The following is a 55,773-nucleotide window of genomic DNA, read 5'->3' as shown; positions in this document are numbered from 1 at the left end:
CTTTTTCTTATTCTCCTTGGTTCCTCGAAACTCTACATGAAAGATAAAGATTAATCTGAAGTTTTAATAGCATAAATTCCGTAAAGAATCAAAATGTTTCGAAAAGTAGAAAAGAGTTGAGAAATGTAAAACCAATCACCAGATACATCTTTAAATATTATACAAATTTGTTCATGCAAATTAATACTACGAAGTTTAGTGAAGATTCATTTTTCACTCAGTTTAAAATTAATAATAGTACAAATTTATCAACATTATTACATTATATATAGCAAGTTTATTTTATTATTGTGTACAATGTGACTTTTCAAAGATCAGGATAATATGAAACTAGAAAACATGCAGTTACCAGAATATTGCAGTGACTGCATTTGTAGCAAATATACTATTCACACTGCAATAAACTGGTATACACTTCTGATAAACCAGCAATTTCGGAGAAGGAAAGAGGAAAGTCAAGAAGCAAAAATAATCAAAAGAACAAATACTTCAATAACATATGAAACACCGACAGGGATACAGTGAATAAATGTATGTATCTACGTAACATTTTCAATCAAACAGGTATAATTTAAGTTAAAAAGAAGGGATTAAAAATGTGCCAAAGATTTTGTAAACCATTACATGGGAAATATGAAAACCAAACTTGCTGAAAATAACTACAAATCTTCACTGTAAATCTCATACTAGAAATGTTGCTGTCAACGTATGTTCCTCCTTGAAATCACTTTCACCATTCAGAACTTCACACTGTTCTTTATGAACACTAAACTCGAACCCTGCACTCGCGAGAAATCCCTTCACCTGAAAGCACAAAACAACACTTGTTCACATGATCACACATTAGACATGCGCCACAAGAAATGTGCATGAATTACTTTCCATTATTATTCCAATAACTGTACAATGAAATTATAAATTCGAAAATGTACTGAAAATAAGAGCAAAAGTGGACAAGACGAAATTGTTGCCATGGGAAATTTCCAATCAAAAAGTCGTCGCACTTTCATGTCAACCATTCTACTGTTTGATCTACGTTTACAAGATCTCTTTTCGCATGGGAATCAAAAGAGTGGAACAGTGTGATAATGATGGGTGATACAAACACAAAGGAACTGGATAAACAATGTTAATAAAATGAACAGTGAGAGACTTCCAAAACGTCTCCTGCCTTACTATCAAAGAGGCAGACATACTGGTTTACCAGTAAAGAAATAGATCAAGATCATAACTAGGGCTGAAAAAAAGTATTGGTACTGCTTAGTACGTAGAGCTCTGTGTTTAAAAAATGCCTGTGTGCATGGACAACTAGTTACGATGGCAGCTCCTTGTACAGTCCACTCCGTATGAATGAACTCATAACAGAATTTACATTTACAGGATTACTTGTGTTTCAAATTAATTAACTCGAAACAAATATTAAATTTATAAAAAATATCATTATCAATTAAGTGTCGGCCTGGTTGCCGCAGTTGGTATAGTGCTGGCCTTCTATGCCCAAGGTTGCGGGTTCGATCCCGGGCCAAGTTGATGGCATTTAAGTGTGCTTAAATGCGACAGGTTCATGTCAGTAGATTTACTGGCATGTAAAAGAACTCCTGCACACTGACAACACTGATATAACCTCAGCAGTTACGTCGTTAAATAAAACATAACATTTTTTTTTTTTTTCAATTAAGTCAAATACAAATTCCCCATGTTCTGACTTCAGTTCACTGTTCTTTGTTGGATTTTTGTTTCAGCATTCTGATACAACCTCGCATCACTTGAGCAGGTCTACTATTGAGGAGAGTCGGATGTTCACTCTCTGTGCCCCTTACAGACAGTAGAGCTTCGAACATAAAATAGATAGAAGGGGGAAGGCTTGCTGGATAGTGGCACCAGAGTTCGATCAGCTGATCTAGGGCAGAAGCGATATGGGATATAGAAAGGCCAATGTATGTCTAGTGGAATATGTTTTGGATTGATTTTGGCACAAAAAAATTGGAAATAACGATAATATTTCGTAGGTGGTTACACTTGATGCATATTAATAACCTCACTGCAATGTATTAAAGCGCGATAACATTATTTAATGATGTTTATTTCGGAAAACTTCAATGTGTGTACGATTTCCTCACTGCCAGCAATTTATCTTAAAAAAGGAGCAGATTTGTGTGTGTTTATCGAATGCGTATCATTACACTTACGAATTCAAATACAGAAAAACAAATAGGCCTAGGCTTACTTCAAATTACCAAATTACCCTATTCGTTTCGTGTTCCTATTTCAGTTTTGCAACTGACTCTTCAATACGTCTCAGGTTATTTCAACAAAGTAACTACAGTGTCCTATTAAATTGTAGAAATGGTAATGGCATATAATTGCACCTGCTCGTCTCCCCCCCACCACCTTGGCTATACGTCTATGGATGAACTGAAAGTTATCTAGATGAAACTAGCGTTGAGGTAGTTCCCGTGATTTTGGAAGTGAAAATAGTTTCATTTAGAAGGAATTTTTTTTGTGGATATGCAGTTTATCGTATATGCAAGGAATAACAAACGCTTAAACTAACCAAACCTAACCTTTCTCAGATTCGAATATGCAAGGTGTATAAACTGAGTACAAAGGGAACTACCTCAGTGCTAGTTTAGCCGAAAATTGAATTACAGCACCACCAGTTTTCAAAACTATGTCAAGAAAATGGCATTGAAGTACTGCCCAATGATCTAGAAATTTCGGCGTTGGAGTTTTCTTTATTTCCTTGTCACACTGAGCTAGTTAAGAGGTGCATGAAGCTTGTGACTGAAGCTTCCACTTCCACTATGGGTAAAAAAACATAGATAATTTATAAGGACAAGAATTGATTCAAGAGCAGTTTTATCCAGGTTTGAAACAAAACCAGAATACAATGTTAGTCCTACACTGTTATTTAAATTGTTTTTATTCCAGTATAAATATCCAATTTATGTGACAAAACGTAGAAATATTATTTTCCTCTGGTTTTTATATAAATAATTATTGTCATGATTTAATTTGTAAGTTTTCATTTTAACACTACCTAGCCTATTATTATTATTATTATTATTATTATTATTATTATTTTATATTTAGTTATAAGGTCTATTGTGAGGATTTAATTATAATTTACAAGGCATCCAGTTTCATTGTTACCTACGTATAATTACCAAGGGAATTTTAAAACTCTGAAACATAATGGGTTAACATGTTTCGTTACATTTTTTCAAACATTCATTTTATGCTAAAGAGCAAAAAATCATGTTCTTTCCCATTACTCTTTGTATAAGTAGCTGCCAGTTTGTGACCTATTTCTTTTTATGGGATTACATAATTATATTTTTTTTATTAATCTGCGAATTAAAGTATTATATAAAGACACAGTAGGCCTATATTTCAGTTTTACTAGTAAATAAACTTGCCGAATTTACGAATAATAATAATCCGTGGCGCTACAGCCCGTGAGGGCCTAGACCGAACAGCCGGCTGCTGGCCTCACGCCCACATGTCGAAGCAGAGGTGGACGATCATCCAACCAGAAAGGAGGTATCGTGTGGTTAGCACGATGATCCCCCCCAGCCGTTATCGAATTTACGAATAATTTCTAGAATATAAGGCTCGGTAGAGCCGTCAAGATGTTAATCACAAAATCAAAGCTATTATATTTAATATTTCTGTAAGACACAACTTTCTCACACTATTACAGTTTTCAGATCAATAAAAGTTACATAACCTATGTTTTCACTCCCCCCCAAATGAAGGGTACTTGTCAGACTAAGAAATGCAAAGTACTGTTAAATGTTGTAAAGAAATTGCCATGATTAAAAATTTTTTTAAAACAATAGTGTCCTTTCCTTTGTCAACTCCTTCGTTTCAATCTTACTTAATACATTTTCAGTAACTTGTAACTTCAATTTCCTTACTAAAACATCGACAGTAAAAGTATCCTATATGTTCATAAGACATTTATAGCAGGCTTATCTTTAAGTTATTTCATGTTTTATTATAAAACAAGCCATTAAAACAAGACACTTGTTGAATTAGGATCTACTGAAACATTTTTTTATTTTAATACATTCTAGGATATGCTGTCATATCCACAACCATTGTAATAAACTGCATATACGTACAGCATACTGTAATGTTTTGCCCGAGATCAGCTGATCTGAGAGAACTGTTATTTTCGTGCCACGTTCATCCGGTAGAGTAGTATTGAACGCCCTCTCTATTTACTTTAATGCTCGAAGCAGTAGAGACACCTGGCAATGCGACACATTTTGTAAACAATGTATATAGAAATTATTTACTACCCTGATACCAATACTTTTCTTAGCCCTAATCATAACACAGGCAATAAGGCCTTAACACTCGTGACTCATCTTAATGATATCAACAAAAGTAGACAAGAAACGTGCAGAAGTGACTATGTTGCTATTCTTCCTTATATTGATACCTAAATTCAAGACATTAATGTAGGCCTACTAACTAATAATTTTGAAAGGTTTGCATGATGTATCAAGTCCAGTGAAGAACAGTGGCTTAACCTAAAAACGAAAACATGGTCAGAAATTTGTGTTGCCGTAACTGTATGGTATGTGAAAGTCATCATTGGAATTACATTTCTAACTGTAAGGAACTCTCTGCATCATAATCCACAGTTAATTCCCGATTTACTACGAAAATCGTCTGTAGCTGCATTCAGACTGGCAACAGGCCATGACTGTTTGGCCAAGCACCTGCATAGAATTGGAATATATCAGTCCCCTAACTGCCCATTGTGCAACTCAAACCAAGAAAGAGATTCGGAACACCTCAAAATCTGTGCTTCAGTGGCTGACCATGACAATATCTTTGAAAAATATTGGAGTGCAAGAGATCAAATGACTTTATTGTCAAACACCTGGCATTAGAAAACAACATTTCTAACTGTAAATGGAGATATGATCTGTGATACAATACTACTGACGGCCTATAATTTTGGAAATATAGATTACGCACACCAGTAAGAAGCATTATAAATTACTTAGTGCAGTACAGAGCTTCTATTATATGTACTGACTGCAGGCGCACTGATTTGCTTCTCAGCAGCTGGGCATGTCGCACTTGTACGTTACTTAAAATCGTACCTTAATATAGAAGATGCTGAAAATGTCCTCCTTCAGCTGAAAAGGCGTTGCCTCAGGAAAACACATTCTGATTGACACGATTGAGTTCAGCCACAGTAATGTTTCTGATTTCATTTGTTCTATTGGTATATATAATATTTAACAATAGACATGAAGTGTGTGGTTTTTTCATCAGTGACTGAAGATTTAATCGACCCACAGCTCATTTTCTTTTCAGACACGGAGTGGTTCCACTTGACTGTCGTGTAAACAATCAAAACACTTGCTACTGATGTTCTGAAAATCCACATCATGTACAAAAAAATCCCTCATGATAGGAAACTCCAATTTTGTGTGCTGTTATCACAAGACAAATAATCGGTCCGATTTTTTACGAGTAGAACACACTTTGTCTACTCTTCATTGTTCTTAAATTAAGCATTTTAATTATTCTGAGGATAAATATCATATAGAATATAACGGTATTACAAATGAAATCAGAAACATTACAGTGGCTGAACTCAATCGTGTCAATCAGAATGTGTTTTCCTGAGACAACGTGTTTTCCTGATACCTGTTTAGCCTAGGGAGGATGACATTTCCAGCATCTTCTATAAGGTACGATTTTATACAGGTTTTAAATTGCAGGGTTAATGTACGAGTGCAGCTGGCTGTGACATGCCCAACCACTGAGAAGCAAAATACAGTGCCAACAGTTAGTACATATAATAGAAGCCCTGTATATCAATGAACCTATTAAACATTTTCTGTTCAAAAAAAAATTCACTGTCTTTACTTAAATAATACTGAAGGCAATCAAATGATGTTATTGGACAGTGATATAAATTACATAGCATATTATGCTTATGTGAGTAATTAGTTAATGTGTGTCTAGTTCAATCCCACCATTCGAGTATTTCATGTTACTATTTTCATGGGAGCCTGAACTCATTGTGAAACAAATAAATTATGCTTATGCAAATTTAAATATGCTGAATTTTTCTTCCTTTTAACACAACTTAATAATTTTGTAATACATCTTTAAAATAAAACTGCATTCATTAATCATTACATGAAAGAACTGTGATTCACAAGATTCTGTATTTACAATTTTCTTTCATTTCCTTCACGAACAATGAGACTGGCGTAGCTCTGTCGGCTAAGGTGCTTGTCTACCGATCTGGAGTTGCGTTCGGGCGCGGGTTCGATTCCCGCTTGGGCTGATTACCTGGTTGGGTTTTTTCCGAGGTTTTCCCCAACCGTAAGGCAAATGTCAGGTAATCTATTGAGAATCCTCGGCCTCATCTCGCCAAATACCATCTCGCGATCACCAATCCCATCGAAGCTAAATAACCTCGTAGTTGATACAGCGTCGTTAAATAACCAAGTAAAAAAAATAAACAATGAGATTTTTTTCCAATTAATCTTAAACAAATTGTATTTCTTTAAAAATAATTCTTTAATTTCCTGTAATTCTACTGAACTAGGATCATCAATCACTGGCTCAATGGTAGGCTATCTTACAACATACTTTTCAGGCCCTCTCTCTCAGCTGCTGACCAAGCTAAAACCTGTGGCTTTAATCAACTGCTGGCAAACAGCATTCGGTAATAGCAAGAAATAAATCAAATCATGTATGACCTTACTGTCACAACCATATTACATTCTATGAGTAATTTCCATTAGTTTCATAGACAAGACTAATATATAACTTACTATTGCACAATATTACTAAACTTTGTGATAATACACCTCATATTATATGGAAGTACTGAATGCAAAGCAGCCAAATCAAAGATTTTCTAACCATTGCACACCAAATGTAAACACATTCTGAAAAACAGATATTGCATATTGGCGTACTGGTTCGTTTAAAAAACGAATAACAGGTGGTCAAGAGTAATGAATATAAGGTCAGTTAATTTAGAAGAACAGATCTTTATTATGACGAAGACAATGATGGTCACAACAGCCAGAGGATACAGAGGGCATGTCACATGAGACAGCTTGAAGTGTATTGCAGAATCAACAGCAGTATCCAAAAACATGTTCAGAATATGACTTCAGGTGACCTTCCTTCCCGGGAAGTTTTGTGCTTGTTTCCTATCTCTGAGCTGAAAAAATTTCCATGCATTATTAAATTAAGATGCAAGTAATTTATTAAAATATGGACAGGAATTGATAATATAACTCTGGCCTGTTGTTCCAATTAAAATGCTGATAAATCATAATGACATTTTTTAATATAAAAACTGAACAAGTTGCTGTGTGAAGCACTATTTGTTTTAATTTGCTGCTAGATGACAGATTTCGTTGGGCTTCTTTCTAATGATAATCCAGTGTCGTCAATTTCTCTTTAGTTACAAAAGCTCTTCCCCTTTTTGTTTCTTTGCCTAACACTGCTTGCTTGGAACATTTTCACCGGGAAGTTTCCTCACAATTGAAATCTACACTTGGTAAACTATTCAGTAACTACATGCAATGTTCCATACTGTACTTCATATTTTTAAGTCTATCTCGATCTCAGATGCAATAGATGGTGATATGAACAGCACTGCATATCATTAATAGACTTCCTCATACAGAGTGTCCAAGGGAATGAAAGCACTCGAGGTTGAAAGCCCTGTACAACCTACATTACAAAACCTAATGCACAAATGAGAGATGAACTTCTCAGATGAATGTCAAATAACAATGAAAGTAACTCACATATAAGCTCTGCTGCTACCTGAGGGTTTGCATCTTTCTTTGTTGCCAGGTTGCAAACTTGCGATATGCAGAGTTCAACATCTGGTTTAGATGACTAGTAAGGTGCTGACTCAATGGTGAAAACTCACGCAAAACACGATCCTGGTAACAAAATACAAATAAGTATTATTTAGTACTAAACAATAACATAACTTGTTCCTTTATATATAACAGATAGTTTGCATTAATAAACAATACTATTTGCTCATAAAGCCAATTAAATCATTTCTGTGGGATACAAGTTTTCCTTTCTTATTTCAGTCTAAATTCTATAAGACGATTCTTTGTATCCCTTTTATTAACTTCAGGAACATTAATAGATCTGATTAGGTAAGAAATTGAGATTTTAAAGTGAAAAATCACAAACCCAGTTCTCTATGAATAATTTGTAGAAACATTTTTATGCTTTGAAGTTAGAAATTAATCTCACATTAATAAAATTTAAAATGAATTAAATCATAACTTAATGACAAAATGAGTTCAATTATATTACACTGACATTCACTGCATCACAAAATCTCGCAGTAATAAATGTAACAAAACCATAATTCAATGGTAACTAGGTTTCCTCGAATTCTATTGAATTGATTTTATCATCAGAGATACCAAGCTCCCTCTTGCATTAGTGACTTGGATACAATGACATAATTTAATGATAGGAAAAATATATCCATAATGGAAGCATATTAATGGGATAATGTGATTACTAAGCCATAAAGTACTGCTTTCTTATGCTACATTTAAAGTTATTATAATTAAATAGTAATAATAATAATAATAATAATAATAATAATAATAATAATAATCTATACTAATAATAACTCTGTAGCCGAAATTTTTCTGGTAATTTTCGATTTTCCAAAAATAATTGGTCCTAACATATACAATTAACCGTCCTGAGACCGAAAAGCGCTTTTTTGAAATTTTTGTTTGTATGTCTGTCTGGATGTTTGTTACCTTTTGACGCGATAATGGCTGAACCGATTTATATGAAAAGTGGAATATAAATTAAGTTCGCTGTAACTTAGATTTTAGGCTGTATGACATTCAAAATAAGTTATTTAGAAGGGGGTGTTATAAGGGGGCCTGAATTAAATAAATCGAAATATCTCGCTTATTATTGATTTTTGTGAAATATGTTACATAACAAAAGTTTCTTTAAAAATGTTTTCTGATAAGTTCTATTCTTTGCAAAATTTTGATAGGACTGATATTTAATGAGATAAATGAGTTTTAAAATTAAAATACAATGCCATCTAAGGCGGTGTAATGAAATGAAAACAAATGACTATGTCTATAAGGGGCCTTGGACAACAAGAATCAAAAGCTATGAAACATAGCCTACAGAGAATGTTTCTGTGTTTGTCTGAAGTAATATCGAAAGCTATTTAACCAATTTGTATAATTAATTATTATTTCACCATTGGAAAGTGTAGTTTCTCTAGATGGACATAATGCTATAATGTTATGACAGTAACTTCTGAGTGCTCTCTGGACCAAAATGATCGCATTTTAATTATTTAAATACAATTTAAATTAAGTAACATATTAAACGATTTATCCTTCTATCAAACACGAATGTTCCCTGGATCAAACGTCCTATTTTAATTATGTAATTACTTTATATTTATTTTTAACAGGTGCAGCGGAGTGCACGGGTATGGCTAGTAATAGTAATAATAATAATAATAATAATAATAATAATAATAATAATAATAATAATAATAATAATAAAACGAAAATAATAATATTGGTTCCAGATTCAAACATAAAAGAAGACAAAGCTAATTTCATTATATTAAAGACTTTGGTTAACTACCGCTATACAGTTTTTGTTTATAACCTAAGTCACCATACTCCTAAACATTATACGATATAGTTATTAATAAAACATATAAATACTCTAATATCATCTGGTGATATTAACGTTTTACGACAAAAATAAGAACTTTTTATTCAGTTGTGTGAGATCTTGGACTAAAATGATCATAATTTGGCACATATGAGTAGCCCCTCCATTGAAGAGCACTTAGTTGCAGTGTTTGGATCAACAAAAGACTTCACACTGGATAATGTGACAAATTATGACACAGTTCCAACAGAGATTTCGGAAGGCACCTCCAAGAAATTGTGTATCAGTTGGGAGAAACGAGTGTTTGGTTCTGACAGCATCAAAGACATGTCTCGAAGTGGTCGACCAATCAAGACAGTCAATTCATGTGCTAGAAATGCTGAATCCACTGAACAGTTAGCTCGTAAAGTAACATGTAAGCAAGCATCAGAACTCAAGGATGTCCTGTTCAACAATGCATCCTCACATGAAGTACTTGCTGAAAAAACAATTTCAACATTTTTTCGTCAATGAACTTGGTGACACATATCAACAGACTTAGCAAAACATGCTTGATTACTTCAGTAGTTTCCTACAGCTTTATCTTGAAGAAATGTCCTCTTTACAGATGAGTGCGCTATTTCGCACAGCATGTACAAATACAATGTCATTTTCAGGTCAAAGGAAAATCCACACTTCACACTGATGTTGCAACACAATCCACCATGCTATGTTGTAGCCAGGTGTTGCTGCAAATTATGTAATTGAGCCTTATTTTTTGAAGTTCCCATTAATGAAACAACTTAACTGGAAATGTTTCAGATTTGGTTAATACCCCAAATTACAGAGTTAATTAATTAATGGAATTAATTGATTGGGTGTGGTTTCAGTACAACAGTGCATCAGCCCATATCCACTGTTCAGGACTTTTTAAATGACAATTTTCTAAGGGGAATTCACCATATCTCACCATTACCATTACAATGGTCTCCATAAAGTTCTGATCTGACCACAGCAGACAACAGCCTGTGGGCATATACATGTACAAGAGATCGTGGCTGCAAATCACTACAAATCTGAGCCACCCTTGCAACCATTAACACCAGCAATGTTATGCAAAATGTAGCAAAGGACCTGCATACATAACCTGACTCACACAGACCCATATAGGAGGAATAGGATAAAAAAAAAAAGCGCGCGCGCGCGCACACACACACACACACACGCACGCACGCACCTCCCCCCCCCCCGCGTGTAGTTTACTTAAGAAAGTTGAATTGTAAAGATTTCTGTAAGTGTAATAATCGCGGTAATGGAGCATGCGGAATGATTAAATAAAAAGAAAAACACACACACAAACTCTCTCTCTCATGCGCGCACTCTCTCCATTTCACTCTCACTTTCCCCCTCCCCCCCCCCCTCTCTCTCTCTCTCTCTCTCTAATATATTGGTACAGCTTATTTCTGTCAAAAAAAAAATGTGAAAATTAGTGTTCACTGAAGGGTTAAGAAAGAAGACACAAACTACATACTGTACTTTCTAGAATACCCTGCACCATCAAATAAGCCGTGACCCGACTTTTGAAAGGGGGAGGGAAGGGGAGAATGAAACTTTCAACAAGAAAACACAAATACAGTTCAGTTAACAATCAAGTTTAAATAATGAATTTTATCGTAGAACAGGACGCATTTTAAACTTCAAACCCATCCTATGCATATGCACTCCATGTAATGACTGTTATCTTGCTCTTACAAGATATCCTGCAATATTAATAGCATGCATCAGTAAATTAACTACAGGCCTCGCACAGGATTTTGAGGAATGACCTTGATCGTCATATCCGAAATTTCGATAATCCTAATTAGTTCAGACTAGCAGCGTTCTATATTAATGGTAAGAAAATTTTAAAAAGTGGACAAATACACATCTGAATACTAATATCGACGATCAGTCATAATAAATAAGAAGTCATATAGAAAACTGTACAGTAGTATATTATTATAACATGGATAAATTATTTAGAAGTCATGACTTTTATTTGGACATTAAAATAAATCTGTTACGCTGTTATATTTTCTCTGTACTTTTCTATGGAGTGGAAATATGAATGCTTACTGAAGCAACAGCCAAGAAACTAGAAGATTTCAAAATATGACGGTATACAAGGATACTGAGAGTTTCTTGGACTGAAAGAAAGTTCGACACTGAAATCCTTCTGAGAGTGAATAAAAAAAAATTCTTGATACAATTAAATGTGAGAAACTTCAGTATCTCGGCCATATTATGAGAAATGGAAAAAGATACCAGCTACTTCAAAATATGCTTCAGGGTAAAGTTGAAGGAAGAAGAGGCAATGACAGAAGACTAATAACATGGTTGAAAAATCTTACATCATGGTTCAAGAAATTCTCTACAGAACCCTTCAGAGAAATAGTTAATAAAATCATGATCGTCACAACAATCATCATCCGGAATGGATAAGCATCTCAAGAAGAAGAAGAAGATGAAGAAGAAGAAGAAGAAGAAGAAGAAGAAGAATCAGCAGGGTTCTACTGTAGTTTAATAACATTCGGTATGTCATGTCAGGAGAAAGAAAAGATTTTACAAGAGTTAATCTTAATTGAAAATTTAATTTTTAGTACACTTAATTTTCTTATGCAGTAGTACAAACATTAATACATGTTTATAGTTTCTGTTTTCGTATTATCTGTATCTTGTAAGTATCATATATTTATAATGTTCAAATGCTGTACTAACTTCAATCAAAAGGTTTACATATTATACATTTGTGAAATTTTAAATTTACATAGATGATATGAATTTGCTTAAACTTATCTTATAAATAAATATTATGGCTGTTTGTTATTTCGTTTTTAGTCAATCAAAAAAGGATTTTCTATTGAAACATACTTAGGTATGATGTACCAAAATAAGTTCTAAAGATCTACACTGAATGAACTTACCTTAGAAATTCAGAAGTCAGTCATTGTGAAACAGAAATACAGTTTCATAGTGAAATTTATGGAAATGAAATATGGTATGATCTCTGTAAAAATTTTCATACCATATGCTCATATGATTCATAAGGATACTTGAAATAAATAGTTTTTCTGTGACAAGTAGGCGAATGAATTCAGAAAACTGAAGACAAGGCCGTGACAAAAGATAAAAGATACTATATAAGGCTTAAATAGACTTAAAAATCAAAGGAGATTCATATTTCAGTTGTGTAGATACCTCAAAAATCTTTAGTCTCGCAGAGTGAAATCGATGAAGAGCTTCGTGCATGCGAACTGCTTTTGCTTCTAGAGCTGGTGATGTGGGAGGAAAGCTGGCCCAGAAGTGACGCAACAGCTCGCATAAAGACATGTACAAATTCTTCAACTCTTTTTCCAAATCTGCTGGAACCAATTCTGAAAGTGATCATTGTAAATAAGAAGACATATGCAATAATCAAGACAGCTGTCATGAAGCTAAAAGTGAAACAATACTTACGAGCTAAGGACTCCTCCTGGAAGCCCTTCATGAGGGCTCCTCCAGGGGTGAGCTCTCCAAGAGCACTTACAGCAGCAGCAGGATTGACGAGAGCTATTGATTGTTGACGGATATTCGAGCTCCAGCCCTCTGCCTCTCGTTGAAGTCGAGTTGTTATTGCGAATAAGTCCTCTTCACTAATTGCATCATCTATGATAAAAAATTAGTAAAGTATATGAGCTGCTCAAAATCATCTTATTATAAAATACAATAAATTCTGACAGATATTAAGAACACATCCTTCAGTCTTAGTGACAAGTATTTAATAAACTTAAAAAATGGCGATTTTCAACAATGTGCAATGCAGAATTTCTTTCTGAAATGATGAACTGCATTACACCATTTCTTCGTCTTCAACCACCAATGGTAATTGTCATTCCAATCACTCTGTCTGAGTCTCTATCTCCCATATCTAATGGTGGGTATTTACTTATACCATACACCCAAGCATCCCCATCTGTGGACAATGCAATAAAGCTGCAGTTCTTTTAGCTGCCATAGAAAGCAAGCTAGGTACATGGCACCATATGATGATTAATAGAATAATGGCGGAATGCCAGTATGGCAAACAGGAATACATGCTAAAACCTACCACCAAAAACTGTCTTTATCCACCATAAATTCCAGATGAACCTGCCGGGAATTGAACCTGGGTTACCAGCATAGAAAGTTGTCACTCTAGTCATTTGGCTAATAGTGCGCAACTTCCATTAAAAAAGTGGTCTTCTACAAATATTTGAAAGTTCCTTTATCATGCTTTCTTTTCATGTTTGAAACCAAAGTAATGGATGTTTAGGCCTCTATTTATATATTTTCGCTCATGCATTCTTATGGCTATACCATTCAAGGGTTCTATTCTCTAGTTTTTTAAAAACTTGGAACATTAACTCCACGTTCCCAAATCTTCCAGTTTCTAACTCATTACTGTCATTTACAAGCTCCTTCTCAGGTAATCAAGTTTCACCGTTTTTAGTTCGTAATTATTGCTCTGTCAGAGGTCATCATACAATAGAAGATTTTGTATAATGAGTTTAATATTTTTAAATGCAAATTTAGTTACATCTATTTTTTGACTCTCCAAAAAATTGTGTTTGAACAATTAAATATGTAAACAAAATAAAATAAGACTGAAATTTATATATGTATGAATGCAACCAAATTCAGATAGACTAGCACTGAGCAAGTCAGCCCTATCTATTTTACATCAAAAGGTACAACTTCGTTGAAAGCTCTGAAACCTAATCAGTAGCAGAAACGTACTTAAAATCAGTTTTGGCAACATGCTTCGCTCTAGATTTATAATGCGAAAATTTGACATATGAACTGGAATAATAATATTAAAAAAAAATTACACACCAAGCAGTGTCCTCTTCTAGTCAATAAAACCTACACTTGGAAGTTCCTATTCTATACAATGTTCTATTAGCAAGATTATTAAAATCCTCAAGTGGTTCTCTTTAGAATCAATATCTGCTTAGTGACATACGATGATTTCAATCACTGTTTTACAATGTAAAATGCAGATTATGAGAGCACAATTTTGTGGCAGGAAATTAAACTGACCTAAGGCTCCTGGTACAGGCCCATGAAGGTAACGCTCCACCCTCGACAAATTTAGTTGTGCTCCTGAATGTTGTATCTTGTCATCTGATTCCAAGTCATCATAAACAAGTTTCTCTTGAATACGGAGCTATGAACAAAACAATCAAAATAGTGAAAAGTAATACTTCGTTAAAATTCTAGGATTCTAAGTACAAACATCACTATTGCAGATAAAATGTTGTATACTAATTACCTTTTTGACGTTGGGCAAATGATTCCCTCCACCACTACTACTGCTTCCACCTGGACTGCTTCCATTTGATTGAGCAGGGCGTTTAGTAGATAGTTTCGAAGAGTCCAACTGGTCCAGGCCAGAATGGCATGCAGTGTTCTGTTGACATGCCTTCAAGACCATGATGGAATGCTGATTGAACCTAAATATAATGTAAAATAATAGGCTTAAGAATGAAAAAAAAAAATCATAGTCGTTCAAATTAGAGACCTTTACTATTACGACATTAATTTAATTAACACATGTGTATTAGAAATTTCGTTTAAAATAATATTTAGGTAAAGACATATTAAATAAAACAATTCTTCTCAGACTGCCACTATTTTATCATCCAGTTCTGGTGTAACAAATTGTCATTACAACAATGAATTTCATCATCACAATGACTTCATTAAGTTAATTATAACACTGTGTAAACACTTAGCATGAAAATGACTCAACTCAAAGTTCTCTCAATCTTGTTGCAGATGAAAATGCAACAGTGCAGTGCAGTAAATTAAAACTTCTTATGGTAATAATATTTGTATCAAATTATAGAGAAGTTGTTGAAGAAAGGACAGTTTGAGGAAGGATTATACTCAAATTGTGCAATAGAGAAGGTGAATGATTTGTGAGGTGATAATGTAGTATAAAGTGCAGAAAATTTTTAATTACATTTTTAAATTAATATAGATTGTTCAGAAAGACACTACACTTAATCATATGTTCCACGGACATACAAATAATAAAATAAACATCAATTACTTGTTCACTTCTATTTGGAAAATAGGAATAAAAGTTCTCAAGACAAGCTAATATACTTACAATATTATGTATCATTCTCTTAACACACAAAATAAACTTAGTTCAATAATGAACATGAGTAATGCCTTTGCATTTATGATGTATGTATGTTTCTTGGTAGTCAGAAATAATGTCCTGCTCATGAAGATGAATGTCAAGAGCGAAAAATTAAGACACGCTGTAAAACGATAATACATCTCGAAACAGACATCACTACTTCTACAATAAGATTTCATACAACTTGTTAAATAATGCTGGTTCAAAAGGAGGCATATGGGAGAATTTCAAGTAACAGAATTTTAACATAATACAAAAAAAAAATTAAGAAATTTATGTCTAGTGTAAGATTAAAAGTATATATAGTAAGTACCTTCAATGTACTGCCATCAGTGTTCTGTGTGATAGTATTATAAACAGAACATAACCTCCAAGGTATTGCCTAAAAACAAAAGTTGTAACATTAACTCTAGATGTGTAGGAAGACTGTACCTGACATTTCAATGAGGAGGTGCAATGGAATGAATTAGAAACAAGTGAGGAGGTGGAATGGAAGCAAAAAGAATTAGGAAAAAGTGAAGGGGTAGAGTCGAAAATAATCAAAATTAGAATCAAGTGAGGAATTGAATGCAATCTGAATTAGAAACAAGTGAAGAATCGAAGGTAATCTCCGTTAGAAACAAGTGAGAAGGTGAAACGTTAGGCAATCTGAATTGGAAACAAGTGGGGAGGCAGAATGGAAGGTAATCCAAATACGAAACAAGTAAGAAGGAGATGAAATGCAAGGCAATTTGAATTAGAAATAAGTGAGCAGGTAGAATGGAAGCAATCCGAATTAAAAACATGTGAGGAGATAGAATCAAAGGATCCAATTAGAAACAAGTGAGGAGATGGAATAGAAGGCAATCTCAATTAGAAACGGTAGAATAGAAGATAAGCCAAATAAGAAAGAAGTGAGAACGTGAAATGGAAGGCAATCTGAATTAGAAACAAGTGGTAAGGTAGAAAGGAAGGTAATCCAGACAAACAAATCAAATAAACAAATAAGTTGGAATGGAAGGTAACCTACGTTAAAAACAAATGATGTAGAATCAAAATGAATCCAATTGAGGAGGTAGAGTGGAAAGCAATCTGAGAAACAAGTGAGGAGGCAGAAACGAAGATAATGCAAATAAAAACCAATATTCAAGTGCCATGCACTTCATAACATAGCACCCGAGGTCACAAGAGTAGATCTGTCACAGTCTTTCTCCATATGAAGTACAGCTGTTCTGCTTACCGTTTTATCATGCTCTGATGTACTATGTTGCCACTCTGCGCACCAGTTGGTTTATCTGCACTTGTTCCATATCCCTCATCCAAAGTTGTATCTTCAAATGAGGATATATCGACCAAAGGATCCTCAATCCCAGCAGAGATGTCCTTTTTGAGTTCTGTAAACAAGATGGAATGAAATTTTAATTAAAGAATAAACAAATTTTAAAACATAATTTTAGTACTACAATAAATAACGTAAAAAAGGCACTTGCTTAAATTTACAGAACAGCTACATATGAAAAATTGCGCTTCCCATGAAAATAATCTGACTATAAAACCAATCAATCAATCAATCAATCAATCAATCAATCTTCTTAATGTATCCAGCTGTTTGCTGACAACATGAAGTCCACTATAGTCCACTGTAGTCTATTCAGTTTTTGTTTTTCATGAGAAATAAGGGGTATTTTGATCGGTGTTCATTATAGATGCCTGTAGTTAGTGGCCAGAATTGGAATGTTGACTATGAAATTAAGAAAGTTACACTATAGAAATGTTGGATGTCATAGTTCAACCAACTGGTTTATGAAAACTGTGTTATGTATGAGAGTTATTCAGAAATCAACATCCGATTGGCTAATAAGTAAGTCATATTGGCATAGAGATATGATGCATGCACAGTAAACATCAGCCCAGATCACATATAGATTGCTCATTCCTATGTTAAAATCGGTTTGCACTTTGAAGAGAACAACCGCCAGGATCGCCACCTGTCTGTCGTAAACGAACATGAGATGGCAGTACAGTCGCTAATGCAACTCAAATGGGAGTTATGACGTGACTCCTTATGTAACAAACAGATGGCAGCATAGTAAACCTGACAAAAGTTGTTACCGTCAAAACGTATAACGCAGAACAATCTGGGTTTATATGATCTAGGACATCAGTAACTATAGATCTACAACTTACAAAAAGAACAAGTCTCCTTATATAGGCAGTTTTACTCATGTAAGTGTAGAAAGAATGGAAGAAGGGGGAAATCTCAGCACAAGGCTGTGTTACACAAGGCTACGTCTAACATTCTAAATCTGAAGAACTGGTACTGCCACAACTATCACTTTCTTTAGAGTCATCTACTGGTGATATAATCATATTGTCTATTGTGTCTTCACCAAAGCATCAGACGTCCAGTACTTCTCTTCTTTCACAACACTTTTTCCATTTCTCTGCAGTATAGGTCTATTTCGTGAGAAGTCCTGCACATAAAACTTTCTTAGAATTTTGGCTAATGCTGAAAATCTTCTGCAGCTTCATCTTTCACGTCACACCACACCAGTTCAACAGGACTTAAATCCGCGTGGTACAGGGGGTCGCAATACATCACGGTTGTTTCTCTTTAGAAGTTCATAAGAAGAAGAAGAAGAAGAAGACGAATAACAATAATAATAATAATAATAATACGTGGCACTACAGCCCACGAAGGGCCAAGATCGACCAGCCAGCTGGTGGCCTCATGGCCATATGCCAAAGCAGAGGTGGACGATCATCCAACCAGAATGGAGGTATCGTGTGGTTAGCACGATGAGCCCCCCCAGCCGTTATAGCTGGTTTGCATAACAGGATTTCGCTACCTACTGTAGCTCCCCAAGGGCATCACGATGCTGGGTGGGCACCAGTCCCATACACTGACCGAAATTTCATGAGAAAATTTCTTCTCCCATGAGAACTCGAACCAGCGCACATTCCGTAATGCGAGTCCTAGACAGGATCCCTTAGACCACGATGCCACAGCGCGGGACCATCAGTGTTATAGCCTTTTTTTTTTTTTGGCACGGATTTCACTGAAGTTAAAAAGACCACTTTCAACATCACTGAAACCTACAATTGCCTTTGTTTTTTTTTTTTTTTTAATGTTACAGAAGTTAGTTTTTTGTAGGTAACTTACATCGTCCATCACAACAACAGAATTCTGCAGCAAATTAGTCACGAGTTGTTGTTCAATCTACTTTGTGAAGTTCTGTATGTTCATATCGTTGTGTGATCAGATCTATAAATCAGTACAGCATCTTTAACAAATCCTGTTTCACCCCCCCCCCCCTCCCCATATGGACAATAATTAGGGATCCTTGATTTTCGCGACATATTTTTTCACAATCTTTTAAACATGTAGGTGTTGAAGTTATAATACGAATGAATCAGAATAGACTTCCAAAAGCCATGCTTCAATACCACCTCCAAGGGAAGAAATCTTTAGACCATCCAGATGAATACTTTTTTATACAAGTGGACTACTTTGGCAGTAGCAAGTTTTCACGACTTTCTCATTTTTTTTATCTTTTTACGCGAATTCCGTGTTTTTCACGATTTTGCAGTAAAAAGGTTCAATTGTTGCGATATTTCACATGATTTTGCTTATTTAGTACTTTGAATTTAAAGCAGCATGCATTCTGTACCTCTGAATTCGAGATTGCTTCTTAAAAAACGAATTTTATTGAAAAAATTATGAATCTATTTTTAGTGGTCAATTATATCGATACACAATATGACAGTCGATGCTTTGACTCACTTAGGGGCACCAATAGTTCAATTCTTATATTGCTGTTCCGGAGGTGTTTTTAATATTCAACCCAATTTTGCAGTTGCGTCATTGTTCTTTGAGAAAAGCGATATAATGATTGGTAACTAAGTTCAAATCTCTTACTGTGATGCAATGTTTCTGTTCTGAATTCGAGTTTAGAGATGCTTATCATGGTGTGGCATGAGGAGGATTGGATACTCTGTTTACCTCTGTTCTTCCATTCATCGCTGAAAAAAATCATGCAGAAAATAACAACTGTTCAGTCTCGTGTAGATGAATTTAAAGAAGAAGGCCTATGTCTAGGTCTAGGCCTAAAAGAAAGTATTTCAACACTCGTAAACAACAACCACTCACAACTAACAATTGTACTCAACTGAAAGCATTTATGGTCATTGGCTTGATGCTAACATCTCGCACCTCCACTCCATTCACTTTCGTCAGCAGCTACTACTGTTTCTTGTACATTCGACCTTGAGTGAAAAGGTATTTTGTACTGCAGAGGCGGCACGTTATTTTTAAATAATTCTAGATCGTGATAAACGAAAATATCCATGCAATGATTATGCGGTGAAATTTTGAAGTCCTGATCAGTTTGTCTATAAATAAGGGTGCAACCATTATGCGAGACAATTACGCGATAAAATATGGTAACTTTAAACTTGTAGACAAAGTTCACTGTTGGTAAGAACACAGTAAAAATGAAAAAGTTTACTCATACCTTGATCATCAAGCTTGGCACATTCTGTGAAGAGGTCCTTGCTACCAGCATTAATACGATCACGGTGAAAATAATGAGACTGAAAAAACTTCGTCCAGAATTCGGACTCAGTCAGTTTATGAGGAACATATTCCAGATGTTTTTTGCGAACAGCTGGGTAAGTCTTGAAAATGCATTCAATAATATCTGCTGTAAGATTATATTTCAGTCCATTACAGCCATCTGTTTGTGGTTTGATGTCAGCCTATAATCATAAACATTTAAGCAGTCATCAGAAACAAAATTTTAATTATTTCATTATTCAAGATTTTTACTTTGGTAGTGGAATTACTAACACCAAATAATCTGTATATCATATGAAGAAAAGCTCGGATATTTTAATATAATCATTAGATCTTCTGTTGGCACTGATATTTTATAAAATTCCGTAGTTTTTAACAACACGATCTGTCATACTTAAATACCAAACTTCATCTACCAACTCATTAAAATGGCTGCATATCACATATTCCAGTATATTTGTATTAGTTTCCATGTAATGAAAAAAAATTTTTTTAACGTTTTAACTTAAACACTGTAAAGTTTTTCATAGTATATCAAACTTGGGTTTAATATGAATTTGTAAAAAGAAACATATCATGCAGACAGATGTACTATTAAAAACAGATGCTTCCAACTGTTGTAAACATCACGAACATAAAGTAAGAAGATAAATACTTTCAGGGTTTAATACATGTTGATGTAATAGAACTTTCTACTATTAAAAAGTTGAAAAGTACTGAGAAAACAAATTCTATTTCACATATTTAGATATTAACAGGAAATTCAGTAGTTTTGAACCTTCTCAATTGTAAAAAAATTAATATTCCTGAAATTTCTTGTGTCTCAAATGGTAAAGTTTATTAGAGCCCGGACGAGAAGTTATGGCACCAGTGCGAGAGACGCATTTTAGTTCGTTTGCTTGGACTCACCCTCACACTCAACAGAAGGGGTGTTGGGTTAGTTGGTTACTAGCATTCCGAGTGTTCATATCGTTTTGCTGCTACCGCTATTGCTAATACTGAAAACATTGTCCTTCTGAGCGCCCTCATTATGGCATTGTCTAAGGTGTGAAATCATAGAGTAGTTCATAGTCAAGGACATGAAATAGCATACAATGTATGGAAATTCATGTCAGAAGAGGCTGAAATGGAATACCAATTCCATTGAAAATCGTGTGTGAAAGAGTACTGGCTGCCACTGGTATTTCAAAGCGAAACTTGGCAAGAATCAGGAAAGAAGGCGAAAATATTGAGACAGGAACAGCAGATTCTTTCTCCAGTCCGGAAAAATCACAGCTGAAGAAGAAGATTGTTGCAGCTGTAGACAGTTTTGATGAGGAAGTCATAAGAAGAATCATCTATAATTTCTATCCTATGCATAAGCAGAAGCGACTCTGCAATCGCTTCTTCCAAGAATGGATATCAGTGTATGATTATGTGAAGAAAGTAGAGAACAATTACATTGAAAGTGAGCACGTGATGGACAGTATTTTGGAGAACATTTCCATAAACTTAGGGACATCTGATTCCAGCACAGATCAGTCGTCTGATTCGGACGGAGAATAAGAATATAAAGATGGAATAGCGGGTGTAATTCCATTAGGTACCTTCGGACTCTTGAGTAGGAAAGTGGTGATACTAAGGTAAGACGAATGTTTTTAGAAAGAGCTGAAACAGATATGCCTGCCGCTCTGAACTTGAGAATTGTAACCCAAACAACCCCCACTCCTCTACCCTGCTGACCGACAACTTAAACCTTTGCGCAGATTGGTGCCATAACATCTCGTCTCAGCTCTAACAATAGTATGTCAAAATGAAGATTGATCTGAAAGAGAAATATACAATAATATGACTAAATTTTTAGACAAACTGACAAGTAAATAAGCAACATGTTAGATTTTGGAAATTCTTGACTTAAATTGTGAATTTTAATTATTTCTTTAAGTAATCTCTGTATAAAAAAAAAAACAACTTATTTTAAGTAATAACCTACCAAAATACACTGATCATTCCAAAAAAGAAGTACAAAGTGCAGATTAATTAGTGTTTCTATTAAATGCTATAATCACTAAAGAACTCTGAAATTATATAAACTCCAAAAAAGTATGATCTATTTAAATGTGTGATATAGTACACTGCTTCAATAATTGCAATATATAAACAGATGTGAAACCAGAAAATTAACTTACCAAAAAGGCACCAGATACACCAATATCCTGCTTTTGGTTATGTTGTTTTTGCATATACTGCACGGCATGTTGCGACCAGAATTCTTCTGATGATATCACATGAGTTATCACAAGATCACGATACAACTGCAGGAGTGATGGATTCTCAGAGAGAAGCCTGAAATTTAATTTGATATTAATAATGAAATTTAAATAAAATACACGAAAAAACATATTAGAACTGTCAAACTGCATTTATTAAAGACATTAACTCATTTTAAACCTACAACAATCTGGTTCTTAAATAGCTCATATTCTTCCAACATTAAAAATACCCAACATAGGCCTTCCCATATTCTGGATGACTTGAGAGATGCATCACAGGGCCATAGAAACTTCACTGTAAAAATTCATATATTGAAATACTAGCTCTCCTACTCGTTCCACTGGAAATTTTTAATGAAGGTTTTTTGCTAGACAAAAAAATTAGTATTTTTTCTACTAATGGTGGGTATGGTACTTGACTTTCGTCATTCACCCATATGGAGCTAATTGTGTAGATCAACATACCAACAGAGCCATTGCCCAGGATGCGCCATAGAAGACTGGTCTATGCTACACCTGTGATGAGATGAGATGATTATGAAGATATGTTGAGATATCACAGGGGAATCGGAGTTTCTGGAGGAAAACCCTGTGTTACATGAACTATGAGCTTGCACTGATACGTTACATATTCTAATCATAATACACTATAGATGATTAAAAACAATAGAGTACGTTTAATAAAAGCAGTTGTTCATCATTGTTTATCACGAGAGACAAAAATATTATAAAAAAAATTGTAAAATTATTAAGTTATTACTAACATTTTTCACGAAAGATGTTAATAACATTAGGCATTGCATGACTGAAATTTTAATAAATATGAGAGAAAAAGAGAGCGAGAGCGAGAGAGAGAGAGACAGAAGAAACAAATGAATATGACATTACTAAAAACCAGCTCAATACGAAGAAAATTTTGCCAGAATATTAAAATATAAATAAGTACAATTTCAAAGCTAAATTTTCGTTCCTAAGCCATTTGGAGCAGGTTTACATCATTATTCACAAAATAAGCCTTCAGAGATTAATACTTTCATACATCTAATATGCTATCCAATAAAATATAATAAATCTGCATGGTTACACTGATGGTCAGCATCATCAAATTTTTACCTGAATGCAAGAACAAGGTAACTAATTTTTTACACTCAAGAGAAAAAAAATCGTTCTTACATTGGCTGGACTCAACACGGATTTTACTACAATATAAGTAACTTTTCTATATTTTCTAACAAAAAATTACACCTTCTGTCTGTTAATATTATTGCAAAAAGAGGAGAAATTAAGTAGACATCAAAACTTATGGTTTAAAACGGTTTAAAATATTAATTACACGTATATAAGTAGACCTGGATAAATTTTCACTGAATTTGAAAGAAGTGAAGATGGAATAGGAATCACTTATTGTGTTTTGGCTTCTCGAACTCATTGACGTTATGAGTACAATGACTCTAAAGGAGAATTTGAAGATTTCACTTGCCCCTGAAAATCCCTGAGTGATGATGGAATGGGTGGCTTGGGTATTTGAAGTTTTTCTGGAAACGAAAGCATCTCTAGTGTCTCCTTACAATACCTGGAAAGCCCAGTTCTGTGGTAGTTTCTTACAGAAATATTAATGGAGGGTAGAAAATCGTGCAAAATATGGAAAAAAATGAAAATTTTTATGAAATATTAAAACTTCACAAAATACTATGAAATATGAAAAATGTTTCAAGGTTAACTGCATCTAGGAGTATAAACAATAAATCACACGAACGTCCATGTTACTTTACCACTAGCAGAGATAGTTTAGAATGTGAAATTTCATATTTTGCCTCTCTAAAAATCACTATGAATTTTTACAAAATAATAATGAAAATATTAATGTTTACATTATCATGATAAATTACAATAAATTCACGAATAGACCTGCTGCTGAACAAAAATCCAACCTGTTATAAAGACCTCGTCTGACATGCTACTTGCATGTTTGATTACCTGTCACATTTGGTTGTATTGCATTCAATTGTTTTTTACAGTTTACTATGATACATCATCTCATAGAAAAAGCAATGAGCAACAAACTGAAATAGCACATGATAAAATTTGGAAAAATATAGAAATATTATGAGATGAAAATCAGGGGTTGAAGAAAGAAAGTAAGCAGTAGCGCAGCTTTTCGACTCAAGACAAGGCATGACTGTCTAGCAAAGCACTTATACTGATTCAACAGTTTTGATTCTGACAACTAAATCTTATGCAGACTTCCAAACTCCATAATGGATTCGAACCAACTCAGTCAAGATACAGCACTGAATAATGTAAACAAAGATATAATAGTTCTGTATTGGGATGTTCGAAGGAGAATGGTTTAAATACCACCAGCCTGATGCCATTCACCAGCTTACTATGATTAGCATGCATCACAAATGAGTGCAGTTTAAGTGGTTACAATCGCATATAAATTTTCTGAAATTTGTCACATTATCTACAACAGGCCTGCAGAACTCGTAAGAAGGGGAAATATGACGTCAGCCTCACTCCACTTCTATTGGGGATGATCGACTTCCGCATAGAGTTATTCACCTTCTCTTGTCGTCAAAGCTCCATCAGTGGTGGCATGTAATTTTCAAAAAGGATTGTAATAAATTCATTGTTTTTATAATGTGTTATCTCGTTTCAAGCTTTACAATTATGCTAGATTTCCTATCGGTAGTTTCTTTGAGATTTCTTTGCACCTAACCTGTTTTAGATTTTCGAAAACTTTCCTTCTATCATCATCTACACAAGCATAAATTTATAGCATTTAAGTAATGACCCTTGAAAGTCGCTATTAATTTCAATTCAAAATGAACACGAGTGATGTCCTTAATTTTACAGTATATAAATAAATAATCAATATACAGTTCGCAACAATGAACTTACCCGAAAGTTTGTGATGATGATGATGATGATGATGATGATAGTGAAATTTGAAGGGCGCGTCAGCATCTATGGCTATTTGCACCCATGCCTAAAGTTTTTTTTCTTGTTGTGTGGTGAAATTAAATTATTGTATAACTAAAATTCACACTGATTAAAAACGTTGACACATTAAAACACACTAATATTGGACGAACAAGGTGACTCCTGATATAAAATAACATTAGAACGAACACGTAGTAGTCCCAAGATAATGTGAGACAATCATAAAATATAAAACAAACATTGCTACAAGAAATATGTGACAGAGTTATATAACAACAATCAGCAAAAATCGGATGTATAAGGTCCGATTAATAAAGTGTAATTAAAAGATAGGTAACTGAAATAATCTCCAGATGTAAAGGGTCTGGAGAGGAATTGGCTAGAAGCACATTAAAACTTAGATCACCTTGTCGAGTTCTGTGCTACGTAAATACCTTAACACTGTGTTGACACAATTAAAATCATTGCCAAGAGCGTCGGGTAACGTTGGACGTATTGCATACTGACGTCGAGGTAAATCATATTTGCGACAGTGGAGTAAAAAATGTTCTACCGTAAGAAGGGCATGGCAAGTGTCACATTCCGGTGGAGGTTCGCCAGACAATAAGTGACCATGTGTCAAACGACAGTGATCAATCTTCAAGCGAGTAAGTATAACTTCATCTCGCCATGATGCTCTGGATGACGAATCCCATTCTCGAATTGTATTTTTAATTGGTCGTAATTTGTTACCCGCTTGTGCAGACCATTTTTCTTCCCAATCTCTCCGAATACTATTCCTTATGCAAGTCACTACATCTTGCCACCTCTCTTGCCAGTATACCAGTGTGCCATTAAGAGCAGCGTCTCTGGCTCCAGCATCTGCTATCTCATTACCAGGAATTCCAACATGGCCTGGGACCCACACCACTCCAACATTGGAGCCCGACGATAGGAGTGAGTGAAAGAGAACCTGGGTTTGGACAATGAGAGCATCGTCGCAATAATATGATTGCAGAGACTGGACAGCACTCAAAGAATCGGAGCAGATAAGAAATCTGAAAGAGGTTGTCGAATTAAAAATAACAAAGCTCTGTAAATAGCATAGAGTTCGGCAGTAAAAACGCTGGTATACAAGTTTAGTTTATATTTATAAACCTGTCAGTCTACGACGAAGGAGCAACCCACACAATCATGTACTCGGGATCCGTCAGTATAAATTATACTATCATAAGGAAATTGAGATAACATTTCGTAAAAGCGTTGTCTATAAATAAAATTGGGTGTAGAATTCTTAGGGGACTGGCTCAAACTTAAGTCGAATTTTGGAAGATTCATAATCCATGGTGGTGTAGGCGTGTATTCTATTACCTTTATATTCGGCAGCCTAATGTCCAGCTCTGAGAGTCCCTCCCGGAAACGGACGCCAGCTGGACGAGATCGCCGTGGATCCTGTCTGTATCGGAAATCTAGAGTGAAGGAATGAAAATGTTTGTATATGTTGTGCTCAGGTTGGGCTCGGAGCTTCACCCCATAGGAACACAACAAAATATTACGTCTTCGATACAGTGATGGTTCCCCAGACTCGCAGTAGAGGCTCTCTATCCAACTCGTTCAGAAGGCCCCTGTTGCAAGCCTTAGACCCTGGTGATGGATGGGATCTAACATCTTCAATTTCGACTTATTTGCCGAGCCATAGATAAAACAACCATAATCCAATTTTGAGCGTACAACAGCACGATAGATACGTAAAAGAGTTTTGCGGTCTGCACCCCAATGTACCCCTGACAGAATGCGTAAGATATTCAAAGATTTTTCACAGCGCCACCTTAGATCCCGTATGTGTGCCTCCCAACTTAATTTAGAATCAAATATTAAGCCCAGAAATTTTGCAGTGTCTGTATAGTGTAACTCTACTCCGTTGAGTCGTAACTCCTGGTGTGGATGAAGTTCACTCCGAACAAAGTGGATGCATTGCATCTTTGCAGTAGAGAATTTGAACCCATTGCATATGGCCCATTCAGACAAAGTGTTAATGGCTAGCTGCAGTTGTCTCCCAATGGATGGGAGATAGCGTGAGCTGTAATACAAACTAAAGTCGTCAACATAGAGAAGAGGTGTTACGTAAGGACTTATGTTAGCAGCTATACCATTAATCGCAATGGAGAACAAGAGAACACTCAGTACAGACCCCTGCGGAACGCCATTTTCCTGTAAATGTTCACTGGAAAGTGTGGTACCTATTCGTACTCGGAAATACCTCTCTGCCAAGAAATTAGCAAGAAAAGTCGGAAGACTTCCCCTTAGACCCCAGTTGTGGATGTTGCGTAGAATCCCATAACGCCATGTTGTGTCGTAAGCTTTCTCAAGGTCAAAGAAGATTGCTACCAAGTGCTCCTTCTTGAGGAAGGCGTCTCTAATGGCGCCTTCCAGCCGAACAAGGTGATCTGCGGTTGATCGGCGCTTACGAAAACCACATTGGATCTTAGACAAAAGGTTTTCTGATTCCAGGAACCACATTAGGCGATTACTAACCATTCTCTCCATAACTTTACACATGCAGCTGGTGAGAAAGATAGGCCTGTAACTATTAGGTAAGGATGGGTCCTTTCCTGGTTTCTGCACAGGAACTACAATGGCTTTACGCCATTGAGATGGAAAGGATTTTTCTGTCCAGATTCTATTATATAAAAAGAGAAGATATATCTTCCCAGCTGGTGGTAAATTTCGGAGCATTTGATTATGAATATTATCTGGGCCAGAAGATGTGTCAGGGATTTGTCTAGTGCTAACTGTAATTCCTGTAACGTGAACGGAGTGTTATAGTTTTCTGTGTTATCAGATATAAAAGAGATGGCATTTCGTTCTGCAGCCTCTTTAATTCTTAAAAATCTAGGTTCATAATGGACTGAGCTACTGATATGTGCGAATGACGTAACAAGGAGCTCAGCCATATCCAAATGATTGGTTATCATATTGCCATTATGTACTAGACCTGGAATAGCAAAATTATGTCTCCCCATTATACTACGGACTTTTCCCCATACGGTTGTGGCTGGGACATTCTTTTTCAGTGAGGAGACATATTTCGTCCAGGACTCCTTCTTAGCTTCGCAGATGGTGCGGCGAGCTTTGGCACAGAAGCGTTTGAATTGGATAAAGTTCTCTTCCGTTGGATGCCTTTGGAAGAGTCGTAGAGCTCGTTTACGGGCCAGGATAGCGTCTCTACATGCCTCTGTCCACCAAGGTACAGGGACACGTCTTGGTGTTGATGAGGAACGAGGAACATGTAGTTCTGCTGCCCGTATGATGTTTGTACAGAAGTGTTCCACGATTAAGTAGACATCGTCATTTTCATTGTTATTAAACGAAAGTAACTCGGCAAATCCAATCCGCCTTTTTTATAACCCAGTTAGGCCAGTGCGACTCCGTGGGACATGATACAGCGAGACGAAGTCGGATAGGAAAATGGTCACTTCCATGGAGATCATCGATGACTGACCACTCCATGTGCGCCGACAGGACTGGGCTACAAATGGAGAGATCTATTATGGAGTAGGTGCCATGGGCGAGAGATAGATGTGTGGCTGCTCCTGTATTAAGAGTAATGAGATTCAAGCGAGTACAAATCTCCACTATTACATGTCCTCTGTCATTGTCATTCATTGAACCCCAGCGGTGATGGGAGGCATTAAAATCTCCCATCAAAAGAAATGGGGCGGGGAGCTGATCTACAAAAAACTGTAATTCACGTATCGTTAATTCAAAGTCAGGTGGTATATATATATGCAAGCTATTGTAAATTCTATGGTAGGCAGGTGTATTCGGATTACTATATTCTGAATGATGCTTTGAATGTTAATTGCAGAGGACATGATACTATTTTTCACCAAGATAGCACATCCTGCATTGGCCCTGACGCCAGCCAGGTGATCGTGCCGGTGAACCCTGTAACCACGAATGGATAGGGAATGTTCAGGCCGAAGGTGTGTCTCTTGGAGACATAGAAAGCGGGTTCTTCATCATAGATTAGCTGCTGCAATTCTGCATATCGGTTGCGAACTCCGTTCACATTCACTGAATTATGTCATTACGCATCAAAAATCTTTAGGTCATGGTGGTGGTTTCACGGAGATTTTCTCTTTTTCTTATCACCAGAGCTGCGTTGATTTGATTGCTTATTTCGCTGCTGTGGGGATCCACTTTCTGACCTTCGTTCTCCCGACCTGGAGCGAGAGCGGGGCGTCTCGGCTGATCGGGGACTTCGATGACGTGTTTTTCTCTCCGCCGTGAAACCGGTAGATTTAGTCGTCGACACACAGATCTTTGGACTGTATGGTCTGATAGTAAGCCCACAGCTATCATCATCAGGCTCTGCTATTTGAGTTGCTGCATCGACATAAGTTTGAGTAGATGTCTCTACTCTCTGACGGGTGTCGTCCAGAGGTGGCGTTTGCGTGGAGGCATCACATCCCTTATGACCTTTATGGACTATTGACGCATATGTTGTAGTCGTCTTTTTCTTCTGGTCGTCATAGTACTGCTTACGTGCTTCGAAAAATGTTATGTTATCTCTGACACGAAGTTCTTGGATATCCTTCTCTTCTATGTATCTCGGACATTCTTTAGAACTAGAAGCATGGTCCCCATTGCAATTTATACAGTGCTCACTGTGAGGACACGGGGAATCCCCATGATCGCCCTCACCGCACTTTGCACACACGATGTTATTTGTACATCTCTGTTGTGTATGACCGAATCGCTGGCACCGGAAGCACCGCATAGGATTCGGTACATATGCACGAACAGGGACACGCTCGTAGCCTATGAGAATGAACTCCGGGAGAGATGGGACTTCGAAGGTCAAGAATATGGTCCGAAGTGGAACAGTCTGTCCATCCCGCTTACCTAAAAGACGGTAGGCCTTGGAAACAGACTGCTCCGCCAGCTCCAGTTGGATTTCTTCATCGGACAGGCCTTCTAAAGAGCTCGTAGTAATCACTCCTCTCGTGGTGTTGAGAGAGGAGTGACGCTCAACTTTAATGGGAAAGAACCAAGTAACTTCGCTTTCAGAAGGGTCTCACTTTGCTTTGGACTTAAAGTTTCAACCAGAAGACTTCCATTTCGAAGGCGAGTAGCATTTCTAACCTTACCAACCATCGCGTCAAGAGCGCGTTTGATATAGAAGGGACTGATATCTTTCATTGTCTTTTCATTCCCGTCGATATTTAGACTCACAAATCTCGGAGGCGGCATTTTTACTTTAATTTTGTCACATTTTGAACTGCCCCCCCCCCCCGTACGGAACCGTCGGCGTCAGCCTGCCGCTGGTGGGGGGGGGGGCCAAAGAAAAAGACACCAAGATATTCTTCGCGGTCTGTGCCGGCCGTGGGGACCCACCCACAGCCCGATCCCAAGCAATCCACTCCACGCAAGTTACCCTTCAAACTGGACATTACATACCTAACGGCAAGTTCTGCACCAGAGGCGTGTCGCAGCTTTATGCCCCTACCACGGGAATAACCGCCCGTGGCTCCCCACTCTACACTGAATACAAGTGCCAGACCACTCGGCTAACTCCGACCCACCTCCCAAAGCCGGAGCAATCCGAGATCGCACGCAGCTTCAGGGAACTTGTGGTTGATTACACTGCGACACCCATAAGTAGCGGTAACACGTCGGGGCGATATATTCGCCCCGGCAAGCAGATTCGGTCATCGGGACGTTTAAATCGCCCCGGGCCCCCACAGGGGCTCTACGTGAGTGTACTTGACATCTGGTCCAGGCTCAGCACCTAAACTTGCATATAGGGGCAGTATGAAGGGTCCACTATTGCTTTGCTGCTGGGCGTCCTGTCGGGCTGCACAAGTTGGAAGTCACGCTCGAAACCGTGGGACAGGACCACGGAGATAGGAAAGATCCCCGCTGGTGAGACGGGAGTTGTAAGCCTAAGATACTTAACCTAATAATGTATATAAAAAACTAAAAGAGGAAGAAGAATGTAACCTAGCAAGGCATCCATAACAAATCAATCCCGTCATTGTGGCGGACGTGGCAAAACAAACAGCGGGGATGGAGAGATGAAAATGGCTGTGATGATGTGGTGGGCGTTCCGTATGCAATGGTGGCCGGCGAGGAGAAATACAGTGATGAAAAAGGTGAGAGAATGAAAAGGGCTGGGAGGTGATAAGGCGATTAATGTCCGAAAAGAAAAGCACGTGAGCCACCATTGCATCCCCCGGTCACCAACTTGGCGGAACCCACCTCGACCAGCGAAAGTTTGTGCATTCCATAATTCTTAATATGGACTTTATTGAAATGTAGTTTAATATTGAAATGATGAGTGGAAATAAATTGGATGGGACACAGTAAACAAGCAATTCTTTCGTCTTCAACAACAAAATAATCATATTCCCATCTCCTTTGGAACAAGTATTTCTTCACAGGTTTAGATTTTATTATCTGTTCATTTGTAAATTCTTGATAGCGTATTGTATACCTGCCGCCGTGAATGAATGTTAATGCAGCCAAGCGTAACTAGAACATCATGACCGCACTGGTAGAAAAGGTGGGTGGGGTAAGAAAGAGGAGTATAGCAGTGCTCTCAGGAGCTACAGTTCTGCATGCCTGATCTAGAACAAAAATTGCTATTCATAGAATGGATGTAGAATTTTCTTTGTTTATAAAAAATGTCGATAAACGTTTGCAGTAAAAGAATTAAGGAAGTTGGTATTCAATGCATTAATTTGAATATTGAAATCCCTAAGACGCATCTTCCGATTCATCACTCAACAGTTTTCATTTTGATAAAATATGTGTATCTAATGCTCAGGATTTATCAATTAAGTTACCTTCCAAGTAATCGTCATTGAATAAAAGAAATATGATCGTAAAAATAACTTTGTTGCTAGAATGTAAAACTACATAACTGCAAATACAAAGACTAAAACAACTATCACATAAAAATTAAAAAAAATAAATAAATAAAAAATCTTTACAGAACAATCTGTTCACATTTATATTACAGTTCATTCCTTAGCTACAGTTGGTAGCATGAGCATAACTTCCAACCCGCATTAAGTTTTTTTCTGTTTCCAAATATGAAGTTCAATAAGTACAATTTGCGTAACACTACAAAACGATTACACAAATCTTGAGGCAGGCAAATGCCGAAATAGTACCAATTCAAAGGGCCACAACCACCATCTTTCCCGATCCTAATTAACCCTCCACAATCACTTTCTTGGACATTATTTACCGCAATATTCCTGTATTCTTCTCGGCAAAACATGTCCATTGTAGACATGAATGATAATGTGGAGAAATCTGGGGTGGGGGGGAGAGAGAAATCTATAGAAAAATAACTTTTCTCTTCAAATGCTTTGTTGTTTTATAAAGGCAAACACATTTACCTAAAACAGCAACATTCCAATTCAACTTTTGACAGTCTCATTTACTGTGTAAGTATACCTACATATTTCCATTTTTTTTTTTAATCAAATGGACTTTGTGTCATTCACCCAAATATCACCATACATGAATGAAGTGCCAAAGTTGAATTCTTTTTACTGTTGTAGATTGCTGCCCCCATGGGAGGCAAACTACACAGGACTGCATGATGATTTAATGGAGCAATGATGAAATGCCAGTATGGAGAATGAGGATACCCCGCAAAAATTTACCACTGTCTTTGTCACCACAAATTTCACTTAAGACTCACAGAATGGAAAGCAGAGCTTTAGCCATTCAGATAACAGCTCATCATCTATCAGAACATACTACCATGAATCAACTGAAAACATGTAAAGATGTGGCAGTGTTGTGATCTTCAATAAATTTATGTTTCAAGGAAAATTTGGATTTACAATTTTTTTACAAGGTGGATGCTATAAAAGAGAAGAGAGAATTAAATATGTAAATTTGTTATTGTATTTTCCTAATAAGTAATAGTACGGACTTACCTATTTTTCTCTTCTAGTTCCTTATTGATCTCACACTTAAATTTTTGCAAAAGTTGCTGCAGAAGCTCTTTGACATCATCTCGATCTTTCACCTGTGCAGCTTGGCCTAAGCGATTTACAAAATGAAATGTTGATGAACTTCCATCATGAAGGCAGACTTGTAATTGGATTTTTGGTTTCCCTTCTGGTGATATTTTTTGTGCTGTAAAAGGCATAGTTATACATAATGCTTAGTATTAATCAAGAAAATTTTATTTGAACAATTTTTACATAAATAACACCATAAGAAACAAAGTGATGCAGCAAGTAAGTATATGACATATCATCATCCAAGTACAACACTGACTGAATCCTTTACAAGTTAATCAATTTCAAATCCTTCACAAGTTAATCAATTTCATTATATTGAACTCTATGTATTAAACACGGACACATTATATGTACTACATACACATTAATGAGCAACTCGTGCTTACGAAGTGCTAAAAACCTTGACGTAAAGAAAGACGGACGGAGCCAGCTGCAGCAGTTACAAGTTATTTGTATTTATGCTGCAGAAGCAGTCCACTGCCACAGTGTGTGTGCAGCGGCTCATGCAGGTGGTCGTGATGTCTAATCCATGATTTGTATAATCAGAATGACGCATGGTGTAATAATTATAGTAGTTTTATAGAAACTGTAGCTAAACACACATACTAAAATTCTATTGTTGCCGAGATTTCTTAAAACGATATTATGTAGTACTGAAAGCATAAATTGAACACAATCTTTTCTAGCTACAACAAAGACACTGGTAGCTGCAGCACTTATTTATTATTACACTATTTATTAATATTTTTGTCTTATTTGAAACATAGAACGTAAGAGTTTACAAGTGTTTATATATTAAAGAGTATGCCTCTATTTTCAGAAGATATTATCCTATATTCCTAAACAATCACAATTTCAAGGAAGTAATTGTTTTACATGTCACAGAAAATGAAATAAACTTACTCCTGAGATATTTCTGTACGTTTAGAGTTTTGACACTTCTTTGTTGCATTAAAATCTGATTCAAATTTGGAAGCAATATGTAGAAGTGGATAGGGTTACTAGACAGGAGGCAAATAAGAGTAGATTTGGAAATTCTGACTTTGACAGCATAGCGAGCAGTTAGATTCCTGATTTCACTGAAACTCTAAGTGGCATGCTGTTCTGTAGATTTATCAATTCAAGCTCCAAGCCTTCAGGAGCTTCTATTGGCTGCAAGCCAAAAGGATTACAGAAACATTCCATTCTTTGTCTCTCCAAACCTACTAGCGAATTCTGTTGTAACATCTTGAAGATCATTTTAAGTATATCTACAAATACTCTTAGCTGGTCTATCATATATCACGCAATTCTGTAAATCTCATGCATAAATAATGTGCTGACAACATGTCATATCCCATTTTTCTCTTTCACTCTTCTAAAACCTTCTCTCTTGCAGATCTATTACAATATTACTTTACCAAAACTTTCGCCATGTTTATTTGAAAAATGTCTTTGATATAAAAGTGTTATGCGTAAAAAAAAAAGTGTAGTAGAACATAATACAAGATACATAGCTGTACCTTTTTCTTAACAAAAAAGTACTTTTTCCCCCCAGTAGTGAATAAAAGAGAAATGATCTGATCGGATTTTAGTGTTTTCACTCATAACGAGCCGCCGCTTACTGCAGACTTGAGCGAACTTACATCTCGTAAGAACTGCGTACAGACACTACAAATAGAACAGATTGTTCCACCTGACTGAGTTTGTGTTCACAGTTTGAGAGCACGAGTTGCCCACCCATGTACATACATGTCTTAAATATGAAACATCATATTTAAGACAACAGCTTTCCATAATAAAACTCATACTTCCATGAATTTTGAGTAGGCTACTATACCATACACATATTATGACTAAATATTTAATAAAATACGTTCAAGCTTTTCAAATCCAAAGTGATTAGTGTGATTACCAAAAGACTAACCTCTCCATGGCTATTTTATTGATCCTACATTTGGCATTATTTGCTAGTATACAAGAACTTCAATAATGTGTCCAGTTATTTCTTTTATCTTTATTTTTTACAACACAACAGATTTTACATTTCCTACTATCTTGTAGTGAGGGCAGCAATGAACCTCTGAGTTCCTTAAAAACCATAAATATAAATATACTATATCGTAGATAAAGATACAGACTAACAGTGGTAAACTGCACTGTTATTAAATCTGATAAATGAAGCACATCAATAGCATAAAATAAATCTCTTCTTATTTAGTACGTATACCTTCATAGACAGACATTCATAAAGTAGAGATTATGAAAATTATGACACACTACATAATAATCGAATAAAATATTTTCGTTTTTATCAACAGCTATCTCGAGGTTTTGATTTATCTAGAGAAAATCAAAACTCGAATGGATTTAATTGGCTATTATACGATTAAAAGAAAGTATATAAAGATTAGAAGAAAAAAGTACTCTATACAATAAAATAGATACTGACTTACTAAAATTCTATTTCACTAATGTTACCTTCACCAAAACATTTGAACGGAGCCGCCATTTTCAGTCGACTATGCGGGAAACGACGATCGCAAAGCATGTTTTATAGTACTGTAAAGAATTCGCAGTTTGAAATGTTGGCAAACAAAGAAAGAACTGTTAGGAAAATGATAAAAACAAACAAATGCTAGGGAAGTGATAAAATTGTAGGGATGAACAGCTATGATTGGTCGAAACACGTCGTTTCATACTGTTTTAATGGTCAAAAGTGGTATGACGTAGTAAAGTGTAATAGTCATGCTAAAATTTCATTACCGATTAGTAGTAGCATTCTTACCGATTACTGTGCTTTTTAGTGGTTCAAATAGAGTGTATTAAATAATACTGTTTTATGTCTCTGCTGAAAATTTTGAAAAAATCACATGCGTAGTATTAGATCTAGGCCATCGAATACTGATAATTATTATTATTATTATTATTATTATTATTATTATTATTATTACAGTATTACATAAATTACATTCTCTTCTCTTTTAAAAAAATAATATATGTAAATTTATAGACACAATATCCAACTTGTTAAGTAAAGTATGAGAACACGAACACATCTGTACTAACCACATAAATAAATGGTTTTCAAACTTTTCGATATGGCTTCCTTGACCTCTACAGATTTTTGACTGGACTCTGCCATCTAAACAAGAACCTACACATACTGGGCCTTGACCCAACTTGTAGGAAATTTGGGATGGAGACTAAGTCATCACCTCACATTTTGATAGATTGTCCAGGTCTAAGCCACATTAGGCTTTGTTAACTCGGGAAACATTTATCTCCCAATCTCCCAATCTCCCAAGGAATTTCAGGAAATTAAACCCAGTAATATCGTAAGGTTGGTGTCACATTGCAGTCTTCTGGGTTGATTTCCAACTCATGGGGTTCACAATGGGCCATTAGTGCCTAAGTGGCACAGTTGAAATATACACCCGTAAATAAGATGATGACCTCTACAGATCATAGCGACTATCCCATATCAAACAATTTTTACAATGGAATATAACTTTTCCACATTTAAGTGCATGTATTTATTGGACATGCATTGGTTTGCCCAATATGAAAATGACTGTCTTTATAATTTAAAATTTGTGAAGACATGAAGTCTCAGTGAAATATTAACTAAAGTTATGAAGATGAGGTCATTAGCACACGACTTATTATTGCCCAGATTTTAAACCTGACAGGAAAAAAAATTCAATAGCACCTGTGACCGACAGTTAACATCTTACAAAGCTGCACCATACAGTTTGAAAATCACCGACACGTACAAACAAGACAACTGAAGTAGAGACATTGTTAAAAAAAATCAACTGAAGCAGACACTATTAAAAAAAATGTAATCTATACTTGGTTTACTGGAAATAATAATAATAAAAAAAACATGATGATTAAGGAAAAAACTGCACTGATAGTGAAATTCATTGGTTCAAGTTTCATAGTCATTCACAACAACTGGTAATATAACTGTTTTATAAATTCTAACTTTCAGTTTTTTTTTAAAGCAAACTAATGACAAAAGCTCATCAACTGAACAATAGCAGGCATTTCCCACATTTATTCTGCGTTTCATTGCCTCTCTAGTGTCATTTATATTTGTTACTGTTGCGCCAGTGTATTTGAATTTTTCCACCTTTCCAAAGAATAAATTTCCAAATTTTATAATTCCATTTCGTACTATGTTCTGATCACGAGACATAATCATATACTTTGTTTTTTCGGGATTTACTTCCAAATCTATCTTACTACTTGCTTCAAGTAAAATTCCCGTGATTTCTCTAATTGTTTGTGGATTTTCTAACATATTCACGACATCCACATAAACAAGAAGCTGATGTAACCCATTGAATTCCAAACCCTACTTGTTTTCCAGAACTTTTTAATGGTATATTCTCGAGCAAAGTTGAAAAGTAAAGATATAATAATTTTTAAGAAATTGCAGTAAAATTACATTGCATTCACATGTCACTGAGCCACTGGGATCGTCTGGATTCTTCATGTTTCTGACGTAGGACACTTTTATTTCTTTTTCCATTAATACGCGATCTTTTCCTATCATTAAGCCTGGACAACCTTTTGACTTAGAAGAAATAGGTCTTCTTCAATGATGATCATCTTAAGGGAAACATTGCATGCCCAACATTGCACAGATGAACTAGTTTTTCCATAAATACCTATTCTCATATTGAAGTTGAAATCTGCGTTTACAACTCTTTTGTAACACTTTCCACTCTTTATACCTTATAATACCTCCAGTTTTTCAACATTGAAACTTTGTAGGAATTCGTGTTTTGTCCCAAAATACTTCCAATTCTTCCATAACCAGATGTGTACTTTATCTATGTATATTGTAGAATAACACTTTTCAAACTGGCTATTAGAAGGCCATTATGTACTCACTATTTATCTCTCGTCATATTGTAAGAGAAACAACGAATCAGACTTTTGTGTTCCCATTTCCTATTACTTTTCAACAACAATAATTACTAAATCATATCAACTTTCATCACCATCTTAGCAGGACAACAGTGCAACTACGCAATACTAAATATTAATTCGCCAAAATCGGCAGTCGGCAGGGGGGGGGGGGGGAGATTTCCACTTTGAGCTAAACAACAGAACATTACCTCCATCTACTTTTACTCATCTACATAGGCTATGCTCTTTCCGGTTGAGTGAACAGGGAATTCTATTGTTGCTTTTAGAATCTATACAATTCAATAATTACGAACCGACCACAAACAAACCTCCGTCATAAACTTAACCTTGTAATAAAACTCCATATTCGGCAAAGTTGTTCTTCTGTTAACCTTTAGAAAAGATGTGCCACCACTTACCTTTGTCGGGTCTACTTCAAACTTTGCACGAATTTCATTTGTACCATATATAAAAACTCTGAGGGATGTCCTGAAGAAAAACCGGAAGTTCAAAATTAAGGACCACCCTAATGGACATGGACAGAAACCTCCAAAAACTATACACATATCACAAACTATAGAACTAAAATATTATGTTGTCCTACGTGACTTTGCACAAACAGCATCTAATTATGAAATGGAATGGAATGGACATTTCTGGAGGGGCACTATGACCCAGCACTGCGACCTTTAACGATCTGTCGCACTACCTCTCAAGCCAGGTGCATCCCCAAATTCACACTGGCTGACTACATTAAGGTTAGCTGTGTTGTTCACTGCTGTGAGGTAAAGGTTAGCACGTCTGACTGTGAAACGAGCGGGTCCGGGTTCAAATCCTGGTTGGAACAAGTTGCCTGGTTGTTTTTTTTTCCCCCCAGATTTTTCTCGAACCAACTGAAGCGGAACTGCAGGGTAACTTTCGGCATTCGTCATCATTAATTCACATATCATCATCATCCATACCACAATCCAGGTTAAGTTCATGGTGCAGCGTGATGTGCTTGTACAAGTGTGCGGCTGTTTGGCTACACAATTATCCACAGAATAGGAATAGGTAGAATAGAATAGGTAAGCACTGTAAGCCTCAGGCTGCAGTGTAAGCCTTCGGGTCCCTCCTCCATACAAGAGAAAAAAAGGTTCACTGCATAACCAAGTTTCGAGCAAGTCACCCCACTCGTCCCTAGGCAAGCCCTTTCATGTGACGCCAGTCGACGCTTGGGGAATGCTATGGCATGATGACAAAATGGAGAAAATATGTTTATGGAATGATGTAGATGTCTAATATGGGGAAAAGAAAGAACCCCGAGAAAATCCCAACTGCGATCTTGTCCACTACAAGACCACCATGGATTTTTCAATGAAAAATACCAGGCCTAGCTGGGACTCGACCCTGACCATCTGCAAGTCAGGCTGAATGTCTGACCACTCAGCCACCGCAGGCAACTTATCTAATTATTATATTAAAAACGTTGTCTAACATATTTATCACATCTTTTCTGTTTCAGATCGCCAATTTTTTAATGTGACGCCAAAATTTGACACCGTGACCAAGAACAAGAACTTCACCCTCTTATCTATTATTTCACTATACATTATACACTATATATAGTCCTAGATCATATATGCAACAGATAACTCATCGCAATGTTAAAATCGGCAGCACTTTGAAGAGAACAACCGCCAGGATCGCCACCCGTTCGCTGTAAACGAACACGAGATGGCAGTACAGTCGCTAATGCAATTTAAATGGGAATTATGACGTGACTCCTTATGTAACTAGATGGCAGGGTAGTAAACCTGACAAAAGTTGTTAACCTCAAAGCCTATAAGGCCGACCTATCTGGGTATATATGATCTATAATGATATATATTCATAAAGACAATTTTTTTTTTAATTTAGTTGGAACTAAATTGCCATTGCACTTATAATTATTTTTAATAATACTCATTAAATTGTTCCTATAAAATATTATATTTTATGTATATAATTACAACACAAATAATAAGGAATACTTGTATGAATAAAATTCGACTTACAGTTAAGTGAATTCGCTATACAGAGACGCCATGACGAAAATCACTTATCCCATACCAGAGATGATGGAAAGGTATATTTTCGCGAAAATCTGGTAAAATATTTTGTAAATCTTAGTTTTTTTCACCATGCAACCTTCAACGGAAATATGGTGCAATTAAAGTCGACGGAAAAATGCATGACTAAGAAATTATATGTGTACAGAACTATTCTTTTCGTTGTGAATTTTCTAGCTTTTAAAACAAAAGTGTACAGTACAACAGAGCAATTAATAGCGAAAAATAGGGCAGATTGACTCATTGTCCAAGAATTGCCATTCCTTGTAAATATATGCTATGCATGATTTAAATCTTCGAAGCAAGTTCTCATATTCATTTATTTCCGTTTTTTCTCTGTGTGCCTCTTTCGGTTATTTAAAAACACTATTGAAATAGTTTGTGTCGAAGATTCCTGTTGTTTCTGCAATTCGTTCTTCTATTTTTTGAGTGTTTGTTATGAATCTTTGGGAACACAATTCGACACTATTCATACCTATTTTTCGCCTCTCGCTTCATGAAGTCATACACATTAGCAATAATTTCTTGGTTCTGGCTATGCAATGTTTTCCATTTATAATTTAGAAAATGTGGGAGACATATTATATATAAAATCATTGCGAATGAAAGTAGCTTACGGCAAGCAATTCAATCCATTCGGACTCTACCATAGTGTGATTCATTTTGTTTCATAATAATGATATGAGCGGATGATGTGAAGATGTAAACACAGAGAGCATTATTGCAGCTCATTCATACAGAACGACAGTGGATCGCTGACTGGCAGTGTCAGCAAGTCATCTGCCAAAATCTATGGTTCCAGCTGTAACGTAAAAGTACAAAAAATATCCAAATTTTCCCCAAGTATACTTGTAATAATACTGTGCAGGTGATTTTCCCCATGTAGGTAAGATGCACACACGAATACAGAACAACAATCAGATATAATGCGCTGCTTTTAGAGATTGTTAAAGATAAGTTCTCTTCTTGAAATCATTAAGAAGGTATATTTATTGTACATTGTACCTTGGAGAAGTTATTCACTGAAGTAGTTATGTCGAGACCTAATCAGAGTTCTTTACTACATGATATGAAAACGAGTGTTTACTCGAAATATGTTATATTGGCAAAAGTACAGCCTACCTTTGTTTCTTCATCTCTGCTGCACTTAATTAGATCTATCTAATTAATTCTGACTCCACTACATGAACATTCACTGGAAGGGTGTTATTTTAACCTTGAATTAAGTGTATTATATATTCTCTATCAATGGTGCTAATCTGAACAGTCTAATATGTTTACTTGGTTTACGAAATACACTCCTTTCTTAGGCCTGAATTAATTCTGGATCTCAAATCAAGAGACTAAAATTACAAATTTTGAAATTAATCACCATGTCTCAGAGAAACATACAGCAGAATCTGTATAGGTCAGTTTCTGTCCGATGCTTTTCCAATTCACTGCGGGCTAAAGCAAGAGATGCACTATAACTTTTACTTTTTAACTTTGTTCTAGATTATGCCATTAGAAAAGTCCACCAGGAAAACAAAGAGGGTTTGGAATTGAATGGGTTACATCAGCTGCTTATTTATGAGGATGACGTAAATATGTTAGGAAAAAATTCACAAACAATTAGGGAAAACACGGGAATTTTACTTGAAACAAGTACTGAGATAGATTTGGAAGCAAATCCCAAAAAGGCAAAGTACCGGTATATGATTATGTTTCTTGACCAGAATATAATATGAAATGCAAATATAAAAACTGAAAATTTATCCTTTGGAAATATGGAAAAATTCAAATACCTTGGAGCAACAGTAATAAATATAAATAACACTTGAGAGGAAATTAAACGCAGAATAAATATGGGAAATGCATGCTATTATTCGGTTGAGAAATTTTTATCATCCAATCTGCTCTCAAAAAAGCTGAAAGTTAGAATTTATAAAACAGTTATATTACTGGCTGTTCTGAATGGTTGTGAAACTTAAGACTCTCATTTAGAGACAGGAACAGAGGTTAAGGGTGTTCGAGAATAAGATGCTTAGGAAAATATTTGGGGCTAAGAGGGACAAAGTTACAGAAGAATGGAGAAAGTTACACAATGCAGAACTGCATGCATTGTATTCTATACCTGACACAATTAGGAACATTAAATCCTGGAGATGTTTGAGATGGGCAGGACATATAGCAATATGGGTGAATTCAGAAGTGCATATAGAGTGCTAGTTGGAAGACCTGAGGGAAAAAGACCTTTGGGGAGGGTGAGACGGTAGATGGGAGGATAATATTAAAATGAAATTGAGAAAGGTGGGATATGATGCTAGGGACTGGATTAATCTTGCTCAGGATAGGAACCAATGGCAGGTTTATGTGAGGGCAGCAATGAACCTCCGGGTTCTCTAAAGCCATTTGTAAGTAAGTAAAATTAATCGCCATTTTGTACTCAACATCTTTATGATAAACATCCTTCATAATAAGACAAACTATATAATTGTTACGTACAAACAACATCAATCAATATTTCGCATTTTAAACAGTATTCTTTTAAACCACTCCATAAGTAAGATAAGTAAGATGAGCAGTAGAGCAAGTGGACAGCTTCAAATACTTGGGGTGTACTATAAGCAGTAACATGAGCTGCTGCCAGGAAGTCAAAAGGAGGGTAGCAATTGCCAAGAAAGCTTTTAAAAGAAAAAAAGAGCATTTTCTGCGGATCTCTGGAAAAATAACTAAGGAAGAGACTAATGAAGTGCTTTGTATGAAGTGTAGCACTGTATGGAGCAGAAACATGGTCATTACGACGAAGTGAAGAGAAGCGAATAAAAGCGTTTGAAATGTGGATATGGACAAGAATGAAATGCGTGAAGTGGACAGAGAGAGTAAGAAATGAAGCTGTGTTGGAAAGAGTGGGTGAAGAAAGAATGGCACTGAAACTGATCAAGAAGAGGAAAAGGAATTGGTTGGGTCACTGGCTGAGAAGAAATTGCCTACTGAAGGAGGCAATTGAAGGAATGGTGAACAGGAGAAGAGTTCGGGGTAGAAGAAGATATCAGATCATAGACGACATTACGATATAGCCTATGGATCATATGAAGAAACGAAAAGAAAGGCAGAAAATAGGAATGATTGGAGAAAGCTGGGTTTGGAGTGAAAAACCTGCCCTTGGGCAGAATACTGATTGATTGATTGAATGAATGAATGAATGAATGAATGAATGAATGAATGAATGAATGAATGAATGAATGAATGAATGAATGAATGAATGAATGAATGAATGAATGAATGAATGAATGAATGAATGAATGACGATATCTCGGAACATTATTCTCATTGAAACAGTAAAAGTAATTATTTTTCTCATCATTATTTTAATTCTGAATATCTATGTTCAATTTGTGGCGCAACAGACTATTAATTCATGAATACCAAAATTCCGGAATGGTCCAACAGAAGTCGAAGTTTCTCCAAAATTATAACGAGTGTATACATAATTCAAAATACAATTAAAATAATGAGTTTAACTTGGAAAGTTTAGTTGAATCTTAATAAGCATTTTAAACACGAGGAAAAAAAATAATATAAAATGTTTACTAATGGGTATGCCATTACCATTTTTACATGATATATTGTGGTGATTTAACATACTACTCTATATTTTATATCATAACCACTAATAACATCGCTCGGCCTTTACTAATTCTCATAAACCTCCAGACTCAACTGCTAAGAAAGATATTATGCAACAAAATTCGTTAAAAGCAACAAAACAAGCAATCTTATGGCTGTGAAGTAACATAAAAAATTTAATGCACCCATGCACCCGTTTTTTTCGTATCGTTTAATAATACAGATGTAAAACATAAAATCTGGGAGAAAAAGGTGCCCGAAAGTCAATTCATACGTCTGAACAACAATAAATTTATCTCAATCCAGAAAGAATGCACATTTTTCTAAGACTCATGACCACACTAAGACACTTCAATCTTAACGCCAACGAGTTCCATTACTGTATAATATAGGCTACACAAACCACTTTAGCATCAATGAAGTTTTCATCCGTATTAAATTAGGATATTTAAATTAGCCATCAATATTTACAGTTTCAATTATTTCATTCCAAAACACACAATTTTGCCTGTACTACTACCAGATATCTTTACACTTCATACAAAGGAAAGTACATTATTACAAACTTAGAAACTTACTTTTAATATCTGTGTACCTGTGACTCACAGATACTGTATCTCTATGGTCCATCATCCATGCTAGACGTTCGTTCATTACATATAGAGTCCCGTCTCCTTTTTTGTAGCGGACTTGACCCACTTGCAGAAGCACATCTTCAGAAGATGTGGTCATGGTGGTTTCCAAGTATGTTCTAACCTCAGTATTTTAGCAATATCATCATTAAGAAAACCTAGTAAGAATACAATGTTATGTTGTAAATCCATACTTCGAACATAAAACTCAAAATGTACATAAATAAATTTCAATTACTTTACATACAATTTAATTCACTATTCATCGTTTAAAGAGTAATCGCAATTATTTTCACGAAAACGTCGCCGCATGTCCTTGAAGATATGGCGACATAACATTGGTATGAATAGCACACACATACATACATAATTATGTTTTTGCAAATATTGAATATACAAATAAGAAACCACATAATATGGCATTTTTTTCATCTTCCAACAATAGTTCAATAGTCTACAGGGTTCCTCTACACATTTAACAAGCCCCCCCGACACATTTTTAATACGTACAAAATGGCATGAACCCTACTTCCTTTCAAAGTATATGGCTGCACGATAAATATATTAATTATTCCCTGTCTCGAGCAAAAGTAACAAAAATGTATTTATTCATATATTTTCCCTAACTTAATATTACTAAATAATAACATATACCTAGCCAAAGTCGAAGTTTACCACAACAAATTCTTAGTTTCCTGTGGAGCAACCCACAGACCAACCAAGCCCGACGGGAGCCATGTGTGACATACATAACGCAGAGGTACATCCCAATCGACCAACAGCCTGCACTGGAATACCGCGCAGACAGCGAACCAACTGGCCTGACTCAACTGAGTCCATCTCCGCCCCTGCTGCATTGCCATAACATATGATCGATACTTGTACCACATAGAATTCATTATGTAGAAAATTATGAAGTATGGATACGACTTCATCATAACACTCGAGACATCTAATATTTTAATAAAGAGTAAGACTACACCTGAATATTTTGTTTCCTGAGGATGAGGCAGACAAATTTGAAACTAGGCAATACAGCAAAACGTGAACCAGAGACTCCATTCCCTCCCAACAAATTGGCGTGAAAATTGCATTAATTGAGGATAAACTCCATACAATATAGACCTACATGTTATCTTAATATTTCTATTTATTTAAAAATTTGTATTTATGATGCGCAATAATATTGTAACTTATTACATGATTGATAGTTGTATTTTATATTTATGCATGGTCTTGTTTTTCTCAAGATTATCAAAATAATGATTTTACTTTGACAACATGATTCAGCTTCTTTTATCGCCAGAGTGAAATAATAATGGGTATTACATTACCATGACAATATAAAAAGTATTCAGTAAGTTTTTTGCATGGTGCACTGATCAAATTGACGTTATTCAGCATTGAAGCTTAAAAGAATTTAATTTTGAAAATAATAGCAGATAAAAATATAAAATGGAAGGTAACAGCAATTTTGTAATTTTTACATAAGCCAACATAAGTCAATAGATTGTTGTCGAGTTATTTTTCATTAGTATTTTAAAATAGGAGATGGATATAAGAAAATAATTATTCTAAATTATGTAGCCGCCCAGTATCTCTGTAGGCATATAATATTTTGTTTCATAGTATTTGCCATTACATTATCTACTTTTGATATCTTTCCGCAACTCAATTGACACAATCGATGAGATTAATAAATGTAATTATAATAAATAGGCTAGTAGTGAGTCATCTTCCTTGCTGCATTTGTGCGACACTCAAGATCTGTACAGTAGTATCTGAGTTCAAGGTGATCAGAGTCCCTGATCACGATATTATATTGTGATCAATATTGTGATCAGGGGTTCAAGTTAGGTCAATCACTCGTGTTATTACCACAGTCTAGTACATATAGTCACGAAGCTCAATACGTAAGGAATATGTATCCAATAACAGTTGAACTTTAGTTGCTAGCCACTAGGGTCGCTACTAACGCACTGTCTATTGCTCCTAGTATTCTCAGTTGCTAACCGCCTGGAGCATTGTATCGCGAGAAATGCAAAAAATCACCTTAAGCTTCGTGACTATGTATTAGACTGTGTTATTACACCAGTGTCGCCGTCACTGAACACAAGGACAAATTAACCACAGAGACTAGTGCATAATGTTTTCCAAGTACCTTTCATAATATACTGTGTACAGAAGTTCATGAAGTATTATTTCATCCATAGCCATCTCTGTCAGTGTGTGATCTCCAGTGTTGCCAATGCAGCGGTTTTCCCGCTAGATCTGGCGTTTTTCTTTGTTAGTTTAGCGGGTAAAATTTATGAAATTCGTATTGCTAAAATAGGAATTTAGCGGAGTTTTTAGCACTCACAGCAGGAAAATAATTTCACTTTACATTGACAATATAGCAATTTAGCAGTTTCTGCACTGTTTCATAGCTAATTTTAAGAAACATGTTGGCGACACTGGTGATCTGTAATAGCCATAGCCACGGTCGACCGTGCCATTGCCATAGTCATCGTAAAAGAGGCTGTGGTTATTTTGATTTTAACAATTCGTATTTGCCTATGATTTTCCGACGACTTGTGCAACCTTCCCAATTATTATTTTACCAAAATTGACCCATGTGTCGTAGTAAACGAGGCGACTTAAGATTTTGAGAGTAACAAGTAATCGACTAAACAACTTCATGACCCATCACTGAGAGTTAACAGCAAAATAGGCTACATTAAACCATAATATGAAATATGACGATTTCACGTACACACGTATGTGTCTGTGTATGTGTGTGTGTGTGTAATATGGGCATCTCAGTTAATGTTACGTAAATACATAAAAATGAACGGTCGACAAACTGACATGGAAACTGACGGCCTTGAGGTGATCTGAAGGTATCTCTGGATCAGTTTGTCTTTCCCTGTCCGGCCGCTTCCCCTATTCTCTTAAACATTGAGGCGAACCAGTTTTATCAGGCGATACAGTGCGGTTTGTGTTTTTGCAGTGGTTGTTCCTGAATTTACAGATTGCAGATAGGCCTAGGTCTAATCTAAAATGTCACAAGCAGGGAAAATATGGGGAGATCCCTAATTGAGTCGCCTAGAATGGAACTTAACTTTCTCCAAATTATGAAATATGGGATTAAAATATGTTTCAGTGCAGAATTTTGCACGGAATGTGATAAAACCGTTGCTGATAAAACGGCTCATTTCGAGCAGAGTGGCCAACTCCAGAAACACGAAATCCACTACGGAGCTGCCAAAATTTCGCTACATTCTGCTACGGTTGTGAGTACGGTACTGAATATGTCCGTGCGTTTTTTTTTTAAGCAAGACGTAGAGCGCTGCAGCAAGACCGTTCTTTTATTACATTTGCTTCACCGTCGCTGCAGCAGCGCTGTAGCAAGCGTGCAGCAAATCGAAACTTCGCTTTTCGAATTTAAATACTATTTTAGTCACAATCATGCCATGGTATGAAAGAAAAATTTCACAACCTCGAGCGGGAATCGAACCTGCGACTTCCTGTTCTCCGGTCAGGCGCTCTACCACTGAGCTATCGAGTTCGTCTCACGCCAAAGGCTTGGAATTATCCTTTCATACTGGCGACTCTGTTATAGAGTACTGTCCATAGCGTCTGATCACAGTCTACTATATACAGTCGCGAAGCTCAATATGTACTAAAAATGCAAACATGAGTAGTTGCCCACCACTAGGATCGCTACTATCGCCTCATCATCGCAGATCTCTCTCCTAGTATACGACAAAATATGTTACATTTTCGTTGTGTTCTTTTGGAAAAATTAATACCTTCCTTCCATTATTGAAATATTAAATGCATAAAGTTAATTTATTATTTTAATGAAGTATATTAAATTCCACCATAAACTCGAAGACACCTGTTTTGTTTGTGCAAAACGAACTGAAATTTACTATAATCGCTTCACTCATTCAAGATTATAGCGATAATTAACTATGAAACCAATAAATATTAATTTGCATTTCCCTTTACAACAATAATAATGGAAATATGAATTAATGGAGTAACTTACGTGTACCGGTACTTGTAGTGTAGGCTTACGTAGTTAACAAAGTGGGATGAGGTTAAGCAATAATAATCACACCAGAATTGGAAATAAAACGTGATCAATAAATTTTATTGTAACAGACTTTTTCTACGTCTCTAATAAAGTAACAAATAAAAATAACAACAAAATTAACAGCTATAATTAAAAACATATCCTTTGAAAAAAGAAAGTAGGACTAAGCAATAATAATCCCACCAGAATTGAAAATAAAACGTGATCAATAAATTTCATTAAAACAAACTTAATTTTTCTACGTCTCTAGTAAAATATTATTATACCAATTATTGTATTTTAGCCATTAACATTTTCATTACAACCAATAACGAACATTTCACAAGCATCAATGTGAAATACGCAATGAGCTAGCACTCGATGGAAATACGACACAGTCCAAAGTCGACCGTGGACAGACTATTGTTTCTAGTTGCTAACCGCTTGGAGCGCTTTATCACGAGATTTGCAAAAAAATCACCTCAAGCTTCGCGACTGTATATAGTATGAAAGAAAAATTTCACAACCTCGAACGGGAATCGAACCTGCGATTTCCTACTCTCCGGCCAGGCGCACTACCACTGAGCTATCGAGTTCATCTCACGCCAAAGCCTTGGAATTATCCTTTCATACTGGCGACTCTGTTATAGAGTACTGTCCATAGCGTCTGATCTAGTCAGCACCAGTCAGCACTGCTTCGCTTTACGAGTTTGCTGCACGATCCATCATGGCGGAATGTGTGTTTTGGTCGTTTGCAACGTTTATTGTTGTCAAAATCGTCTAGTAATAATAATTCCTTGTCATTATCATGGAAGTCGAAATTATTTAACATGTTTGGTTCTTTTAGGGTTAAATTTCTTACGGCAGAAATAGAAGCCAATATTAATTGTCCACCATTTTGCAGTCAGTTGACCTACTTACGTTTTTTTTCGACCCTCATTTTGCTGCAGCAAAAGCATGAAGCGCTTTACTTAAGCTCTTAAAAAAAAAGCACGGTGTACCGATATGGATAAATTAGAAATATGTTAAAGGGATGACGGAAATAGGTTTTATTGTGTTTCCCAACATAATTTATATTGTTTTAAATTTAAAGCTGTGGATTAAATTTATTTTATTTCATATTTATTTACAAATGGTTAAACTTTAATAAATACGTCTTTTGTGAACAGAAATTTAAGCACCTAGAGCTAGTGATATTATTTTATTCAAACATATTTATTTCATAAAGACAAGGAGGTTCATTGCCGCCCTCATATAAGCCCGCCATTGGTCCCTATCCTGAGCAAAATTAATCCATTCTCTATCATCATAACCCACCTCCATCAAATCCATTTTAATATTATCTTCCCATCTACGTCTCGGCCTCCCTAAAGGTCTTTTTCCCTCCGGTCTCCCAACTAACACTCTATATGCATTTCTGGATTCGCCCATACGTGCTACATGCCCTGCCCATCTCAAACGTCTGGATTTAATGTTTCTAATTATGTCAGGTGAAGAATACAATGCGTGCAGTTCTGTGTTGTGTAACTTTCTCCATTCTCCTGTAACTTCATCCCTTGGTAGACTTCTGCAAATTGAAAGACCCAGACTTACTTACTTACTTACTTACTTACTTACTTACTTAATTACTGGCTTTTAAGGAACCGGCTTATAAATTTCGTTAGATAATGCGCTTCCACCCTCTTGTATTAATTCTGCTGGAATTTGATCGATACCTGGAGACTTATAATTTTTCAGATTTTTTATCGCAATTTCGACTTCAGAAAGTGTGGGTTCGGGTATAAATGGCTCAGCAGTTTGTATTTCAATTTCGTCCCGATAATTTCTATTTGGTCTATGTAATGTTGAATTTATTAAAAAGAAAATAAATAATTTAAGACGTGCTTACCTAAATGAATTAAAGAAAGTGATTTTCGGTAGTAGAGCCATGTGCTAATAACATAAAACATAAGAATTTAATATGCATTGTGTATTCTAAAGCCTGCATGTGAAGAAATACAGTACATTAGAATATGCTTATTAGGCTTACATGTATGTATTCCAATTTTAAGTAACATTACATAATAGCATACGTAAATTAAAATTTGTCTTGTGTAATTAATTATATAGAAAGAAGAATAAGTAAAGCAACTTGCTTTCAGACTTGTCGTTATGCCTACCATGTAAAAATATTATATATAGGCCTATACTATATATATATATTTGTGATTGTCACAACTCGTTTATTGCACTTTCTTGACATATATGTCGGTAGATCTTGTAATTTTGTAGTGTACAAAATGGATCGGTGAAGTTTTCTACAAGCATTCTCTGCCATTCTTATTATTTACGTATGCAATGTATATATATATATATATATATATATATATATATATATATATATATATATATATATATATATATATACGTACTGTATATTGTATATATGTCGGTAGATCTTGTAATTTTGTAATGTACAAAATGGATCGGTGAAGTTTTCTACAAGCATTCTCTGCCATTCTTATTATTTACGTATGCAGTATTGTCATATTATTACCATACCGCCGTGTCTCAATACCATTTATTATTTATATAAAAAAGTTAGGTTTATAAATAAATAATAAACGAATAAAATAAATAAACAAATAAATAAATAGGCTAATACAACCTCGGAAACTGTGAGATTATTTCTTTCAGTACTTATTATACAGTTTGTAAAATATAAAAGAAGTAAGTTCCGCTGATTGTGAAAGAGGTCGTAGCGATCTATTTTAGGACATTCCCTTGAAAGAATATGATAGTGACGTCGGGTGGGAGAGGCGATCTCTATGGAGATTCGAATCGGATATCCATAAATACTAAACATGTCATGTATTACAGCTCTTGGTTCCGCTTGTGAGCAAAAGGGACGTTTAAAAAAACAATTGACTTAAGGCAAGCGGGTTGCCGCTGTGACTAACCGCGACCTCCCGAATATGTCGTAGGAAGTCAGTAAGATGAAACTTTACAGGGTGTGGAGATAAAAGTTACCAACTGTAAAGATTATAATACTAACTGAAATTAAAAGTAACATTTCCTAGTGAGTGCAAGTTAAAATACAAATTTCGATCATGCTAAAGATCTACCCAATGTCTTTACAGCAGTTGCATACGGTATTATTTAAAACATCTGTAATAAAAAATTCCTATTCCATACAAGAAAATTCTGCATATCAACAAACATAATACACCGTGTTTCAAAATGAATATCGGCGTTTTAAGGCTTCGTAGTATTTATTAAATTTAACGTACAATTATAAATAATACATGAAATGAAAGAGCAACTCAAACAGTTTCGTACGCACGAATGCGCATGCACTGTTTCCTCTGTCTGCCGTTAGAAAGCGCGTTGAACGAGTGAGAGAGTCTTTCACGCGTAGCCCCAAGAAATCTTTTCGGAAGGTTAGTCGTGAATTAGCAATTCCAGCGACGTCTGTGTGGAGAATTTTAAGGAGACACTTACAACTACGTCGTTATCGTTTGCAGTTGCTACAAGCTCCATAGCCTACAGACCACGGCTTATGTGCCAACTTTGCAACTGCAATGTTGCGGCATGACGATGAAGATTTTGTGGATCTCGTCAGTGATGAATCGACATTTCACCTAAATGGCTGTATGAACACTCATAATGTTCGCATCTGGGAGTCAGCAAATCCCCACGAGATGGTACAGTTGCAACGAGACTCACCTAAATTGAATGACAGAGCTTGTTTTGCGTGGCCTCCACGTTCACCAGATCTTACGCCATGTGATCTTTACCTTTGGGGATTCATAAATGATCGTGTGTATATATCTCGCTACCAGCTGACCTACCAGACTTAAGACAGAGGATTGAAGCAGTTGTTGCAACAATTACTCCAGACACATTGATCAAGGTTTAGGAAGAACTCGCTTATCGACTCGATGTGTGTCGTGTGACGAATGGCGCTCACATTGAGCACTTGTAGCAAACTGTTTGAGCTGCTCTTTCATTTGGTGTATTATTTATAATTGTACGTTAAATGTAATAAATACTACACAGTCTTAAAATCCCGATATTCATTTTGAAACACCCGGTATATCTTCAGCGCCCCGACCGCTGATTGATTCTTACGTTCACATCGGAAAATGAGGCATGAATCGATACGTATGGAGTGGAGCAATGAGAGATGACGTGATGTAACAGATAATTATTTTAAACTAACAACACAACATAAAGAGGGATTTTTACAAGTATGCATTTGCATTAAGAGGAGTCCATGTCTGGTAACGGACTGCTTCTAAAGGGTTTCCCCTTATGATGTTTGAGCCCTGTATTACCGGCAACTGGCTCAACAAATTCCGTACAGTAGGCTATAACATACATGTGTACTAGCCTATCAGTAGTAACATGAGCAAATGCCAGGAAGTTGACAGGAGAAAAGCGATGGCAAAGGAAACTATTATTAGAAAAGGGAGCATCTTCTGCGGACTCCTGCAAATAGAACTAAGAAAAAGACCGGTGAAGTTCTTTGCATGGAGTTTGGAAATGTATGAGGAAATAAACATGGACATTATGACGAAGTAAGAAACATCGCTCAGTGACGGATTGTATAAGGCAGCATCATAGCTTTTACGAACTTTCGGCTCTCGCTGGTCGCCTAAAATCTACCACTGATGCACACTGCCTTACCGTGCCTTTGTTTCTAAAGCGGTATAAGCGAAAAGCACATGCTCAGGACTGTCATAACATGTCCATACAATCTCAGTCTTCTCTCTTCTATCACATCCAAAACATTATTTTTAACTTCTAACATTTCCCGTATAACTGTATTCTGAATCTTATCCCGTCTTGATTTTCTCGCTGCCCTTCTCCAAAAATCCATCTCATTGGCTAATAGTTTTCTCGCCTGGTGAAATTAATTGTCCATATTTCTGCCTCAGAAACAGAATGCTCTGGAAAAAGTCTTGGTAAATATACTGTATATTTTTATATTGTAGAGAACATTATTGTTTCAGAGCACTGAATTTAACATACTAATCACTCTCCTTTTGTCATTCATTCTTTTTTTCTACTTCAGATCCAGATGACTTATCATTGTCCAAAATAGATCCCAAGTATTTAAATTTCTTAACTTTTTAATTACTTTGTCTTCTATAATTAAATATTCCTCTGTACCTGAAATTAGATACTCTATTTTGGTAATTTAAAGTGTTTAAATTCCTCAGCTAGTTTTCTCATCATAACAGCAGCATCTTCAACGTCCTGTGTAATGAGTAGGCCTACTTGATCATCGGCAAACAGCAAACTATGAAGTAAATAATAACCTATAATGATTATTTAGTTATTTACTTATTTATTTACTCATTCATTCCAATGACAAGTACATTATGTAGTGACATATAATAATAATAATAATAATAATAATAATAATAATAATAATAATAATAATAATAATAATAATAATAATAATAATAATAATAATAATTTTATTCATTTTCTAGTGTTTGAATCTTTGACCCGTTACAGCTTCATTCTCGCAATAATTTTCAACCATCACCAGTGATCAAGTTGCGGGAGTCGTGCATGTAATAAGTAAGGCTAAGATTTCTTGATCTAAAAACTCTGGAAATATGCACGCACTTGTGCCCTAAAATATCGAAATATTACATAAAACTTGGAAATATGACGCAAAACAAATTAAATATTTTTCCAAAAAATAGTTAAATAACTCTTTTATTCACCATTCTACATGGGTTGATTTTTTAGTAGTGGCAACTATGCTGCAGCGATGCCGTGCAAAGGAGCCAGGCAATATCGTTTATACCAAAGGTTGCTTACATGCCCCCCCCCCCTTCTTCAGAGCTAATGAACTTGGCCTTTCCCCTCCATGTCCGTTCACAGTGACAACAACTATAAAACGTTTTTGGTGACAACAATAAGACTAGCAGTTGTGAGCAAGTGGTCGCAGAATATAGTCGCAATGACTTCGAAGGAGGAACAGAGAAGCTGGTTAAAAATTCAATGTGCTAGAGGTCGCACGGCACGACAGTGTCGTCAAGGACTGCAAGAGACTTGCGGTGCGGCTGCGCTACCTTACCGAACGGTAGCAAGGTGGGTTAGAGCCTTCAGACAAGGACGCGAAAGTGTGTTGGACATGCCTCGATCTGGTCACCCACCAGTAAGTGACGAACATGTACAGACTGTGTCCGCGTTAGTGGAGATGGGATCGGAACTTAACGATTAGTGAGTTAGTGCAAGATATAGGATTGGTATCTTCGGCAGTGCTTCACATCCTGAAGGACCGCCTTAAAATGCGGAAAATTGCCTCAAAATGGGTTCCGCATGATTTAACGGACATGCAGAAATGGCAGCGATATGACGCTTCTCGTACTCTCTTGCAGCGCTATGAGCGCGAAGGAGAGGTCTTTTACGGCGTATCATTACAATTGATGAGACCTGGGCCAGATCTTAAGAACCTGAGCTGAAACGCCAATCGGACGAGTGGCGTCATCATGGGTCACCTCGAAAAACAACAGTTCGGCAGACCCACACCAATGTGAAGGCTATGCTGATTCTTGCCTATGGTTGGGATGGTGTCATCTTAAAGCATACCGTCCCCCAAGGCAGAATGTTAATGCGGAGTACTACTGTTCGTTTTTGCGAAACAATCTGCGAGGAACTCTGAGAAGAAAACGGTGACACTATATGGATAGATAACCCACCCATCGTTCTTCATGGAAATGCTAGGATACATACAATAGGAGTTGTGTCTGAATTGTTCAATCGCTGGGGCTGGGAAGTGCTCTATCACTCGCCATATTCTCCGGAT

The 55,773-nt window shown here is 36.0% G+C and overlaps 1 protein-coding gene across 1 annotated transcript; it reads right to left on the bottom strand.

Annotated features, from left to right (window-relative positions):
- Positions 1–472: 472 nt before the first annotated feature.
- Tfb1 (transcription factor B1) lies at positions 473–45,695 on the bottom strand. Its single transcript, XM_069821634.1, has 12 exons — positions 45,560–45,695; positions 44,852–45,063; positions 33,583–33,784; positions 22,613–22,769; positions 20,383–20,626; positions 17,109–17,262; positions 15,011–15,191; positions 14,779–14,905; positions 13,177–13,365; positions 12,919–13,094; positions 7,812–7,952; positions 473–804 (listed from the first exon to the last, which is right to left on the bottom strand). The coding sequence occupies exons 2-11, from the start codon at positions 45,003–45,005 to the stop codon at positions 7,827–7,829; spliced, it is 1,710 nt and encodes a 569-aa protein (XP_069677735.1). The 5' UTR covers positions 45,006–45,063; positions 45,560–45,695; the 3' UTR covers positions 473–804; positions 7,812–7,826.
- Positions 45,696–55,773: the final 10,078 nt, after the last annotated feature.

This window comes from Periplaneta americana, chromosome 3, assembly GCF_040183065.1.
Source record: "Periplaneta americana isolate PAMFEO1 chromosome 3, P.americana_PAMFEO1_priV1, whole genome shotgun sequence".
Taxonomy (NCBI): domain Eukaryota; kingdom Metazoa; phylum Arthropoda; class Insecta; order Blattodea; family Blattidae; genus Periplaneta; species Periplaneta americana.
This window is presented reverse-complemented; position numbering and strand designations above follow the sequence as displayed.

Bases quoted from the DNA above. Each gene is read 5' to 3' on its own strand.
- Tfb1 (XM_069821634.1), bottom strand. From the start codon at position 45,005: ATGACCACATCTTCTGAAGATGTGCTTCTGCAAGTGGGTCAAGTCCGC. The intron at 22,770-33,582 runs GTAAGTCCGTAC...ATTAAATTTCAG, and splicing joins GAACTAGAAGAGAAAAATAG to GCTTCTCTCTGAGAATCCAT. The intron at 14,906-15,010 runs GTAATTAGTATA...TTTTGTTCATAG, and splicing joins ATTTGCCCAACGTCAAAAAG to CTCCGTATTCAAGAGAAACT.